At 37.7% G+C, this 62,766-nt stretch overlaps 2 protein-coding genes and 2 long non-coding RNA genes across 5 annotated transcripts in view; 1 reads left to right on the top strand and 3 right to left on the bottom strand.

Annotated features, from left to right (window-relative positions):
• Nucleotides 1-7,472: 7,472 nt before the first annotated feature.
• LOC104610949 (uncharacterized) lies at nt 7,473-12,670 on the top strand. The gene is made up of 2 exons (XR_737534.3): nt 7,473-7,659; nt 7,821-12,670. It is a non-coding gene; the product is annotated as an uncharacterized LOC104610949 (long non-coding RNA).
• Nucleotides 12,387-13,677, bottom strand: LOC104610948 (CASP-like protein 2D1). The gene is made up of 3 exons (XM_010277819.3): nt 13,493-13,677; nt 13,290-13,401; nt 12,387-12,970 (listed from the first exon to the last, which is right to left on the bottom strand). Exons 1-3 carry the CDS (start codon nt 13,675-13,677, stop codon nt 12,701-12,703), a joined length of 567 nt encoding a protein of 188 aa, XP_010276121.1. The 3' UTR covers nt 12,387-12,700.
• A 1,951-nt stretch (nt 13,678-15,628) lies between these two features.
• On the bottom strand, nt 15,629-27,714 carry LOC104610947 (putative beta-1,3-galactosyltransferase 2). Of its 2 annotated transcripts, none has more exons than XM_010277818.3 (11): nt 27,240-27,714; nt 25,911-26,007; nt 25,630-25,694; nt 25,311-25,522; nt 25,139-25,202; nt 20,095-20,167; nt 19,053-19,173; nt 18,219-18,306; nt 17,997-18,122; nt 17,747-17,856; nt 15,629-16,262 (listed from the first exon to the last, which is right to left on the bottom strand). In XM_010277818.3, exons 1-11 carry the CDS (start codon nt 27,347-27,349, stop codon nt 16,114-16,116), a joined length of 1,215 nt encoding a protein of 404 aa, XP_010276120.1. In that variant the 5' UTR covers nt 27,350-27,714; the 3' UTR covers nt 15,629-16,113. The 2 variants fall into 2 exon arrangements, with proteins under 2 accessions (XP_010276120.1, XP_088750717.1); XM_088894591.1 differs by lacking the exon at nt 27,240-27,714 and adding an exon at nt 26,820-27,177.
• A 23,012-nt stretch (nt 27,715-50,726) lies between these two features.
• LOC148803952 (uncharacterized) overlaps nt 50,727-62,766 on the bottom strand; it is a 20,268-nt gene continuing 8,228 nt past the window's right edge. The window contains exon 3 of the long non-coding RNA XR_016080332.1: nt 50,727-51,568. This is a non-coding gene — a long non-coding RNA (uncharacterized LOC148803952). The remainder of the gene's footprint in view (nt 51,569-62,766) is intronic.

Here is a 62,766-nt window from a genome sequence, read left to right as displayed (position 1 = left end):
CTAGGAGATCCAGATGGGGAGAGAGAGGAGACCTTGCTCTGCTCTAGCTCTAGCTCGTCTGGAGAGAAGGGTTTAGGTTTTATTTCTTTTTTTTTATTATTATATTATTGTATTTTTGTAAAGCTTTGGACTGCTGGGGACTGGGGAGAATAAGAAAAAAAAGCTATAGTTTTAATTTCTTTGTCTATGGAAGCAAGAAGAAAAGGGTTAGGGTCTGACCGTCTGAGTGAGGAATTGAGTCATACCGCGCGTTCAATTATTTTGATGGAGATGGCTAACCAGCTAAATGGGTCTTTTTCCTTGTTTTCGAAGGACTGATCATGACTTGAATGTGGTTGCACGGGTGATACTCCACTTGGATTCATGGTGTGATTTATTTTCTGTTCCAATTATGAGTTGACAAGACCAACTCATCGACATCCATATCTTACTATTACTTTCCTTCAAAGAAAACTCTCCTTTGGTCTTTGTTTTCACATGGATCTCTCTTTCTCTCTCTCTCTCGATCTCTCTAAGCTCAAATTTAACATGAAACTTCTATGTGGTTGCATCTGTCCAACCTTATAACTGTTACAGTTGTTCGATCATGCGTGTCTGCAATTTCAGTAACTCATACCCAAAGAGAAAAAAAGAATAGCAGATGCATTACTTTCAAGTTACTAGAATCACAAAATTCGGATGCTGTTCTAACCTCTGATTAGACCCAAAATTTAATCAAATGTGGCCTGTTTGGAGAATTGACTATAATGTGAGCTGAGTTCTTAGTTACATATCAAATAACTGGTAATTACCCATTTAAAGCCATACAGGCGAAGAAATCTGATGATTTTTTTTTTTCAAAATGAACAGATCTGATGATTGAGTGTTATACATTATAGCCATTCGAAGAAGATTTCGTTTTAATTTCTACCATTCTCAGAGGTAATACAGTTGGAAGCTAATGTCCAATCCATCACTTCTTGTTTTAGAAGGAATTGAATAGCATTCTTGACCTAACTCATCAACCAGGGCTGCATGTCAATGGTTCATCTCTGGGCTAGGTCAAGGTAGATCCAGACTTGACCTGATAATAGGAAAGCATGCAAACCCATGTTAGGGTCTATGGTATTAGACCCAGTTATATATGTTTATGTATATATACTTGACAAGCCTTTAGCTTGGTATTTTGACAACCTATTAATTATCTTTGCTCTCTCTTCTCAAACCATCTTATACATGAGCCCAGATTTCCAACTCACTTTTCCTACCCACTCTGTCCGCCCTGAATTGCAGCCACTCATAGGGGTGGCAATTTTCTCTGTTCCCGGTATTCGGGCTTCCCGACCCAACAGGATCGTGTATGGGGTACTTCGGCGGGGTTGGGGTCGGGGATGGGGCTATCCTTGAATCCCCGATCGGGGGCGGGGATGGGGATGGGGAATGCAATCCCTGCCCTAACCCTGCCCCGATAAATATATATAATATAATATATAATACTATAATATTTATATTATATTATATTATTATTCATTTTTTATTAAAACTTAAAAAACACTCGACAGTGTCGAGTCTTCGAGACTTTGACAGTCAGAGAAGAGAGAATTCTGAACCCAAAACCCTAGTCTTCTTCTTCCTTCGTCTTCGTCGTTGTCGCCACTCGCCCGTCGGTCATCAGACATCATCAGATGTCTATCGTCGCCGACTACTAGTCTATCACTTGAGAGTCTCGACAGAGGACAAAGATACTCAAAGAAGAAAGAACTAAAACTCAGTTCTTCAATCTTCCTTCGACCTTTGTCTATCGTCATCGTCACCAAATAGGTGTGAGGTTTCTCTTATTATTTTCATATTTCTTATAAATGATTTGACTACTTTGTTAATGGTTAAATCTTTGTATTTCTATTTCCTTTTCTGTTTATGTTTTCAACATTTTTACTTTGTTAATAGCTAAATCCTCGGGGATTCGGGTCTTCGATGAGGAATTCATTTCTGTCGGAGTCGGGGATGGAGGGGGATTCCTTTCCCTGACGGGATCGGAGACGAGGATGGGGAATGTAATCCCCGCCCCATTGCCATTCCTAGCCACACATGTCTCAATTCATAATAGAGATGTGTGGCTCCAATTGACGGTGGGTACTTATACATTCCAATAATATGGTAAATTTAGTCTTTGGACATTTCATTTGAAGCTATCACAAGAAACCATTAGAAATATGTAAAAAAAAAAAAAACATTGAGGATATCTATATCTAATCAAATTGGAATAGGTTAAACCAATCCCAACCCTATTATAATCAGGATTCAAGATGCAAACTGATACCCTTTCTATAGAATGTGGTCAAAATGGATTGTTTGGGTTGATGGGGTAATTGTAGTTCTATCATTAACTAGGGGTTTAATTGGCCAGGTTAGCTCAGACTGATGTCGATCCTAACCCTAACTGAACTCAATCCAGCCTTCAATTTGAAGGTACCTAGCAATTTTGGCAAATACATCTATACAAAAATCAATACATATATCTTATATAATATACATTCATTATAAATATATATTGACAAGTATAATAAAGCAGACCCGGGTTAATATTGGATGGACATCTAGCCCAAGACATCAACCAGCCGGACTTTTAACCAGGTCTTCAACTCAACCCAACCCAAAAAATGGGGTTCGAGTTGGGAGTACTCTCGAGTTGGCCCAACCCAAGTTACACCACTGTTGTAAACCTACACGAGCCCCATAATTCTTCATGGATTTAGATAGGCTAACCCTAAGCCAATTTAGCTTGGGATTCATTCCCGGTAGTCACATTACTTTTTGACACTATTGTCCTTCTACCTTTTATAACAGGAACCAGTGGTCCACTTGAGAATGGAGTGTTGAACCTGATCTGTGAATCTGAAACTCGAAAAGATTTTACCAGATACTCTCCGACCCATTTTACCCACCGCCCCAGTCTCGTTCTCTCTTTTCTTTTCACTGGCATTCCCTTATTTTTTCTGGAAAGGAGGATCAACAGTGAGCTTAGTACCATACTTATGTAGATTCTGACACTAAATAAATGCAGAAATAACGTTATCTGAATGAGGGAGCCCACTGTTGGACCCATGACTTGACATATTTGGGCCCCTTTTTCTAACTTTAATTCATGGTCTGAGTGGTTCCCCTCCCCTTCTTTCTTGTTCTTCCATCAATTATGCCCTCCACTATTTACTTCTCACCATGTTTCCTGATTTCGTGTAAGTTGAATTATGAGACGGCCGGAGGAGACTCCATTATTTCTTTCAAACCATGTTAATCTCGTGTTGGGACATGTAAAATCCCCAAAGTCCCAGTTATTCAAATTTATAGCTTCTGATGGAAAACACTGGTTCATGAGATATGCTCGGGTGCCCCAACCAAGAGAAAATTAAGGTTTATGATCCAAATGAAGGGAGCTGAAGAGAAAGTCTAAAACCCTGAATCCTTCAAGATGGAGAGGATGTTCTCTTAGACCATAGCAAGATACGAGAACTGCTAAATCATGCTCAACTGAAAGTTAGAAGATGATATGCTCAAGAGAAAAGGTTAATTTATGCCCTTGTTTTACTGCTGGTAACCAAGTATGATTCAGTGATTGATTTAGGTGGTTTTGAGTCCATGGTTTTAGAAAAGGATGATATGGTTAAGAAAATATGTTGACTACTTTTTCAGTTTTTGAACCAGACAATACAAGGGAGGCTGTTTTGTTCATGGTTCATTTTTTAGACTAAATAGGTGAGTGTTGATTGTATGGGTCACATGTAAATGTACTCTTACCACTTACTTTTGGTGGTATGATTACTATTCAGCAAAGAAACATGACAGAGCTTTATTGGTGTATGAGACACACCGCGTCAAACCAAAGGGTGTATACCCATGTTATATCAATTAAAAAGGGTGCAGCTGATTTTAAAATTGAAGGTTCATTTGGCTTGTAGGTGGAATCGGAATTGGAATAGTCCATTCTCATAATTTGTTTGATTCAGACGAAAAGGGAATGAGAATTAAAATCAATAGAAATGAGATTTCATTTCTAAGGGAAGGACAGAGAATGGAATTCTGATTTCACCCAATCAAACAGTTAGGAATCAGAATAGCCTATTCCAATTCTGATTCCAGCCTCCTATTTCTGCAAATCAAACAAACCCCGAGTCCTGATTAATTAGCTGCATTTTGATGGTTGTGTCAGGAGTTGTTTAACCATAATAATGCCCCATGTTAAACATACATAAAGTATGTCTCACAACCACTTTAATTCTTTATTAGGGGAGACCTGTTCGATGCACAGATTACTCGTTTCAAAACCACCATGAACATGATTTCTCGTCCAAAAACGAAAGGGAAAACAGAGGAAACTTAAACCAGAATTAAATTACTGTCCACAATTAATTATATTTATTATTTAATCTGATTCAGATTTTTATGAAAGCAATTTCTGGTTCAGGTTTTGGCCTACGTCAGGGCAAGTCCGTGCCCACACCGTTCCAACCGCCATTTGCGGAAACCTTTTTTCTTGTTTTTCTCGGTTAAAGCGAACCTGGTAGCTTGCAACAAATTTTTACTTTTAAAATCATTACCGAAATAAAAATTCCTACTTTTAAGAAAATGCTAGCTTGTCAAGTCGGCAAAGTCTATATATCTTCATAGATTTACCACAATACCACTTACCACAGGTTGAATTTTCAGATCTGTCTTCACCCACCTCCACACTAACCTACCTAATCACAACAACAACCTTTCCATCTATTATTGCCATTACCATGCCATCAATGTTATGTACTTATTTTACCTTTTCAGAAATTCTAAGGTGATTTTAACTTTATTGTATAAAGTAGAAAATAAACTATTCTTATTAATTCCTATATTTATCCCAATAAGTCCTCTTTCTTAGAAAATCCGATTTAGTCTTCACAGAACCGTATTTATACTATTCGCATAGTCCCTGGCAGCTTTATATTAAAAATATCTCTCTATAAAAAAGCATGTAAATATGGAGATATTTTCAATACATGGGTTAGTTGTGATGGAGGCATAGGATCAAATCCTGTTGCCACCTAAGCTATCCTGTTGTGTAGATCTATGGAGCAATAATAATAATAAAATCTTTTCATGCATTCATTTGAAAAAAATTGTGTGGTTTACATGATAAATAAACTTTCCCTTAGATAAGTTTTTTTTTTTTGTCACTTATCTAAGAAAGGCATACCCTTCCACTAAATAGGTAACTTACTTTCCCACTAAGAGAGGTAAAGGTCAAAACTAATCAGACTAAAATGCCCTTACAAAAAGGTCACGGGTAAATGATTGAGGCAAGGATAGAAATGGCAACAAAGAAAAAATTCATGATAAAAGAACACAGGTATGTGCATAAAAGAAAACTTACCCGAATTAATAACTTAACAAGAAACAAATAAGGCCTGAGAAGTAACAAGACTTGAACTTGCATCAATAAGGTGTAAAACGCAACAAGTTAACCACTAAACCATTCTTGGTTATAAAAAATATATATGTTTTAATTTTTAACATTTAGTCATTTCTTCTTCTTAGTGCACATTCATTATAAAAGTAAAAAGCAAATAATTAATTGTTAAAATTATACATTTGTAAAAATTAATAAGAACAATATTGATCTCCAAAGGATTAAGATGTACATGCATGCCTTTAGTTCTATAAATGAGGTATATATACACATGAGATACACACACATTGATAGCATATGTGAAGACTTGGATTTAGTGTTGTTGATGTATTCTTTTTTTTGGGGGGGGTGATTTATTGGAACTTTTCTATCATATTTTATTTTTTCCACTATATTCATGTATATTGAAAATATATCTTTATATGTCTTTTAAAATTGTCATTTCGATACTCTTTGCGTTTCTGATACTTTGAATTTCGATTGTCTTACAAAGTGCCACCTGGCCGATTAATAAGGTCTGTGATTGTAGCAAAGACTTGGGATCTAATCCGCCTGTACTGGGATTTGGGAGGGGAGTCATGAGTTTGGGGGATGGACTACCCCCGTTGTATAGCCCTATGGAAGCCAAAAAAAAAAGAAAAGCTTTGGTTGTCAAAATATGATGGTGGAAAAGGATTATTTTCCAGAGTAGTAATTATTGTAGGAAAATGATTTTCTATAAATTATTTTACAAACAGAGGTTGATCTTTTGGATTCATATCCCACAATACTCATGGTCTCATACTGATTCTCATCCATTTAGGTCTGTTTTCCATATGCTAAATGGAACACCAGAAAAATTAGGATGCATCTATTTCTCCATGAAGGGGAGAAAACTCTTTTTCAACTGAAATACTTTGGGTTTGAAATCATTTCCGCTTCAATAAGATGAAGGAGAGGTAAAGGATTTATTTTTATCAAAATCCCCTGACGTGTTTAGAGCATTTCTGGAATCAAACTCTTTAACTCCATACAACTTATTATTATTATTATTATATTCCTGGTATATTAAGCAATGTTTTGAAATCTTGACCAGACAGTTGGACCAAGTTGAACTGGGATTGGACCCTCTACGGATTCAACTATCTAACATAAGAAAGTTGGTTAGATTATTAATCTTGCACCAAGATGGAAGTTTGGACGATCTGTTTACCACTTCAATTTCTTTCATCCTTCCTCTCTGACCCCTTATATCTCCTCATTTATTGCTTTCAGTTTTCTTTCAGAAAGTAAATATAAAATATGTACAGAAAAATCTTGTTGAGTTTCAGGGGCCATTTGATAACTCTACCAAAATCCACTGTCAGAAAGCTCAGAATTGGGCTGTAGATAGAGAACTATTCTAAAATCAAATTGATCATCAAATCTTCATGTAGAATCCAAAACAGATGCACCAGATTCTTACTATAATGTGATTCCTTCTACATTCTACAACATAGAATCCGATTCCAGAATGGCAATGCTCCCCCAACGCCCCTCTAAATTCTGCAACTGGGGTCTGGGCTGCCTGCTGAGACTCTGAGTCACCAATTAACCAATCATCGGGCCATAGCCCAGGCCCAGTAAAAATTTTGCATTTATGAACTTTCAGTTCCTGTTTAAATTGGGCTGCTAACTTGGTGCAGTAATAACCTGCAAGTTGACACTCATATATGCCAATTGAACGGTCTGTTTTTCAGTTTTGTTTACTGGAATCCATGACAATGGACGAGCTGAGAAAATGACTTTGCATAAGACAGCAGAGTGTCAGTCGTACCTGCGTCTTGATTTGAATTGGGCCTGCTTAGTGCCAATACCCAAGCCCAGTTCTAAGGATATATTTTGATTGGGTAAGTAAACTCTAACAGAGAGAGAGAGAGAGAAAGAACTTGCAGTGACTGTTACAAGGTGAATCCAGAAAACATTGGTCTTACAGAAAATTAAATGAGGAAAGAAGAGTACCTACATCCCCACCCCCACCTCATAAATGCACATTAAAAGCTCTGGCTTTAAGTGCAGAGCTGAGGTTTTCATTGTTTATGACTTTTAATTAAATATTCCAACCTCCTTTGTTGTTGGGTCGTTGGGATATTCAATGCAGCTTCTTCAAAACCACCTTACCCGCTTCCATTTCTTCCTCGTTAAGAGAATTCTCAACCGACATCTCTCTCCCACACCTCCCCTTCATCCCCAGAATTTCGTCATTTCTGCTTCTATCTTGGAAGGTATGTCTGCTGTGCCTTTTTGTTATTGTTTTCTCCTTCCTTTTGCTGCACTTTTGGGCACAGAATTGACGACCCCCCCTTTTCTTCTTCGTTCTCGTTTATATCTCAGATTCTGCTCTATGTTAATATGGCTAATGACCTGTTTGTTCACCTTCACTCAGACCAGACCACACCATCAACAAAGAGGAGCATGTATGCAATACGAAGCATTGGTTGATCAGTTTAACGGGATATTGGTCCGGTTCAATTAGAAAGCAGTGCTCATGTGTTCAAGAGTTCTGCTGTTTGATTGAGCCGTGCCAATATCACGTGGCTCTGCTCTTGTTTATCAAACCAAACATACTGATTTGAGGTAGCTCGTTTCTCATTTTTCCTCTCTCTCTCTCTCTCTATGTTTATCTTTAGTGGATCCTTTCTTAAGCGGTTCATGTTGTAGACTTTTAGCAAATTTGGTACTTCCGAGCTATATAATATACTGAAAGTTGAAGCAGGGTTTTTAGTGGCCCGGTGTTGGGCTGGGCAGGTTACCTGATTGGCCCAGATGGCCGAGAAATCCAGGCTCAATACCCATTTTACCAATATAAATAATATGTACACAGTGAAGTATGGCTTGGTTAATTTACCAAAAAAAAAAAAAACGGTATGGCTTGGTTATTGGGGCCAAGAAATTTTTAATCCAGGGGTTGGGATACCGTTAACAGAATGTTGCTCAGACTGGGTTGATTTATTTATTTATTTTGAAATTCATTCCAAACCCACAAAGTATTGGTATGGACTATGGAGCAGGGTCCTACACCAATCTCAGAACGACCATTTCATTACCTTGAGATTTGAATTGATGAATTCGGATCTGCTCCTCACAGAATGCGTCCCACACCAATCTCACAGCACATTTCAGTTGTACGTCTGGAACATCTCCATAATTGAGAGTTTTTATTCATAAGGAGATCTTCTCAATGCATGGGTGAAACGCGCTGTGAGGTTGATGTGAGGCGCTCTGTGAATAGCAGATCCGAATTCTGAATTGAGGCATGAGAACACTGGCACACAGAGTTTCTCTTTGGGAGCATTTGCATTCCTCAAACCTCTATCCTTGGAAGCTTTTTCTTCCCTTTTTTTGGGTACTGATTAAACCTTTGCTTTGTTTTTTATTTGCTATATACTTTACCGCCACTGGATCTCCTAATGTGCAGCTGGATGATGTTGTGTGTGCAGATTTTTGCTTGCATGAGATGGTGCTATGTTTTACCAAGAAAAAACTATTTAATTGAGCATGATAATGGAGAATATTGCTTTTAGAGAAAAGTTTTCTAAATTATTTTCCTAACAAAATGGAGTAGGTAATTTCCTTTTCCAATCTTCTCATTTCTGAAAAGGTGTTTTCTTTTTCTTTTTTGTTAAATCTTTTAGTGTACCCTCTCCGTTTGAATAAATCTTTTTTGTTAAATCTTCTCATTTCTTAAAAGGTGTTAAATCTTTATGGGTTTATATTTTTTTTTTCTCATCCTATCGTTTTAGGTGTTAAATTTTTTCGCAATGATGGAAAAGATAAAAAACCTTCACAAACTTTGTATAGGTTTTCCCGTCTTTCCCTTCCTTTTTCTACTTTTTCCTTCAAACCAAATATAGCTTAGTTGAAAGTGTCCCTATTAGATTTTAACCATTTAGACTAAATTTGACCAAAAAAGAAAAATAAAAAGATTTAAGCCATTTAGCAGATGCTCGACAACATGGAACATGGTTCGATTTGTTTTAGTTTTAAAAAAAAGCAACCATGCTGTTAAAGACCACCTTAGAATGTTTCTGTTTTCATTTGTTTTTTAAAATTACTATATCAGCAAAAAAAAATAATAATATGTTATTGAACCATACTTTTGTTTTGGAAGAAAAAAAAAGATTTTGTTTAAAAAAATAATACATGTGTTTGAATACAGCAAATAATAGTTTTTAAAACGAAAACAAAATGTATATAGTAGAATAGTTTTTAAATAACAGATGAAAACATGTTCTTTAAACAAAAAAAAAAAAAAATTGAAGAAGAAATTTTTGGTTTCAATTTTGGAAACAAAAAACACACGTAACCAAGAGCATATTTCTGTGGTCTTGTTTTATGAATCAATTTGTTTCCAAACAAGTTGGTTTAGTTTCATTTTCAGAATCCACAACCAGAAAATTCACATCGGGGAACGCCCTACGACTCTACTCTTGCTCTTATTCTACCCACGAAACACTGCAGCCCATGGTTTTCAAAACCGGATCGGACTGGATGGTCGGACCGGAAAAATCAGAAACCACTTAGGTGACCGGTTTTGTTTCTCCCAAAATTGGATTTTCTCAAAAAAAAATGTTGATTTTGACCGGTAAACCGCTAAACCGGGTGATTAACAGTTCGAACCGTTTGATTCAAACGATTTTGATATTTTTTTATATTTTTTTGTCAGAACGGGCAACCAGACCTCTGACCGGGTCGATTTTAAAAACCATGCTGCAGCCCCACATCTCACCAGTGATCACATTAATAAGGAACATATGAATAAGCCATGTTCAGCTGCGAGTCCAACTTCAGTCAAAGCAAAGTCTGTTCGAACAACCTTTACAGTCTTGCATTGGGAATATCTCCCTACTTGTGTATTTTAATTCATGGGTAAATATTCCTAATGCAAGATTAGAAGAGGCCGTTGAAACTGTGTGAGCATGGGCTTGCTACTTCAACTGCAATGCAGTGTATTGTGGGTAGAGTCCTGTGGGCACAAAATCGGGTGTGCCCCCACTGTTGACTTGTTTTTCCTGGTGGTAAGCCATATCATGTTTCTAATCAAACATCCCTTCCACCCTGTTGACTTGTTTTTCCTGGTAAAAATTTTTCCAAATTTGGATTATCAAATCTTTTGTCCTGCTGCATTGCATGTCTTTTTTCTCATGAGAGGACATAAATAAATAAGGCATTATTCATCCTTATTTATTTATTTAGCTAAAGGTTGTGATATGTGATATCCTCTATTTGTTTCATTTGCTACACACACCCAAAAATTAAAAAAAATTATAAAAATAAAATAAAATAGAATCCGTATCCATTAAATAAAAATGGCGTTTAATTTATTTTTTCATCAAGGATTATTTGTGGAATGCCAGTGATGATCGATTAGGAGGACCTTTGGCACTTTCTTTGCAATCCTTTTCCCAAATGCAAACCACCATATATAATAAGAGACCACTGCTCAACATGTATAGTTCCATATGAAGAAATTGCCTGCGAGATTGATTGTTTATCAAAATTGAAGTTGTCATTTTTAGTAGATAAATATACATGTGAAATATATTCGGATCTAACTAGATAATCTCGATTAATACTTGGTTTGATTTTGGATCCATCTTATAAAACCCATACCCATTTACAGCACTGGGACCAAATCAATACCTAACCTGATCCTTCTGGCATCCCTAGTTGCGATATGTGAACTACCCGACCAGCTCATTGGAGACAAGAAGTGGGAACTTTTTGTGAGTGGAGAAAAGAACAAAAGCAAAAAAAAAAAAAAAAGCCATACAAGAAAACAAAAAAGTAGGAACGTGAAGTTGCTTTTATTGTGGTGTGGTGGGTGGTATTGATCCTCTGTCTTGCACGCCAAGGCTTGTTGCTTTCTTTATTGGACAAAGGGCCCGTTTGAGAAGGTTTAAGGGTTGGTTGGTTGAACTGTATTAACTGGGCCACTCCTAACAAGCTACCAAAACTAACTTGACCGGTTTCACACTTCAATATAAGCATTTGTGGGGTTTTCACCAAATGAGCACGGTCTTGTTAGGACTGAATCTGATCTAACCTTGCAAGGCCAAAAGCCACTGGGTGAAAGGCCAAAAGCCCTCCCAAATGAATTTGGATTATCTGCTAATCACAACACATTGCTGGCCACATTCACCCAGCTGCATGTTAGAAACATCTCTTGTATTTTATATACTGATCTTCCTGAATTAATGTGGTCAGCAATGTGTTGCCAGCCGCATATTAGGCTCAGTTTGAAAGGACTACAAATACAAATACATATAGTGCAAATACATACAAAATACAAGGTTTTACACTCTACAAATTTGTATTTGTACTCTTTTCAAACTGAGCCTTAGGAACATCTCTTGTATTTTATACCACTGATATTACTGGATTAATGTGGCCAGTAATGAGTTGTAGTCAGAAGATCCGAACTCCTCCCAAATGGGGCACAAAAGTTGCACCCAGTAGCGTAGGTAAGGTGATTAGAAGAAAGTTAAAGCCACTAATACAAACAAAGACCATTTTGTTTATTGAAGACCCCCCAACCCGGATGAAAGTGGGATTCAATCCCAAGTCCCTGCACAACCAGCCAGAGACCTTACCAGCAAGCAAGCTGGCTTCTGCATTCCTAAGCCCAAGATGGAGGTTTGGGGTCATGGAATAGTGTTTTTAGTTAAAATTTGTTTGATTGATGCATGGCTCATCTCCTCGAGGATAACTCAAAGTTCAGCTATAACTATGAGCTTGTAACTGTCTCACTGAATGTTCTAGTTAATCTGTTTGACTGTATTTCTCATCCACTGTAGCACTTATGCTTCATCCTTGAGATTGCAGGAAAACACACCATTTCTTGCAGTGTAATTGTGGGTATCACATTCTCACTTGTTCTCATATAAGAATTCCTGTGAAATCAATAGAGTATCGTACGACACTAAATGGTTCAAATCAGTGGAAGTTCTGATACTTGTCCAAATTAACAAAGTGAAGTGGAATGTATTGCCATCTCTGATGCATCTTCAGGGTAATACCCCACTAGAACTTTCTAGTTTTCTACATCTCTAATGTGGGTTTTGATCAAATCTTCAGGGTAATAACTTTGTTTTTTTCATAAAGTTTCTAGTTTTCTACATTCATTTTTTCTTTTATTTTTTCGTAAAAGAAATTAAGCATCAAAGTTGTAACCAGCTCTCTATGACTTGTTCTAAAACGAAACCCAAGGAAAAAGGAAAAAAAAAAAAACAGAAACTGCAGAGAAGGAACATAAGGAAGCAGAATTTAATGGTTAATCCTTCTTTCTTCCATATCCTCGGAAGCAACATAAGGAGGTTGATACCTGCTAAAAACCCTATAAGTTGAGATAAGAGATAAGACGAGGAAGAACAGAAGGGCCAATGCATGGAGGACCAAAGCGACCTTCACTCTGCTGCAAAACCTTCCATAAGAACTACATGCTTCGCTCCAGGAGACATCCTTGTCACCATTGTAAGCCAAGTACAGTATCTCAATCACAGCAGCGGCCGATGTAACCATTAAATAAGCTACCACCTGTTCAAGAAACTCCACAGAACCAAGCATAATTTGAAATTTGCATAGACGGGTTCAAGTAAATGGATAAGCAATTCTCCTCTGCATCTACATGTAAATCTGAAATATCCAGTTTAGACATAAAGGAGCATATATTGATTTTTGGCAATTCAACCATTCATTTTAACCTAATATGGAGCTGAAACAAGTTATATATAGAAACTCCATGATCCCAAGTTTTATGTATGGTCCAGAGTTATTGCAATCTGAGAAGAGAAGATAAAGGTACTAATGAAAATTAATGGAGACAAGAAAACGCATTAAAAAGTAAAATAAAAACCTGGTCAGATAGAAAGAAAAACCAAGCTTTAGTGAACAAGCCTCTGAGCCATGAGAAAATAACAGCAACAATACCATAACCAGCGGAGATGGCATTGACGCAAACCATGTACCTGACGTAGAATTCAATTAACTAAGCCAAAACAAAGAATGGAAAAAAGCTTGAGAACAAAGACGAGACAAGGGAAGAGAAAGAAAGCTCACTCGAGTCCTGTGAGGTTGGTGAAGTCTATCTTTCCATAACTGCTGCTGTCCTGCTTGTTTGTCACGGTCACCCATATGGATGCAGCACTGAGCGGAATTACAGATATCCTGAGTGAGAGATCTAGGAACTTGAGTGGGTCGAGATGGTTTTTCGAGGTGGGTGGATTTTCATCAAAATTTCTCATCTTGAGTTTAGAATAACACGCAACTCACTCTAACACAGCAATCTAATTAAGTAAATACAAGAACAACGGAACAAGGTAAACACAGGAGATAAAGAAAAAAAAAAAAAAAAGAAACCCAGAGCCAGAGGGAGAAAGAAAATATCTCCTTTGGTCGGTGGTGGGTTGAAAAGGAAAGCCAGAGGGAGGAGAGAGTCAGTAATGCTTACTAGATGGAGCATTCCTAGTGGGTTGAGTATTCAGTAATTGGCTTGCTTTTCTAAGTATAATAATCAGCCACATTGGATTTATTTGAAGTTGTCTAAGGGAGGTTCGAAGAGGCATTATTGGTACCGCATGCTTGTAAAGCTTATTTCAGAACTCGTTGAAAGAAGCTAGGAGCATTGCTCCATGTTTAAAGGCTCAAAACTGAATATCGACGAAACGGGTATTTAATTTTCTGTAGGTAGAAGAGGATGACACGGCCTTAGGTTTGAGTGGATTGGGTTCCAAACTTCCAATCCGCCCAGTTAACCAACCAACCGGTCTAAATGGGTACCACCCAACCCACACCCATTAATCTAATCCGTGCAACTTGTCATACCCTGATACCCATTTAATGTTTAATAGGATGGCAGTTTCTATGATGCGGGAAGAACTTTGACCAATTAATCCCCCCCCAGCTTCTCACTCTGTGGGAACTAAGGTCAACTGAAGTCATGAATACCAAAAACAGGTTCAGCTGAAGTCATAAAGTGGGGTGCATGACAATTGAATGGAGAGAGGGAGTGGTCACAATTCATATCACATGAAATGAAGAGTGTTTTCATAAATTAGCCTTTTCCTTTGAAAAAAAAAATCAGAGCTCAATTCAGAACCCAACCTAGATAGGAAGCTGCAAAAGGAAGTTATCCATTGAATTGGCAGAATAGCAATGAGGTTTGAAAGAAATTGTCCTAGGGTTGGTTAACTGGCAATTCAATATCCAATCTATTCTAATTCATTCATAAAATTAGGTCCAAATTTGTATTCTAGAATGATGTATATGTGGTTCAGCATTCTGGCTTTCCGTAATTGTTGCTGTTCTGCTTGCTTTGTTACACGGTTACAGACAGTCACCCATATAGATATCGAACCGAGAGGTATTATAAAGAACCCGAGAGGGGGATGTAGGAAACAGTGGTGAGGTTTTGCATCATCATTCTCATTTCCAAAGTAGAACCAAAAAACTCAAACGGCAATTGAAAAGGAGAAAGAAATGCGAACGTTTGTGAACAGAAACAGTGGTGAAGAAAGAAATAGCCCCAGTGTTGTTTGTTGACTTCTAAAGCAATGCTTCAGAGGGACAGGGGCCAGTGCTACAGGGAGTATCCCCTGAAATCTAGTGAACATGAGTTCTTTTGCTTTCTTTTCCAGAGTATATTATTCAATGGGAATGGCATTATTGGCAGCACATGCTCGCAAGCATTCTCATAGTTCTTGGAAAGAAAGTGCCCTTCATTAATGATTACTCCATGTCTGAAGTCTCGCGACTAACTGGGTTTAGTTTGGATGATTCACCCGAGCTATCAACTTAGGAAAACTGATCCGAGACACCCAATCTAGAACCTCAACCGTAGAATGTCCCCCTCCTATCACCTCAATTTTGGAGAAAACTTGACGGATACCAGTTCTCCTGAGTTATCTACGAGGGACTCGGTTAAACAAAATTAGCTGAGATTAACTGGAGGATATAGAGGTACCGCGTCTGTGTCTAATTTATCACACCTATATCTGAAATAAATTATGCTGAAGTTCTGCATAGTCATTGCCATCCTCATGAAGCTCCGAGAAAACCATCACCCACAATTACATTCTTCTTCTGTTTGAATGCGTTTTGGTCAATAGATTTTTTTTTTTTTACTTCTTAACATATTCTAAGAAATAAGGATGCATATCAAGAAAGTCAAGACTACTCCAAGGTCTTATAGCCAGGTGAGGCAAATGATTCATGAGACATCCAATTTGACTTAATGTAGCTTCAGACTGAAGAAAAGAAACCATCGAAAGTGAGCATCTCCGTCATCTTAGTTACAATTATGAAAAGCAGCCAAAGCCCATCAAAGACCAAGACAAGATCCATTAATTTATGAAACAAAAGGCAGCAAAAGCTGATGTAAGGAATGGCACTTATTATGAAGCTCAGTAGCCATGACAGACATAACTTACAAAATGGCCCTCCAAGCTAAAGAATGGGTAGTGACTTTTTATCTTCCTTCCCTTCCTCTTCTATAGGAGCAGATCTCCTCTTCTAAAATGGAGAAGGGCCCCCAACAGCAAGGCCTCACTTTCTCACTATAATTTTACATTTTGATATGCGTACATTTCCTATACCAACTACATACATAAACCAGAAGACTAGTACCATCTTCTTGCTTTCTCAAGCTTGTCCTTCCAGAGTTTGGAAGGATTCCAAACTGCTCAGAAGACTGCACTCCATAGAGCCTTCTCACCTTCCCCGCACCGCTGATGAACCTCCTTGATTCTTTCAGCAGATCTGCAAATCCCACTGCAGCTCCAATCAAATGAAGCAGCACATACATTGCCTGCCTGAGCCTTCCACTCACAATCTGCAGGTAAGAGGTAAAATCATCAACTTGTTTTCCAAATGTGTGATGCTAGGTGATACTGGATAAAGAATGTTATTTTCTTTCCTACATTTATTTGAGGGAATATATGTTTGATGGAGTCCAGCTACATAAAATAAACATTTGGTCAATCTGAGTGGTTCAATTGATGAACCACATCCCAGATGGGCCACAGCACAAAAATCATACTGATAGGTATCATAACTATCAGAGAAAGAACTTTGACAGTTAAATTAACTGAAGTTTAGATATATATCAAAAGATTCAAAACCATGATTTAGAAGCTGAAACCATTCAACCAGCATGAATTTTAGCATATAGCACATCCTAGTGGTAGCCCAATAATAGAGAGGTCTGGTCGTTGAGTTGGCAGAAGATTCACTGTTTCTCTCACCACAATCAACAATTTATTCTATTCCCCCACTCTTCAGTTGTTTGGATTTAATAGAAACAATTTTGTGCTTTATCTAGAGTTCAGGCCAGTCAGACTGGAAGTGCTAGGAACCAGGCCCCTTGCCAAGTAGAGGCTGTAGGAGCTCGGATGACCACCTGGTTATTTGATATTTGATAACCTGAGCAGGTTAAACCAAACTGGACCGTTCACAAGGAAATAAATATAAACAAGGGGACTTGAATGTGGGAAAGCATGTCAGTTAAGGGAAAAAAAAAGACTCTCTTATACAAGAGGAAACCCTACTTTGGAAAGGGGAAGAAGAAGAAGCCTCCTTGTAGCTTCTCATAAGCTAGTAAAAGTGTTCTTTTGGTTTAAGGGCTATGTGCAATATATCATAAGCAAGAAACTGGATTTTCACTATTAAATATATACAATTGAATATAAATATCAGTTATTTGCTCATATATAACATTTTGGTTTAAAAATATACAAAAGTGTCCTTTTGGTTTTGATCAGTCTGATTGAAACTGACACAAGTTGTAAAAGCATATCATGATGATGATACATAAAAATTATAGATTCTTGTCCTTCATATCTTCTTATAACCTTCCAGGCCCTGTGCTAGTTTGTTTCCCGACTTCAAATTCATTAGATCTATAAAAAGAGCAGCCTGGTGCACAAGGCTCCCACCAATGCGGGGTCTAGGGAGGGACAAGATGTACGCAGCCTAAACCCTGCAGATACACAGAGGCTGTTTCCAAGATTTTAACCCTGGTCACCCATGTCGCAATAGAGCAACCCAACTGTTATCTATTTTTAGGTTTGTTCATGCCATGTAGTTTCAACAATTTTCTTCATTTTCCAAAAATAATAAAATATCATATGGTTACTGTTATTCAATTAAGTTAACTTCCATCATTAAATTAACCTATATCTGATTAAATGGATCCTTGATTCATGCATGAAAGATCAGCATCCATATTACCACCCATTCATATTCATAGTTTATTTCTTGAAATGGTCACCCACCATTTTCAAGTAACAACAGTATTTCAAGTAAACCAGTACATACCAGGTGGGGTGCCACAACATAATCTCCTATCATCAATGTGCTCGACATCTACGCCAATAAACCAAGCTCCTAGTGAAACATCTTCATTAGCATACTTGTGCAGCACATGCCTGCAATTTCCATGTCATACATAGTATACATTATTGGACTAGTTAGATGGGCTTGAAAATCTTCAGGTCCAAATATATCCAAAGCTTCCTGATAAGATCTATGTTTAAAATAGAAAAAGAAAAAAGAAGGGGGCCCTTACTGGTTTATTGAAATGTAAGTAGCCAAATCTTTTGAAATCGCATACAGCTGACCAGTAGCATGCCGAAAATACTTATTCCCCTGCTCCCCAAATTTCCAATATTCAGGTTCATGGTACCTTACTCCCCTGTTCAATGATAAAGTGCCAAATAAGACCAAATTGCAATTTCTCAAAAACCAGCTGAAAGAAGATACTGGATGTTTTTAGGATAGATTTGCTTACTTTTGAGCAAGGACAGGACCAGATTTCATGCATCCAATATAGACACGGGGCTTTGACCTGTGTCTAGCTAAAGTCATCCCCAGTGTTGCTACAGAAATTTAGAAGCTGATGAAGTCAGTTGCATATTGGATAAACAAACATTACAACGATGCAACTTTTTACATGACCAAATTCAAGTTCATTCTTAAATAAGTCAAAATCTCTGTAGATCAAAAGCAACTCAAGCTTTGGTCATTTTGCAAAGGAGGTCAAGATAATATCTATAAAAACTTACAAGATGAATTACTTTAATTTTGTTAAAAAGGGGGCACATTTTAGGAAGTAGGTCATTTTAGACTTGGCGGCCATGTTTCAGGTTTCAAAATATAGTTCAAATACATTTAAGTCCAGAGCAAATACAATACTCAATTAATGAGGGTGAACAACCAGTGGTTGTGCTTATCAATCTAAGATCATCCAATCACATTTTTCTTTTTGTATATTATTTAGAACAGGATAAAAAAGGATGTATGGAAAAGATAATCCATAACTTCCAATTTTTTATCTGAACCCAATCAAGCAATAGGAAAAATTTAGGGCATAGAGTTATTGGACACAACCATTCTCAGCAAGACAGCAATGTCAATGCACATGATTTCCGCTAAAACAAATAAAAAGCATTCATAAAATGTCATTTTATGATTCAACAGCAAATGGTGACATTTCTGAAGCAGCTGAAAATCAGTATCAATCACATACTGTTGATCTTCATTTTATTATAGAAAATCATAAAACATCACTTTTTATATACATACATCAAGGTAAAGAATAGAGAGAACAGTCAAAATTTCTTACCTATATTTACATGGACATCATCATCAACTTTGATGTAGAAATCCGCATCCCACAGAGCAACAGCAGTAGTAAAATATGTCTTTGTCTTAGCAGACAACTCAAGGTACCCTTCAACATGTTCCTGCAGATGTGATATTAACACAGAGATTTGATGACCATATGTTGCTATTTACAGATCAAAAAAGTAAAGAAAATTCTTCCAACGTGTGTGTATGTGCATGCGACATTAATAGGAAAAAAATCTAGAAGCTTCAATAATCAGGGTCTACACACAATGGAGGCAGACCATTATATGCATCTTTTTGGGTCCAGGTATGAGACAAGTTGTTCGAGACTCAAGCCCCCAAATAATTAAGTACTGAAAATTAACATTTTCTTATAGAAATACACCGATAACTAACATTTATTGATGCATGCATACAGTTAAAAACAAAAGGTAAGAAGTGAATTTAGTTGCTTCCCTTCTAAAAAGTCCCAGATTCATATGCTCTTGGATTGGACCTGATTATGATTAGATCCAATAAATGTGGACACAGACCCTACAAATCATTGCCAAGTATATAGGACATTAGGCCAATGGAGTACCCATTGAAACCCCTAATGCTCAGTTTGTTTGCAGTGCATATGAAATGCACTGGTGTAAATGCATGGGAGTGCAAATAGGCTGTGTAAACTCTGGTTTTTGCTTCATATTTGGCTTTGTCCTGCTTGTTCGTGAGAAGTAAAATAATGCGGTTTCCACTTTATATGAAAGGGAGTGAAGGTACGAGAGTGAAGGTATGAGGATGATGTGGTCCCCACTTTATATGAGAATCAATGTAAGAGGAAGGTGGTGCAAAATTTGCACTGTCGACAAGTGCAAATGAGACAAAAAGTACAAACTTTTTATCAAGTAGGAGTGCAATCATGGTAAGAAACAAACAGATTCAAAACTGAACCGGGTGCAAAATTTGTATACAGTTCAGATTTGCACTGCAAATAAATGAATCATAAAGATAACCAATGAATCATAAAGATAACCAAAAAGGGTGAGCAGCAATACCAGCCTCAGGAAGTCTCCGTGCTTTCTATCCTCTGCTTCGATAGCTTTATCCAAAATGCCACCAGATGTAGCACTAGCGACAAAATATCCAGCAAAAAAAAACATAATTTTTTATCAGCAAAACGAACAAACATAAATTTCTTGAATATCGAATGTTATTTTATGCTCATAACTATATAGTGATAAGATGAGGATTAACACCATCAATAGAAGAAATATTTTATTACTCAGAAAATAGAAGAAATATTATATGTCTATAAAAGTGCATGCTACAAAAGTTAAACAAATGCACAACTTGAAAAGGTAGTAAGAATGAAGGATATTTGGAAATATTCAGTCAAAATGCATATAGATATCTCAAGAGAACAAAGGATATGTTCTATAATGATCACATGATCACATGATCACATGAGATTTTGGTGCCAAGGTAAATATGTTCCATGATCACATGAGTACCCTTCAAAAAGATCCAGCCAACTCAACATTCCATATAGGAGAATTGTGGTCCTTCAAGACAAATTCTACTGAAACTTGTTGGACAGTTTTTGTATGCCCTTAGCTTCAATCAGTTTTTGATGTACTTTTGATATTTAATGTAAATAAATGAAGTACATGTTTGATTCATGTTGTGTGGTATACTTCTATCTAAGACCCTAAAACTGGACACTCAATGAGACTTGTGTTGGTTTTAAATGTTCACAGCCGTTGGATAAGTCTGGGGAGATTTATCCTGCCAAGGCTGACACTGGTGTGCTGCCAACTGTTGGGGTGGCTTGTCTTAGCCGCCAAGGTGAGACACAAGGCACATGTAGTATAGGATTAATTGAACCCTTGAACCAGACCAGATTTTCAGTATTGCCCTGGACCTTGGAGATTGATGGGCAAAACTGGAAAGTTACACCTGATCCCTAGACCCGATTATGGTACTGCACTAGGGGTCAGATTGGGTTGTCTTTGATATGCCAATCAGTGATATCCTTAGCGGGGGTCAAAACCTGGGTATGTTGGGACAGTCTGAGAATTCATCTGAGTGGGTGATCATAGTGACGGGATCAGCCCCTTTGTCGGACAAAGGTAATGATCGGGGATGCACTCTCTCTGATGGAAACCAAACTGCCGGCAGATGATTTCAATCGTTGGAATTTTGTTTTGCAAAATTTATATATATGATATATATTTAAGTATGGTTTCAAAATTGTTTGCAAATGGTTTTAATTCCCGGGATCCATGTAAGTGGAGAGTGCAGCACTGTTCCTTGCAGCCGAGGGAGAGGTCCTCTGTTGTCGGGCAGTGCTTGATCATTATGGGCTGAGAGGTTAAGTGTAAGGCCATTTGGGATGATACCTGATGCGCTAATCTTGCACCTGCCCACAGTCCCTGGGTTTTTATAAGATGGCTTGGCCCAGGAACCACTTAGTGTAAGTGTTGGGCCCATAGGGTCCATGTGATGAGCTCAGGGGGTTCACTGGGCTCTCCAGTGAATTCGGCCAGGCTTTGTAACAAAGGCTGAGCCGAACCCATGTGGCTGGTGTGTAGATCAATGCTTGGGTCCCATGCCATACAAAGAAGCCCAACTGAGTAGCAGTTTGGAAGACTTTTGAGCACATAACCTTATTGGGCCTAGAGCCCATTTCGAACTAGGCTGATTTGATCAGTCATTACTAAGGGGCGGATCTGAGATTAGGATGAGCCCAAAAGCTTATCTAATCTGTAGATAGGATTAAGAAGAGTCATAATCCAAATACAGATTTGGATAAGGGGCAACTCCTGATATGATCAGGAAATCCTTTCTTAATCATTAAGCAACTGGAGGAAACCCTAATCGATTTACAAGAATTCGAACCCTAGGGAAAAAGAACACATCCTGCAGTTTTGTGAGATAGGATCTCAGAAACCCTAGAGAAAAGAAAAGCAGTTCGCCATCTATTTCTCTAGCTCCCTCCAGTTGCAACCGCCATCCATCTGTCACAGTTCGTTTTTCTCTATCAGAGAAAGATCAAGAAAAGTTCTTGATATCAGTCTTTGTTGAAAGGCTGGTTCGGTTTTGGTGCTCATTGTCATCCAAAGAATTCTTGTGAAGGATTCGGTGTGTAGGACGCACCCTGCTAGTTCTGTTCCACAGTTGTTGTGTCATCTTTAGCAGGAGCAAATCTTGGCCTTCTTTGGGTGTAAACACCAACTTTGGGAGATATTGTTTCTCTGGATCAGGTATAATTACTCCCTTTTCTTTTTGGTTCTGATTTGGTTCGGTTCTGGTTCAAGTAGGATCCTTGAATCTTGATTCTAAAATTAGGAAATGTGATTCCCAGTTGAAAGGCAGGTAGAAAATTTTTGAAATTCGCCCACCCATTCCGCATCTGTTTTGGTGTCCATACGATGGATTCTACCATCCATTTCAAAACTATAATGTAATATTTAAGGCATAGGTGTGGATTTTGGAAAGGTATTTACAAAGCTTACTCCCACTTCATTGAGAGGATTAAATACAGGGTTAGTAATGGAAGAAGACCGAGCTTTTGGTCAGATCCTTGGTGTGGTGAAAGAACCGTAAGGGACAGATTCCCAACTCTTTTCAACGTGGCTGAAAACCAACAAGCATCAGTTGCTGATTGCTATCAGATGGAAGGCAGTAGGTAATATGGAAACATTTTTTAGGAGTTTCAATGACTGGGAGTTGGATCAGGTGGCTGATTTTCTCCCTTTGATCCAGAATCAGAAGTTAGATTTGCAGTCGGTAGACTCAAGAAGCTAGAGGTGGGCACAGTCAGGAATATTCTCAGTTAAGTCTCTCTACAAAGGTCTTGAGGAAGAGCACAGACAGAGCAGTTTCCAAGCAGAGCTGTTTGGGAGCTGTTGCACCTCTAAAAGTCAAATGACCTGGGAGAGATGCCTCACAGAAGAAATGCTGTTAAGGAAGGGTTTTAACATCCCAACCTGATGCGCCCATTCTGCAATTTGGAAGCTGAGTCCTCAAACCAATTTGTATCAAGGATGGAAGGTCTCAGGAATGTCAAAAAAAGGAAGACACCCATGGTCAGCTATTCCAAGTGCATTTTCTGGGCCATTTGGCATGAAAAAAATAACCGGGCCTTTGAGCAAAAAGCGAAATCTGAGGCTGGAGTTGTTAATTTGTAGTGGAAGAATTAAGGGTTGGATGTCTATAACAAATGCATTTAAAGACGAGTTTTTTTCGGCAACTTTTTAGGGTGAAATTTTTTGGGGGTCCCTAAGGCTATGTTTGGTTTGAAGGAAAATGCAGTGAAAGGATGGAAAAGATAAGAAAACCTTTACAAACCTTGTATAGGCTTCCCTGTCTTTTCCTTCCTTTTCCTACCTTTTCCTTCAAACCAAACATAGCCTAAATGTGATTATATTTGTACAGCATTTCATTGTACAGGACCATTGATATTTTCATACTAATACAATTTAATTTACCTTTTTCTCAAAATAGTAAGGCGTAGGCTGATAATGTTATACTCAAATAGAAATTCAGGTGGCTTATGTCAATTTCTTCTACGTTGGATCCCTTCTAATTGCATGTCCCCTAATATTTTATTGTTTGTAACATTATCTCCAGCAAGTGGTGAGAAACATTAGATGGCTGAAGTCATCATGCTGGTGTATAAAGTTGGTAATGGCTGGTTTAGTTTCAAAATTATTACCAAAGGTGTCAGCACAAAACAATTGGGTGTGATAGCAGCCATATAAAACCACCCAAATGAAAGCAATATTTGGCAAATGTGTCATTGATTTTGTGCTTCATGAAGCACCATAACCAAAGCTTACCCAAACATGGCCTAATCTCTAAGGGAACCAGGAGGTGATCTGATAAGAAGATTTATTCCAAGTGCATCAACCAACCGCCAGATCCACCCGCTAAGTTGCAGGTTACTCATTTAAACAACTAGAGAAGTTTGTTATGGACAGAAGGCTTAGAGTAAGCTCTAAATTAGCGTGTTCTGACAGTCTAGACTCATATGCAGACTGAAAGAGGAAAGAACACCAAACAACATAGTAGTTTTGGAACATTGTTAAGTATCAACTGACATTAAGAGTTTAAGGCATGGAGTGGTTAGAGATGCATACCATTACAAAGGTTGGTCCAACAACATTAGGAGATTGGCCTTCTGATAAGGCTAGGAATAAGTTTGGACTTACACACACTAATGGATAAATATATGAAGAATTAACTACTCGAGTTAAATTCTAAAGGTGGTTGTGTTTGGTACTATTTCTTCAGCATATCAAAATTCCTGTTGGAGAGAGAGTTGTTATGTCCATGATGATTTCATGTTTAGTATGAATCATGATCTTTATCTTATGTGGGCATCTCCTTTCGTATGTTCTTCACTAGGCCTGTGAATTAGTGGACTTATTCTCTAAAGGGAGGGTCACCCATAATTTAACAACGGAGATGGGACCAAACAGAATGGAATGGCGAAACAGGATTCATGTAGCCAACCCCATATAGTTGGGGCAAGGCATAGATGATGGTGGTTCTCTAAAGGAAGGGTATACTCTGACTAGTTGAATTCTTTCTTAATTTTCAACATATATTTCTTTCTGTACTTTGTGTACATAACATTCTCCTTTTAACTTTTATATTAAAGCAAGAAGCATTTTATCATTACAAAGGACAGAAACAAGTCCAGATAAGGAAAAAGGCATGGTGGAAAAGAAAAATAGGATCCAAGGATTTTTTTTTTTTTTTTGTCAATGGACCTGAGGATTATATATGAATATGTATATGTGTGTATATATATGGTCTTAATAACAGGGGCGGAGCTAGGGGGACCTAGGGGAGACATGCCCCCCCCCCCATTAAAAAATTCCTAGTTCTGCCCCTGCTTAACAATTTATAGGGTGCATCTAATACCAAAGTTGAGATTAAAAAGAAATGATCATAACTGTAACCTCACACCAAAGGGTATCAACTTTGAAATGACTTTTGGAGAAGAAAATAGTTGCTATTATAAAACAGTTTAAATATTAGACATTTGTTTTCACAACTGAGATCATCTTTAGGAGAAATTTGACCTCTCACCTGTGACCAATAATGAAACGAATGACGACACCCTTCTCTTCCTCAAGCTTCTTTCTTTTTTCACCTGTTTTTTTTTTGACAAAATTCAAATTAGAGCAAGCAAAGGAAGAATTATTAGAATTATTAAAAGAAACTATAATGTAAAACAAAAACAGAAAATAACTCAAAATACCTTGTGGCATCCAGGTGGCACGAACTGAATCTCTTCGTTTCCGGCTGCTAAAAGCAGTATTAATTCCTATGACCATAAAATATTTTCTTTTCTCTGTTGATTCAGTAACCTTCAGGTTCTCAGATATTGGAGAACCATTTAGTATAGATTCCTGTGCAGCCCTTGCAGCAGCTAATTCCACCTCTAAGTTTGAAATTGTTTTATCCAGTGTTCTGCATTCCATTAACCATTACAGTTGTAAAGTTTGCACTGTATCCATACAAATACCAAGGAATAATACACAAACATAATCCATTTAAATCATCCAATATTAGCTTACTGCATGGCATAATGAGTCTTTGATACTTCCCCTATAATGTCCTTGGATTCACGCTTTACATCCTTCTGGTGGAGAAAAAAATGGACATCGATTATCAACATAATAAACTTCTAGTTTGGGATATATGAAATCTAAATAAGGAAAACAAAACCAACTTTAGTGAAAGCAACTTTTTGAGCAGTTTTCTCAGGATATTGCCACTTTGTTGCATCTTTTATGACCTAGCCCTCAATTCCAAGGTAGACTAAACTTAAAAAGAACCATAGGGAAAATACACTCACAAAACTTGGATCACAACCCTCTGAAATTAACTTTAGCTTTTCATCTTCCACGCTGTTTATCCTTGTAAAACCTTTGGTTTCAGGTACTGCCCACATTCTGTTATCAAAAAGGCAAATGATTAATATGGTATATACATAACCAACAACCTCAAGAAATTATTTCACACTATCCTACAAAAACATGGCTAAGACTAAAAAACTCCAATTTTAGGAAAACCAGAGTAAATTATTTATAAGTCTAACATATGAAGCATAAAATGATTTAAGCAACGCGAATAAGAATCAAAACGAAACTGTGAAATTCTTGCCTTCAAAAACAAAAACAAAACTGTGAAACTTAATAAAGTGAACCCCATTTCAAAATTTTGTTGCGAGATAAGCAAAAGATATGAAGGCAAACAGTGTGGATGGACAAAGTATTAAAAACCCACTTCATTATATGTTCAGACTTCAGAAAGTAAAATGGATAAATAGAGCATAAGAAGTAGAATTAAAAAGAAGGAAACCCCTACCCCAGCCCCGAGAGGCAAATTTAGTTCGCAGAACAAAACCACATATGGAGAAATCAAAAGAAAATTTGAACATGGACTGCCAGTTACAAATACTACAGACATAAACAAGACATATCCCAAGTAAATCATATATTTCAGACAGAGCTACGCAGATATTTGTTGGGTTGGGATTTTGAGAACTGGGGGAGGATGGAATGGAGGAAAAAAGGATATCAGAGTTTCGCCAAGTGCACGGATCTACCCAGTTGGCCCGAGATATAAAAGAAAGTAACCAGTAAGAGAGATTTGGAAAATTCTTGATTAAAAAACTGCCGACAATGTTAAAGAAATTCGTGTATATTTAAACTTGAATTTATCTGTTACTGTAATACAGAAGATGAGAAGTATAACCAGTTACCTTCTCAAAACAGAATTCTGTAAAATTAGATCCAAACTCAGATCTATCTCAACATTTACATCTGAATGAGAAAATTCCTCAAAGAGAAGGAAGAAGAAATAAAGGAAGAAAATTCCAGAAACAAAAACTTTGAAGAACTTGTGCAACCCAACTAAAAACAATCAAAGCCACCAGAAAACATAAGAACTTTCGAAAATCAATCACCCATAAAATACGCACTAGTTACTCGACAGAATAAAAAAAGTAACAAATATGAGAAATCTGAAAACAAATGGACCAGAAATTGTTCTCAAGAGAGCTACCAACTCTGCGGGAGAAAATTTTCATAAATTCAGCCGGCCAATCCATAGCCAGAAGTAAAAACTCATAAACAAACAAAATTGGAAATTTGAGATAACAAAATTAAAAAGAAAGAAATACTTGTTAGTGAAGAGCATTCCGACACAAAAGCTTCCGATACAAAGAAAAAGGGTCCATTTCTGGGACACAACGCTTCTCGAAGGCAGCTCTCCTTTGCTCTTCCAAGACATTTTTGTTCTTCTTCTTCTTCTACACTACTTTTTATCCAACCAACAGACCTTTTAAAGAGAAACCCATCTCAAATCCAGAAAGAACTTAACATAAAGCAGAAAAACAGATTCAAATAACTATATGTCTGCAGAATATAGGGACCATATCAGCTTTACAGTGAGCTCGGAAAATCGAAAATTCAGAGGTGAGGTACAGACAGAGTGATCGGAAGGAAATATAATATTTATATATGTAGAGAGAGAAGAGGGAGAGCTCTAGTTTTATAGTTTTCTTTTTCTTTTATTTCCCTTTGCTTGCTCTCTCTCTCTCTCTCCGTTCAGCTCTCCCCCTCTCTCCGTCCTTCACAAGCCGGCAATCGTAGAACGAGAAGACCCACCAACTGCCCTGCTTATATATCAAATTACCGGAAACTCCTTTGACAAACTTCCCCTGCTTAAAATATCAGTTGCTACAGTGATTTAGTTTGACGGTTTTGAATGACGTAAATGCCCTTCTACTGTTTTACGTTGAAATCCAGATGCATGAATTGGGCACGTTACGAACATGAACATGGATTTCTCTCGGTCAGTCTTCGTACCACGGATACGACAATTGGACGTGCCCAAATCAATCCAATGGATCCAAACCCAAAAACAAAAATCACAAAATAAAAGTAGATTAATCAAGCCAAACAAACCCATACATTGGCATTTTGTTTCCACGTTACGGGTACTGATGACCCATTTGGTTCCATTGACCAATTAAACGAATTGAAGTGGATCCATCTTAAGATGATCCTCATTTACCTGACCCAGATCAACATTTGCTTCCAAGATAATTAATTTTGAATGAATGTGTGGGTCAGATTTGGACAGACAGTGAATCCTCAACTCCTGACACGACCCGACCGGATCTAGTGGGTAATGGGGTCGAGTTAGTAATGGCGTGTTTGGTCCAGTCCTTGTTTGCGCTTGCAAAAAGTATTAAAAAGGGGGGCTACTGGGTCATTTGCTATATTGTAAGGTACAGTGACAGTTCTCCCTCCACGTTAGTCAACCCTCTAAGTTTCTTTCATTAGTTCTTACCTTTTCTTTCTCTTGTAAATCAAGTCTGACCATTTTCCTTCCATCCTGTGCTTCTTCCTTTCCAGCAAACCAAAATCTACAGGGGAAATGTTATAGTGTTAGGAATATATATATATTTTCAATGAGCTTGTCTCATTGTTGCCAGCTGGACCTTCAATCTGAATCAACTATAAATTTCTTGAACAAGAGGATCAGTAAAGTTTTTGAGGGGAAGGAACTAGTAGACAAAGTAATAAGCAAAGCAGTAGCACACATCCAAGGGCAAACCAGTAATAATCCATACGTAAAGCTTGTATTTTTTGCCACGTGTGCAATTTTTTCCTCTTCTTTAGTCTAGACTTCTACAGTGTACAGAGAGATTTCTTTTTTTTTTTATTTTTAAATTTGTTATGTTCTGTGATTAAAATACTTGAAGGCATGTGATGAGATCTGGGCCATCTGGCAACTGGGCACGTGGTTATCATATATACCCTGTTTAAGTGTTGATCGAACACCTAACAGACTCCATCTTCTATCACGTGGCTTCTGGAATTGTCCTGTGAGTTGGGGCCCCTTTTCACTGTAAAGATGACACGCGTCATCATGCTATCAGTTTGCCCGTGCAGGAAAGGAGAAGGGGAAAAGTTTGTTGAGCGCCCTTCCATCTTTTGTCGGCGTATCCAAATTAAACTGAGAGAGAGCTCTGAAACCCAAAAATTCGTGTAAATGGTCGGTTTGGACTAGGTTAGAATATGATCAGAAAGAAAACGAATTTGATTACAATAGATCATCTCAAGGTTGCTGAAATCGATGACTTATAAAATTGGTATGTCGATGGTAGAAAACAAAATGTATAAAAGAAACCAATTTAAAGGTTAAAACCTCACCTTTCTTCTCGTCGTTGTGCATGCTTTTGGGTTGGAAGAAGGGAATGAATAAATAGAAAACGAAAATTTAGTTAAACTTTTAGGCTGCTTTTGGAATTAGTGTAATATATTGATGATGTTTTACGTTAAACCAAAAAGTGACATTGTTTTTTGAAAATAGTGATGGGTGGAACAATTTAAAGTTTTACATCGATAAAATCGATATAATTTTTGCATGATTATCGATGCAAAATTTTAGAGTTGATCAGGTTTTACATTGATCATCAACGTAAAATTATATTTCCATTCAAATGTATGCAAAACTGAACCAGAATATAATTTTATGTCGATTATAATTACACACTCTTTTCAAATGCATACAAAACCGAACTGATATAAAATTTACATCAATTCTTTATTTACACCACATCCAAATGCAGCCTTAATAACAAAAATCAAAAGGGGAAAACAGTTGAGATATAGAAAAAGTTTAAAAAAGAACAATGAAAAGACAAAAATTAGTCACAAAAGAAGCAAAGGTATAATTAAAAAGCTCTTTGCCCATTTCAGTCTTGGCAATGGTGATCAGTTCATTACCTTATATTTTTGTTAAAAGATGTAAACATATTCATGTACCTCACCTAACATCTTAAAACTTTTTAAGTTGAATGATTTTTCTGACATGGTATCAGGGACTCTTTGATCAAATGGTTTATATTGTTCAATTCTTACCACCTCCTGCATAATTAATTAAATTTCAAAATAAGTAATAAAACGATTTCTACTTATCCACTCTTCAAGTCGAATAGGATTTTGTGGGAAGAATAGAATCATGTTAGAGAATAAAACAACGGTTCATTTATAATTGTTTAGTTTTGTCATCATCTCAGTTCTCCAAATTTAACATGAATATTGTGCGCTTTTATGGCACATGATTTTTTCAAACTTGCATCATCTTCAACCTTCATGAATATATTAAAACATTATTTCTTTATTTCTTGATCGGCACAGTCATTCTTCTTTACAAGCAAGATTCCCGGAACATGGTCATACTTGTCAAAACACCTCAAACATTTAAACTTGCATTTCACAATTGATACAGAAAAACATTGATCATCTACAAGAGATACCTTGCCATCAAAATGCTCAACATAGTTTTCTTTTCTTGGATTTCTAACAATTGTTCATGTCATGGGTAGGAAATGGATGTGTTCCGTTTCCAAAATATATCTGATTTTGAAACCCAAGAGCTAGGTTTTTAAATCATTTTAAAGTTCTCTCACTTTAAAATGTTGGGAAAAAAAAATCAAGAGAATTTGAAGAACTAATGTTTTGTTTCAAACTTTTGGGAAAAATAATCTGAAAGCAAGTCTTGTGGAGAATGGCTTTTGTAGTTTTTGCTTTTAAAAACACTGTTTTAGGGTGTGTTTGGTATAGTAATGTTGCATTTTGTTGCATTTCGGATTGACCAATACAAATTTTTGAGAAATATGAGGTGTCACATAATATATTAGGGATAGAGGTGCAAACAAACTGAAACATGACCCGATTCAAATTCAAATCCGATTCGATTTTACTGGATTTGGATACTCCCTGTCGGAATTCGAATCAGATGGATCACAAAATAGGGTATCTGATAAAATGATCTGAATTGAATTCGAATCAAGGGTTAAAGACTAATGGATTTGAGTTCAAATCATATAGATTTTCTATCAGATTAGATTCAGATATACCCTGATTAATTTGAATTTGATGCAATCTGTCTATGTCCCTAATTAGAGACAAATGAGTGTCATTTCAACTAGAAAAAAATGCATATATGTGACTAATCATCATCATTAATTATGGTTGAAACATCAAATTTGACATTATAGATAGAAAAAAAAAATTGTATAAAAAAATCTCTCCTTTATGATCAATCCAAATTACAATCTAATGCAATGCGACTGTACCAACCACACCCTTAAATACCGACCTAATTTCTAAATCATTCTCCCTACATTTCTTATTTCTCAACTCTACTATGTTCTTATTTGCCATAACCTTGTTCATGGGCATCCTTCTCCAATCTTTTATTTTTATTTTTTCAACTCCATGCTATCATTTGCCATAACCTTAGATGAGAGAGTGTGTGATATTTCTTAGCAACCAAGGCATGAATATAACACAAAAGAGAGAAAAATAAATCAGGTTATAAAATGTGGGAGAGTCTTTTCGTGTCTTAGCCTCTCAGGCATACATTACTTCTAAAGCAGTTTTGGTTCCTCATTCAAAACTTACTCTGAAATCGACGCATCCCATTCTTGATAAATGGAACGAATCTCTAACTAAGAGTCAAAAATAAAAACTAATATACAGTCCATCATAAACAGGGGTGTCTTTTTTTGTGTTTCCAATGGAGGTCTTCCCAGTTTGTTTATAAAGAAAACCATGTGCCCAAATTAATTTTAATAAATATTCGTTGTGTTGCTTAATATATCAATCAGACCATCTATGTACCCTTTAAGCTGACCTACTTTTTTGTTAGAAACATTACTAAATCCCACTTTAAGTAATTGGGCTGTGATCTTTCTACACTAAACAACCCAATTAAGCCATTAACAAGCCCATCACAACCTACTCAAATGACTATTACATTAAAAGATAAAAGTAATAATCATGGTCCCGTTTGATTCATGGGAATAGGGGTCTGGAATGAAATTGGAACGGATCATTCCAATTCCAATTATTTGATGGGTGGAATCGGAATCTTATTTTCACTCCTAATGGAGTGATATTCCTCCATTGAAAATGAAATCCTATTCAAGCTGAATCTAATTTTCATTCTGATTCTTGTCTAAACCAACCATGAGAATAAACTATTTCAATTCTGGTTCTTTTGATTTCAATACCAATAAACAGACTCTTAGTAGTTCAATTCAACCACTTCAGCCATTGCCAAATGGCCCTTTTGTTAAAAAAAAAAAAAAAAAACAAGTAAGCGGTTAAAGTCCAAATTATTAAATAGAGTAAACCAACGTTGATACTTTGCTTTTTAACGCAAAAAAATAATTCCTCCAGCGTAGAACGACAAACGACAACTTATATTAACTTACCAACTGAGCCACGATTCAGTTGGTTTACTAGAAGGGCATTATGGGTAAAAAAGAAAGAAATAAATATAGTATGAGCAATGTTGACTGTCTAGAAAAATTTAATAAGTACTTATATTAATGTGAAATTCATTCATGGCCAAAGACTTTCTTTTATTTTTTATTTTTAATGTCAAAGGAACAAGCTTTCATTAGTTCCTATATTCACAAGTTGCAATGGCTGATAAAGAAATTACGACGCATGGTTAGGGGTGCAAATTGGGCGGGCCCATCTGAGTCCGAATCAGTCTAACCCAGAATTTTATATGGGCTGGGTTTGAATTTTTAATCCTCGGGCTGGGCTCGGGTCTAAGAAGTCGGGCTTTTTTTATTTTTTGGATCGAACTCAGGCTTAGTTTTTATATAGCCTGAACCTGGCCCAATTATATATATATATATATATATGGCTGGGCTTGGATTGGGAAAATTGGGCTTGACTTCATCGGGCTCGGGCCTTAAGTCCAAATTTTTAGGCCGGGCCTAGGTTGACCATAAACCCGAACCAACTCACCCGAATTGCACATGTACGCATGGTAGCAGTCCTTGCAACTTTATGAGCAGTCATATTAGCTTTACTTTTATCATAAGAGATTGAGACTGAATTTTGGTGAAAAAGAAGCATTTGTTTTGAAAACCGGATTGGACCGGACAGTCAGACCGATTGATCAAAAAATCGGTCATTGATTCAGATCTGGTTTTAGACTCTAAAACTGTCTGACCTGGTATTGAACTGGGCAGATGGACCATTTGACGTGGGAACCTGTGGCCAAAACGGTTCCGCTTCTGGTCCAAGTTTTAAAACCATGAAAAGAAGGCTCCTGCAATATGCAAGACTGCAACAATGAATGGTATGCAACACAGTGGAGTAAGGAGCTTGACAATCTTCAAGCATTGCCCTCAAAAGCTACAAGTTCGGCTTTAATCAGTGCAGTTATTAGAACAGCCTTAATTTACAGTCCTGCATTAGAAATATTTCCATATTTATGTACTTTTTTTCATAAGGAGATATTCTCAAGCTGTTGGAACGGTGTAGACATATTACACAGGCTGAAGCCGGTATCAAAAGCTACATGATGCAACTGCAACTCCATTGCAAATTTCTCTTCATGAAGGAAAAGCCCACACCCCCACTTGAATTGGAGAACCACCCAGAAGAGATTGACGTGAGAGAAGACATGGCGACCTTTATATATGGTCCCTCTTATAACAACCCCAACGCCAGCATTGTCCAATTAGAAATGGCAATGGGGTGGGTCGAGCCAGATTTTGTATATCCAATCCCCGGCCCGAAACATATGTACCGCATCCCGGCCCATCATCTCCCATACCCCGGTGGGGTTAAAAATCCCAGCCCCTCCCCATCCATGTGGGGAATGGGTTCGTTCCTTGGAGCCCTGCTCCTGGCCATTCCTACATGCAGACCTGTCTTTTGAGAAAAAATATATTATACACGTATTATAATATTTATTATCATATAAAGTGAATATTTGCTTTGATTACCTGCGCCAAAATCATTTAATGTCTATTGTATCATGTGTATACAAGGTTTTTTATTTTTATCCCTTTTATGTTACAGCGGCCTTATACATTACATAATATATATATATATATATATATATATGTCATATTATAATATTTAATATAAAATATTTATTTTAATAAATTATTTAAATATAAAATATAAAATAACATATCGTAGTGGGTTCAGGCTTGATGGCAGATGAACAAACGCCTCTCTGATGGTTCTCTAAACTTCTTGGCTCTGCAACACTAGAAGCCACTATGTGAATGTCCTCCCAAACGGGGACTATAGACCTAGTGTATGGCGGTAGAACATGGGTGTATTTGTGACCTATGTGATACAATGCGACATTGAGACAAGTCAAAACAACTAACATCCCTGTTTATTGCTCCACAAAAGTTATAATTGAAGGGCTCTATATGCAACATTGATTATTCATCCAACTGTTTCTGCAATTATTTCAACGCCCACTTCTCCATCAGCAAAAAAAATAAAATATTTGAAAAATAAAAGAACAATTATGAATGAAAAGGTACGTAGATTCCGAAATTTTGAAGTACTTCCATCTTGCCCATACCTTTCAGGGTACCCTACAAATAACGGGACTGATTTGGGCAAATCCCTTCTTTTTTATAAGTGAGAGATACATCTCTAACTAAAATTTAAGGGGGAAAAAAGACGCGCTACCATTTGGTGATAGAAAAAGCTAAAAAGCATCGAGTTATTTTTGTTACGTCAACACTGAGTAAGGTGATCTGCTGATCACAATACATTGCGGGCCATATTTACCCTGTCGTATATATACAACATCGATTGTGTTGTGGTCACCGGTATTCTCAAGGTGCTATTGGATGGGTGAGGCCAGTGTTGTTAGTATATTCAAATTCGATGTGGGTTTTTTTTTTAATTAATAATTATTGGAGATTAAATTATTGTTATTTCTTAGTAATTAGATTATTAATTTAATTGAAATTATGAGTATTCATAGGTCAGTTTGATTCGGTTATAGACTTTTGGTCAATCAAATTAACCTGGTTAGATTGGAGAGTTGGTCACTCGAAATTGAGTGATCATTAGTGAAAATCGGTCAACTTGGGTTGTATCGATTTGGGCCGATTTTTTATTTAATTAGTCGGTCAAAAGATTTAAACTTAAAAATTAAATTTAAATTTAAAAAATTAAATTAACATTATTAAAAATTAAATTTACGATATAAAATATTTTAGACTAAGAAATATGAGAATTTTCCCACTTTCTCATATTAAGAAATTATATTTAAAATATAAAATATTAATTGATATCCATAATCGGGTTGGTTTGGTTTTGGTCGGTTTACAAATGGTCGAACTGAAATTAACCCAACTTGGTTGGATTGAGAAATTACTGAACCAAAATTCGATTTGGTTGGCCGAAAAGCCTGCAACCAAACCGAATGATTGAATCGGGTAAGTTCAGTTTTGGTCAGTTTACAAATGGACAAATTAAAACTGACTTAATCTGATTGGATTGGGAAATTGCTGAACCAAAACTGTTTAAAAATAGTAGAAAACCAACCAATTCGGATTAAATTGGGTTAGGTTGGTCAATTTCATTAGTTTAATGAACTACCTGAACTGAAATTGATCATTGTTATTTTATTGTAAAAAATTATTAAAAATAATATATAGAATATAAATAATTATTAATTATTTAAAAAATAAAAATATAAAACAATTATGTACTCTAATTTTATTTAGGTTTTGCTACATCGCACGAATCCTCGCCCCTGTAAAGAGCAACAAATCATCGGCGCTGCATTTAGTGGAATGCATTATTGCTTGACATAAGAGTCGCTGTCGCTTTACTACTCCGCAGTCCGCACCCCCTCGGCTCTCTCTCTCATCTCATCAAGAATTCAAGATGCAATCCAAAGGTGCCAATGCACGAGAGTTTGTTTGAACTTTAAGTGACTCTCATCTCATTTCAATAGTCATGTGTCGTAACCACCAACCTTTTTGAGCCCAAGTATACAACAATAAAGGTATTAGGCCCATTACTTCTGTTTTTTCTTTATTGTGAAGAAATAGCAAAAACTATTGCCTCTTCCAGTCTTCCTAGGCTCTTTACCAGTTTTTAATTTGCTAGTCGCTTTCTATCTCTAGTGTTACATTATTTTACAATTTAGCCCCGGATTCAACCATTTCCACATCGCCATCCATTTCATCTCTTGTATACTCATCAAATTGGCTCTTCTCCACCGTAAACGTCCCCTCCTGCCCCCTAATCAAAGTGCAACCCTTTTATGGATCCGATATCCATATATGGATGGGATGAGTCCCACCTAATACATCCATTATGACCAAAATCAGTTTGATCCATTATGGGGGATGGATTATGGAATTGGAGACTGTTCCCGGCGATGGGTTATTGGATTATTGTTTTCCTAATTCACCCAATTTTTTAACAGAAAGCTGATGATTTGGGTTTCCTTTATGTCAACTTAGGGGGTGTTCGTTCATTAACAATTTCACATATATGAATTTGATTTTTGTTATTTAGGGTCTGTTTCGTTTTCGGGAATAGGTGTATGGAAGCGGAATTGGAATGGCCCATTGTGATTCTTATCGTCTGTTTGGCAGGAATGAGATTCCAATTCACATCCTTGGGAGAATATAATTCCCCTATATGGGGGAATGACCATTCTAGACCCCTCTTGGGAATGGGATTCCTATTACAGAGTCTGTCAAGAAGTAAAGAACTCATGAGTCATGACAAGAAGCCCCCCAAATCCTTATATTAATAAAATATTATAAATAAATAATAAGATAATAATAATAAATAATAATAATAAACTATTAACAAAGCATTAGTAAATTATTAATAACAAACAAAGATATTAATTATTAAGTATTAATAAAATAATAATAAAAAGAAAAAAATTATTTATTAAATAATAATAAAGTAGAAATAAAATATTACTATAATATAATTAAAGTAATAATAAAATGCTAGCATATTCATTATTCAATAATAAATTAATTTTAAAATAATAAATAAAATAATAGAAGTTAATAAACCAATAAGAAAATAATAATAACATAGTAATAATAACAAATAATTAAATATTCATAAAATATTAATAAAGTAATAATAAAATAATAAATAAATTAATACAAAGTTGAAATTTTCAGTTGATTCCAATTCCAACTCTCAATGAACCAAACATAATCAAAATCCGATTACGATTCTTGATTGAACCAAACAGACATTAAGAATATGTGATTTTGATTTCCACTCTAAAAATTTTAATTCCAATTCTGGTTCCTGATTGAACAAAACAAACATCAAGAATAGGTGATTTTGATTCGACCCCAGGAGATATCAATTTTGGTCATGTCCGTGAACCAAATGGACCCTTATTTTTTTTCATGGAGAATCGGGGTGGGGCCTTGGGCAGAAAAGAGTACACCGTACACGTGATGCTCACTGTCCATATCATGGGGAGCCTGAGATTCAACGAGTTTGTTAATTTAGAGGCCTGTTGAGAGGGCTGATTTGAAGGTTCAGTTAAGCTGGTCCAACTGCTTTGTAGCATCCCATCCCATGCAAACTATTCAAAGAAACTGAAGTGGACAGCCCCTTCAAATGAATGACGAACAACCAATTTGAGGCTCCACGTGAGGCCATGGATTCAGTATTTTAACCTCACTCCTCCGCTCTATTATCATTAAAAATAAAGAAAATAAAAATATAATTGCTTTTAATTATAACAAGGGAGAATGACGGTTCAGCCCAGGGTCAGAATTCATAGGCCTAAAGTACAGTTGGGGTAGGTGGCAGTTCGGAATTGATGCCAATTAATAGGTGGATACAGGTGCATAAGGTGTAGGTTTTTGAACTTCTGAATGTTTATAGAGTTGCAGCAGAATTTAGAATTCTGCATTAGGCCTGTCCATACTTTTCCGTTATAACAAATACAACCGGACTCAGATTTTTATGGATTCGACTTCGATTTGTCGAATTCGAATTCAATTCAAATACAATTGTTTTTTTTTGGGGGGGAAATCCAAATACTATTACATGGATGCAAATTCAAACAACAACTTCAGGTCGAATATTGGATCGTATATCAGATTTTCGGAGTCCGTTCACGATCCTATTCCTATTTGTTGTTGTCGTTTCATGAAAAAGACTGAATCATGTGCCATTCATGGTTTTCAAAACCGGACCGGAAGGTCGGACCTAAAAAACCAGGAACTGGCTAGGTGACCGGTTCCGTTTTTTGCCAAAACAGGATTTTGGCCCAAGAAAACATTGATTTGGTCAGCAAACCGCAGACCCGGGCAATCGAACCATTCGAACTGTTCAACGGTTTTGACCCTTTTTATTTTTTTGATTTTTTTTTAATTTTTTTATTTTTTGTCAAAATGGGCCAACCATTCAAACCAAACGGTTGGACCATTCAACCCGAGAACCGCACCCATGACCGGTTCGTTCCCCAAGTCGGTTTTAAAAACCTTGGTGCCATTCCCATTTCCCCACTACTTGGGAGCTTTAATGGATTAAGTTAGCCTCATGGGCTCATGGGCCCAGCATGCTATGGACCTCTAGTCATTCAGCATTTACAAATAAGCCTCGTAGTCCAACCTAGGCTTAATTTTTCTATGCCTACTTTGGCTCATTACTTGGGGCCTTCATATTCATTCTCTATATGATGTAATAAAAGCTTTCAGAATCGAGCTTGCTTTAGACAGATAGAAATGGACTGGTTCATGAGTCTAAGGTATATGAATTCTTTATCTTTTAGGGGGCAGTCTTTTTTTAGATTTTGAGAAGGGGGAAAGTTGGTCAATGGGATTTTGCTTCCCATTGACCAAGAATCCAATGTTCTTTTTTCAGATTTATGTGGGGACCAAGGAAAGCTTACTTTCTTGGGTATCACTTACCCATCTCCTAGGTGGGTAAATAACTTTCCCACCTAGGGAGAAAGTTGCCAACACTTGAATGGGACAAAAATGCCCTTTTTAATAATGGACTTTTATGACTAAAATGGTCATTGCCTTATTTACATGAGAAATAAAAGAACATTGGTAAATGCACTTACCTAGGTAAGTGTTTCCCAGGAAAAACTTACCCAGGTAACTACATTTACCTGGGTAAGTAAATGTAATTACATTTACCCAAGTAAGCAATTTACCGAAAAACGAATAGGACCTTAGTATAGTCAGCCACCCTTCAGCCTTGTGCTTCAGGCCTTAATTTGGAAAGAGATACCTCAAATGAAGGACATTATGATAGTTTACAGCCAATGGATTTTGGGTAAAGGGGAGGCGTCCTTCTAGTTTGATCAATGTTTAGAGAACTGAACCAGGCATTGACCCGGTAAAGACAGGTTCACAGGTAAGAGGTCCAACTGGGGTCAACCGGAGGTTGAAACATGATGATGTAATAAATAAAAAAAAAATATATATATATATATATATAATAAATAAATTCAAAAAAATTACTAAATATGAAGAAAAAGTAATCCAAAACAGAAAGCCTTAAGTAAAGGTCAAATTCCAAGAGGGCTTAGGCTAACCTACAAGATTGAACAACTAGGTGGATTGAAAGCCTGAAGCAAAGATCAAATTGGAATTTCAATTTGAGCAAACCTGTAAACAAAAGTTACAAAACTATGAGTAATTAATTAATTTTGAGTTTAATAATTAAAAAAATAAATATAAAAAATTAAAATTAAATAAACAAGTGTAAAGTGTAAATGTTGCAGAATGAAAAAATTAAAATTACAGAATTTACATTTTCCAGGGTTCAGGCGGTGGGAGGAGGAGGAGAAGGAAAAAGGGAAGAAGCATAGGAGAGGGCCAGAGGTTGTCACATAGTGAATACCACTACCGCCACCACCATTAAATAATAAGAAGAAGAAGGAGGAGGAGGAGAGAACACCAGCCAGCGGATTTGGAGGGACACAGTGAATAGAGTCCACCAACGGGAAGAAGGTTTGAAGGAAATGGCACAGCTACTGGTGCTCGACAACGAAATGGCACAGCTAGAAGCTTCAATGGTGGTTGGACTAAGGTTTGAAGGAAACAAAGAGGAAGAAAATTGACCAAAGGAGGGTTTTGGGTTGGGATTGGGATTTCCGGTTAGGACCTTAGGCTCACTTTGGAAAGAGTACAAATACAAATATGTACATTGCAAAAACATATAAAATACAAAATAAAAGGTTTTGCATTCTACAAATTTGTATTTGTACTCCTCCAAAATTGAGCCTTAGGGCCTATTTGGTCCAATTTTAGGTTTTTTGTCCTTTTGTATTAAAAATCAAAATGTAAGAAACTGGTCGGTTATGTAAAATCGGGATTGGTTCTCTAGTTCTCTAATTGAATTGGTCGGGTAGATGATTTTTCATAGTTTTTTTTTAACAAAGTAGTTTTGGGGGTATTTCCGAACTGGGTGGGGGTTGGATTATGGATTTGTTGGACAGTTTTGTATGCCCTTAGCTTCAATCAGAATGATGTACTTTATGAGTTTATTGTAAATGAATAAAAGTGCATATTTGATTCATGTTCCCTTGGTATGTTTCTGTGTAATACCCTTAAACTGGACACCTAATGAGACTCGTGTTAGTTTAGAATGTTCACAGCCAGTGGGTCGATCTGGGGAGACCTATCCTGATAAGGCTGACACTGTTGTGCCACCAAGTCGGTTGGGGTGGCCTATCTCAGCTACCAGGTTGAGACCCTTCGCACATACAATGTAGGATTAATTGAATCTTTGAACTGGACCAGATTTCCAGTATTGTCCTGGACCTTGGAGATTAATGGGCAAAAACTGGAAAGTTACACCCGACCCCTAGACTCGATTTGGATACTGCACTAGGTGTCGGATTGGGCTATCTTTGATGTACCAATCAGTGAGATCCTTAGCGGGGGTCAAAACCTAGGTATGTTGGGACAGTCTAAGAAATCATCTGAGTGGGTGATCATAGTGACAGGATCAGCCCCTTTGTCGGACAAAGGTAATGATCGGGGATGCACTCTCACTGATGGAAACCAAGACTACCGGTAGTCGATTTCAATCGTTGAGATTTGCTTTGCAAAATATATTTTATATGAGATATAAAAGTATATATATTATGGTTTCTAAAATGTTTGTAAAAGGTTTTAATTCCCGAGATCTGTATAAGCAGAGAGTGCAACACTGTTCCTTGCAGCCGAGGGAGAGGTCCTCTCTTGTCGGGCAGTGTTTGATCATTATGGGCTGAGAGGTTAAGTGTAAGACCATTGAGAATAATACCTGATGGGCTAATCTTGCATCTGCCCACAGTCCCTGGGTGTTACAAGGTGGCTTGGCCCAGGGACCACTTAGGGTAAGTGTTGGGCCCATAGAGCCCATTTGATGGGTTTCAGGGAGTGCATTGTCCATAGCAGTGTACTCGGCCAGGCCTTGTAACAAAGGCTGGGCCGAACCCATGTGGCTGATGTGTAGATCAATGCTTGGGTCCCACGCCATACAAGGAAGCCCAATTGGGCAGTAGTTAGGAAGGCTAAGTGAGCACATAAACTTAATGGGCATAAAGCCCATTTCGAACGGGACTAATTTAATAAGTTAAATATGGGCGAAGTCTGAGATGGATCAGCAGATAGGATAGGGTCTTAACCCCATCCACTCAGAGAGTCCAGATCTGAATATGATTCAGATCTAGAAACCTCCTAATGAGATTAGGAGAAGGCTGATCTAATCTGCAGATAAGATAAGGGTTTATCCTTATCACCTAAAGAGATGTATGATCCAAATATGATTTGGATCAGCAGCTCCTAATTGGATTAGGAGTTGATCCTTTAGGTTTACAAAAGAAGGAAGGGGCAACAGCCTTTAGAAGACACATACACACATCCTCTTCAGAGCTGAAATCACAGAAGGAAGAATTAAGCAACCCTGCAGAATTCTTTCTTACCGCCTCCTTGTTCTTGCCGCCTAGTTTGTCAGTTCGATCTCTAGTTGTGGGAGAAGTCAAGATTCGTTCTTGACATCAGTTCTTTGTGAAAGAATTGATAGGAAGCTGTGCTCACGTGCCATCCTATTGTTTCTTGCAAAGGACAGAGTTCTTGGAGAAGAACACTACTGATTCTGCTCCATCCTACACTGCGCCATCTTCAGTGGGAGAAATTATTTCTCCATATCAGGTATAATCCTCTTCCACTCCTTTTAGTTCAGATCTAGTTCAATTTATGGTTCAAGATTGATCATTGAAAATATGTTTTTCTAAATAGGGAATGCGATTCCCAGTTGAAGGGAGAGAAAAATTTTTGAAATTCGCCCCTTTATTCCGCAAGATTTGGGCGTCCATACGATGGATCTCATCCCCTTCAGGTTTAACCGGCCAGTTGGTCCAATTTTAGAACATTGGATTTGATAATTCGATTGAGCTAGGTCCTCTTGTGTTTATGAAATTGATTAAGTTGACATCACCGATTTCCTCATTAAAAAGGTTCTTATGAATGATGGGTTGTAGGTACTTTGATGATAGTCTTAATTTACGTAATGAAGTTCAGGACATTCTATTGTTAGAGGGTTATCAACACCTGATTTTTTCTTGGTCCACCGCCTGAACTCCCAATTCACCCTGAACACCCAATCAGACACTCTCAATCTCTCCAAAACACCTAGAAACCCAGAATCCCAACTTTCATCCCTAAAGCCCTTAAATACATCGTTAACCATTTGATACCAATCTGATGGCCTCGATCAACTATAGTCTACACTTTTACACTCATATCAGACACCACCATCAAACTCAAGACCTCTCAAAATACCTACCCATAAAATTTCATCTCAAGATTCCTCTGTTTACCCCTTCATCAAGCGAAGATTCCATTTTGATGCTCTCATTAGCCTAAAAGCTAGGAACCCATATTCCCTTGATCTTAATACATCCGAACCGATCAAACCACACCATTAAACTCTGGATACATTAAAATACCTGCCCATAAACTTCCAACCTCATATTCCCCCATTTGCCTTCTATTAACCTAGGTATGTTGGGGCAGTCTAAGAATTCATCTGAGTAGATGATCATAGTGATAGGACTAGCCCTTTTATCGAACAAAATGAATGATAAGGCTTACACTCTCTCTAATGGAAACCTAAACTGTCGGCAGTGGATTTCAACTATGTTTAAGATTTTGTTTTACAAAATATATTTATATGATATATAAATACCATATATTTATATGATATATATATATATATATATTTATATATATTATTATTTTATGAAAAATGTTTTACTTTCCGAGATCCATCAGAGCAGAGAAAGTGACACTGTACCTTGCAACAAGAGGAGGGGTCTTTCCCTGTGGGGTAGTGTTGTGATCATTATGGGATGAGAGGTTAAGTGTAAGAAACCATTACAGGGTTGATTACATGATGGGATTTATCTTACTTAAGTCCATTGTCCTTGGATCTTCATAGGATGGTTGAGCCCATAGTGATGGCCAAACCTTTTCACAAAGGCTGGGCTGAACCCATGTGAACTTATGTGAGGTCATTGTGGGGTCCCACGCCATACAAATCAGACCTAAGTTGTCCATGCAACATCTTAAGTCATGAGCCTTTGAAAAAAATTGTCCTAAGGCCCATAATTAATAAGATTAAGTAAGTTATCACATGTCAACTTACTCTAAGTCGAATCTCAGTTTAAAAATGGATCTGGAGAACCCATCCTCTTAAGAGGATAAGGCTTATCTTTTAATAGAGTCTATATCCAAATTAGATTTGGCTAATCTCCTAATTTGATTAGGAGAAGCGCTCCATAAGGAGATAAAAGAAGAAGAGGGTGAACCAGACTAGAACACCACTCTCTCTTGTTCTCTCTTGTTCTCTTTTGTCTTCCAAGAAACCCTATCATGACCTAGGATTTCAAGGACTGATAAAGATCAGTTTTCTTCTGATTTTCGCAAGAAAAATTCAAAGGAATTTCAGACTCACCTTCCCTACTTCGATCCAAACAGTCAGGTTACAGTTTTGCTGAAAACTGTGTTGCTGAATTAACTTCACCTATACACTGTGCCATCTTTAGTGGAGACTAGTTTTAGGACAGATTTGGGCATGAACTTCCACCTTGGGATCTGTGTTTGTGGTATTTGTATCAGGTATAAATCTCCCTCTTTGATTGATTCCAAATCTGGTCCGATTCAGTGTAAGACCAATGCTGAAAAATTTAGTTTTTCAAAATTAGGAAATTCGATTCCCTAAAGGATTAGGAAATTTTTGAAATTTTGCATTGACATCTAGAATAGTTCGGCCATCCATATGATGGATCCTAACTCTTCCAACAATGATATCAGAGCACTAGATTCAGCCCTTGGACTAAACCAAACCGGATTTGAACCAAAACTCAAATCGACAAGAACTAGTGTAGTCATTTGAGCAGTTAACAAAAATCTCTAAGAATTCAATTGTTAGAGTGGGCCAATGATATAAAATTTTATACATATATTCTGATATATTATAAAGTTTTTTCTATTATGGATTCTTGAAATATCAGGCTAAAAGTGTGATGGATATTGAACTCTTGATGGTGGCATGATTTGTGCACACCAAATTTATTAATTTGATTATGTGGTTTGTAATTATTTTTTTTTCTTTTCTAGAAAGAATGTATTAGGTTTTTCTAATGTAAGCAATAGAAATTAGGGTTTTTCTATTTTTTCACATTAAAGAAATTACTGGAGCTTTCAGAGAAGACAAAGATTGTAGATGGAGATCGATCTATAGATTGCAATTTTGCATGAATGCAGTTTTTGTTCGGATTGGATTTAGACCATCACACTCTCAGTTCTGATTATTTGCTATTTATTTGTTGATACGATTGTAAATCATAGCTGAGAATTTCAGATCATTGCCTATGTGAATTGATGCATGTTTTGGACACCAAACCCTAGGATCACTGTTCAAGTGACCCAAAATCGATTTTAGGCCAAGGGTTTGATGGCCCATTGCATGGACCAATTCGGCCCATACTTGAAAAACCCTTTTATGTTAGATTAAAGCAATACTAGCCCATTTCAACATAGACTGCTATATAGGTCGAAGTGCTTTTTAAAACTTAGCCCATATACCAAGATAAAGTTATTAGATAATTTAGTCCATTGATGGGCTGGTCATGTATTAATATAAATGAATATGGATTTACAAGTTTTAAATTAATATGGATCAATTATGTATGTGTGTGATGTGTTGTATGGGTTGATCACTGTTCAAGTGACCCAAAATCGATTTTAGGCCAGGGGTTTGATGGCCCATTGCATGGACCAATTCGGCCCATACTTGAAAAACCCTTTTATGTTAGATTAAAGCAATACTAGCCCATTTCAACATAGACTGCTATATGGGTCGAAGTGCTTTTTAAAACTTAGCCCATATACCAAGATAAAGTTATTAGATAATTTAGTCCATTGATGGGTTGATCATGTATTAATATAAATGAATATGGATTTACAAGTTTTAAATTAATATGGATCAATTATGTATGTGTATGTGATGTGCTGAATGGATGTGATTTGTTCATGGGCCACAAGTGCTTGGCCCATGTATTGACTTATGTGGCTTTCCACAACCCTCATGGTTAAATACACATCATTGCCATGATGCCCATGGATTATTACATAATCTCCTTTTCTAATGCCCCCACCTCAATAGCTTCCTCCCCAAGAGGAACCTCGCAAGAACCCTAGCCCATTAAGGGCCCATTTGAATCTCACTTTATGAAATCCAATGGGAGTCATTATGGTATGACCTAAACCTGACCTACAAACTGATATATACGTTCCCTCATGATACATACATACATACATATATATATATATATATATATATATATATATATATATATATTAATGTTTTATGAAAAATGTTTTAATTCTTGGGATCCATCTAAGAAAAGAGTGTGACACTGTACCTTGCAGCTAGACCTGTTCATGGGTCGAGTGGCCCGATGGGCCGGCCCGGCCCCCAAACGGGCTTGAGCATGTGTTTTAGCCCGCGGGCTTGACCTCGGGCCTAAAAGCCCGAGCCTGACTATTTTACGGGTCGGGCTCGGGATTTGTTAAAAAAGCTCGGCACGAGCCTGGCCCGACCCGACTTTTCCTAAACTACCTAACCCTAACCCTAAATACTTAAATTTTTTCTTTTCATTCTCCTTTCTCACTCTCACTCTCAGAAGCAGCTCTCATTTCTCCCTCTCAACTCTCAGAACCGGTGAACCCAACTGCACCTGCGAACTCAATCATTGATGACCGACCCGGTGAACCCAACTGCACCTGCGAACTCAATCACCGACGACCGACTCCACCAGAACTAGTCATCTCTCTCTCTCTCTCTCCCTCTCTCTCTCTCTCTAGCTGGCACCGTTTTCATCTTCTTTCTTCTCAATCTCAGTTCTCTCTCTTCTTAGAACTAGGTCTTCTATCTTCTCAGTTCTCTCTCCAGTCGGCGCCACTAGAACCCAGGTGCATTGTTTTCATTCTACGAACTCAGGCACCTCCGCACCAGCGGCTAGCACCACCAAATCTAGATCGTCTCTCTCTCTCTCTCGAGCGGTGAGCTCTCTTTCTCTCTCTCTCTCTAGCCGGCACTGTTGTCATCTTCTATTTTCTCACTTTTTGGGTTTCAATTCTCACTCTCAGACTCCCAGGAATAGGCGAACTCAATAGGCACCATTCTCTCATACGGCACCGGCACTCAGACTCCCAAGTCAGGCTTCGGGCTCGGGCCCGGACTTCAGGCTTTTTTGAGGGCCGGGCTCGGACCCAAGTTTTTGGCCCGTTGGTCGGGCCGGGCTCGGGCTTGGGCCTAAAAAGTTTATGTTAATAAAGAGCAAAAGCCATGCCCGAGCCCAGCCCGACCCGGCCCATGAATAGGTCTACTTGTAGCTAAGGGAGAGGTCCTTCCCTGTCAGATAGTGTTGTGATCATTATGGGCTAAGATGTTAAGTGTAAGAGACCATTACATGGTTAATTACCTTATGGCTTTTTTCTTAATTCCATATCCTTGGATCTTCATAGAATGGCTGAATTCAATGACCATTTAAGTGTAAATGTTGGGCCCATATTAAGCCCATAGTGATGTGCTCAGGGGTTCATTGCGTTTAGTAGTGAATTTGACCAAGCCTTTTCATAGAGGTTGGGCCGAACCCATGTGGACTTATGTAAGGTCATTGTGGGGTCCCACGCCATACAAATCAGGCCTAAGTTGGCCATGCAACATCTTGGGTCGTGAGATTAATTAAGCTTTCACATGACAATTTGCTCCATTCGAATCAAGGTTTGGAAATGGGTATAGAGCACCCATCCTCTTAAGAGGATAAGGCTTATCTCTTAATAGAGTCCAGATGCAAATTAGATTTGGATAATCTCCTAATTTGATTAGGAAAAGTGCTCCATACGGAGGTAAAAGAAGAAGAGGGCGAACCAAACTATAACACCACTCTCCCTTGTTCTCTCTTCATATCTTTTGTCTTCCAAGAAACCCTATCACAACCTAGGCTTCCAAGGACTGATAGAGATCATTTTTCTTCTGATTTTTGCAAGCTCACCTTCCCTAGTTCAATCCAAGCAGTTGGGTTGCAATTTTGTTGAAAACAGTGTTGCTGAATCAATTTCCCCTATACATTGCACCATCTTCAATGGATGCTAGTTTTAGGACTGGTTTGGGCATAAACTTCCACCTTGAGATCTGTGTTTGTGGTATCCATATCATGTATAAATCTCCCTCTTTAATTGGTTTCAAATCTGGTCCGGTTCAATGCAAGACTGATCCTAAAAAATGCAATTTTTCAAAACTAGTTAATTCGATACCCATAAGGATTAAGAAATTTTTGATATTTTGCCCAGCCATCTAGCGTGGTTCTACCACCCATATGATGGATCCTAACCCTTCCAACATAAACCAACCTCAATAATAGTTACATGAGTTTTTTGGACATTTTCGTGCTTCTTGCTTGAGGATTTTACAAAGGGGGTCTATTTGCAACTGTCTCAAGAAGTTTAGGGGAGGTGATTATAATTACCAAACTTCAGGGAGATTTGGGCAATAGTCAAAAACTTCGAGGGATATTTGAGCAATTGTCATGCTTTGTTTTCCAATTATTGAACAAAAAGAGGGACTTTTGTGTATTTTCCCTAACAAGCATAAGTGGGAATGTTAAATAGCATTTTTGCCATTGACTTGTTTTACAATTATGAACAAAAAGAATGGAGTTGTGTCTTTTTTGTAATAAGCATTTAATGAGAAAGATGAGTCATTTCCTCATAAGCATAAAACGAGAAAACAAAAATACATATTTACCATTGCTCCTCTCATTCAAACTTTATAAATGGAGTATTTTAGTCTAGTGAAAATTCCCAAAGCCAACCACATCGATTCGTACTATATAGATGGTATAGATATCTTAATCATCTATGCTTATTTTGAGTTCAGGTTTGATTAAGAAACCTTATTTCATTAAAACATGTTGTTTTTGGCAGGTTTGAGTTAGATTAGAAATTTTACTATCTTGGAAAAGCTTAGAATTGCCTATAAGCATACCATTGTACAATCTCTAAATTAGTGACTTGAGTTCGATTTCCTTTGATTTTTTTCTTCTTGTGTATTCAAGAGTTTTCTTATTGAGAAAAGACAGCCTTCTTCACGCTCCCTCTACATCAAGTGTTTTCACTTTATGATAAAAAATTTGTGTGTTTAGTCACACAAACAAAAAGATTATCTAACATCAAAGATAAAGAGTTTCAAAAGCCTCCACCCTCATCCCACCAAATCATTTAGCTTTTTGGGCCATACACATAGTAACCAATGCATCATACTGTCAGAATAGAAATTCCAACCCTATTGATTGGCAAAGACAACCCCAAACCAAATAGCTCTTAGCCTCCAAGATACATATATTGCTATATATTCTATGTATATTTATTTATATTATATATATTATATATTTATATTAAAAATTAATAAATATGCATGATATATATAAATATATATTTATAATATATAATACATAATAAATTATTTATTATTTAAAATATAATATTTTATATATATTTCTAATATTTTATTATATATTTATATATTTTTTATAATATATATTGTAAATATAAAAAACCAAAAATTCGATGAACCAAATTGATGATTAACCGATAATATTGGTTCAGTTTCAAAAATAGGCCCAACCTAACTATGAGCACCCCTAGCAAGAAACCAACAACAACTGCAATAAAATAGTTATTATTAGTGGTGATAAATACACCAAAGAAAATTTGATTCTTAGCCCAATCTAAAGCCATCGAGTTGAGTTAATGGTGATAAAATAGTTATCATTAGTGGTTAAAGAAACTCACATGTGAGGGGGAGATTGTTGGGATGCACATGTAAGTAGGTGTGTGGAATGAATGAAAGAAAGTCCCACATTGGAAAGACACAAAAAGTGAAAGGGACTTATATACAAGAGTGCCCCAAAACCCAATAACTTATGCTTTTGGGTTATAAGTGGTGTCCATCTCTTGTGTACAAGCCTAACGCACATGTATATGTGCGAGCCCCCTATTTTGGCGACTCCTCATGGTCTGTGACTCCCTACAAGGCACAACACCAGCCTCTATATTCATGAGTTCAGTATAGTGCACTTGTACTTGATGGATCACTTGTATGGGGCAAGGGTCAAAGATAGCTCCTTCCATCATCATTTTGCAACCTACCTTCCAAGCATACCAAAGAGTGAGAGAGGCCATCTAGACTAGGAATGGCAATGGGGCGGGGCACCCCGTCCCCATCCCCGCCCTGTAGTCAAGATACTTTGCCCTGCCCCTGCCCCATCCCTAGTGGTGGGGCGGGTTCATGGTGGGGCATCCACTCCCCATTGGGGATAGATAATCCCCAAATTTTTCCCGCTCCATGGAAACTTCTTAAAATTATTTATTTTGTGAACAATTTACACATATAATATAGGAATTTGAGGGTATTTTAGGAATTGAATTACAATAATTTGGGGGTACTTAAAAATGGAATTATGGAATTCTAGGATTTTAAGAATTTAGGGAAAACTTAGAAATATTTTAAATATCAATATTAAACCTAGAGATATTTTACTAATTTTACCTTCGGGTTTGGGGACTTATATACAAAACCCATCCCTAGTTCAAGGGAAAAATATTTTCCCCATCCTCGCCCCATCATCGTTTAGGGTTGGGAAAACCTGCCCCGTTCAGGGCGGGGCGGGGCAGGGCCTTGATAGCTATAAATATATAACCCTAGCAAGTGCACTACTTATCAAGTAGTATAATAATATCGTTCCCACGGGGATTTAACAAAATAAGTATTAGAACCACAGTCTTTCCTAATTATTTAGACAATCGAAATTCAGATTTAAGCAAGAACTACTGAAAATAAAAACTAGAAAAAGAAAATAGAAACAAAAGTGATCACTAAACGAATATGCAATGGATGAAATCGCTAGAGCTTTTGGTCCACCTAACCAATGTAATGAATATTGATGGGTTCGATTAACCAAGATTATTTGTCATTCCCATAAGCTGAGGTCTTTCCAATTTTATTTAATATTCTCTCTCGAGATATACTAAACCTACGCCCATCAGGTAACCCTTCAATCTCTCGAATAAAGCTCTCAAGATGGGAGTGCATTAAGTCCAAGAAAAACCATTAAATTCAGATGAATCATGTATATATATCTCTATATACCATTCAATTCACACTATGAATTATTCAGTCGATTATGTGAATTCCTCTCTCGATTCATTCACATAACTCAAATCAATTAAGAGGTGGCCAAGGTCTTAATTGCATTAAGCACAATAATTCATAGACAATATGGAAATCACAATCTTGGATAAATCATAAAGACAAAAATATATTCATTGACATGGTTAGGCTTTCCTCAGCCCTAGCAAGAGACAAATCAGTTCATGATAGAAGAATTAAAGCAAACAAAGGGAAATAAAGAATTCTTGAATTCGCCCATGATGCTGAGATCTCCTCTTCTTGCCGCCCCCTTCTTCTTGAAAGTTTCTTGAATTCTTGAACCTTTCTTGACTGATTGCTCCTTGTTTCTTGATTCAATCCCCAAGATTGAGTGATTGTGTGATCCCTAAAGCTACTCTGCCCCCTCCTTTATATAGCTTAAAGGGGAGGGGGTGGTCTCCTACTTCCTCTTGAAGTTGAACTTTACAAGAATAGAAAGTCCTATCCTAATTCTAATCTTATCTTTTTATCTAATGAACTCAATCCTCTTATCTCTCTAAAATTACATCAAGAATTTAGATCTGTAGGACTCTTCTCAGTTTCTTGTTCCTGGATTCGTATTAGACCTCCTCTGCGAATTAGGCTTCAGTCAGACTTTTCTGCAAGTTGGGCTTCAGCTGCGGATTGGGTCTTCCCGTGAATTTGCCCTGACTTTGGGCCCGGATTTGACTTTGATGTAGTTTGAATCTGCGAAAGCCCAAAACATGAAAGTTGTGGATTTTTCTCTTTTCTTTCCAGTGGATCTTGAATCAGCCTATTCGGAGTTCAGATACGCGAGTTACGCCCAGATTACTAAACGACGTCGGAACTGTGAAAAATCATCCGATTTGTCTTTCTTTGCTCCTGATACATTCTTTCATGCCTTGAACAGAAATATGAGTCCAATTAGATGCTAATTTGGTATAAAAGACATAATAATTGGGGATAAAAATATGATAAATTCTACTCTCATCAAACCCCCCACACTTAAACTCTTGCCCATCCTCAGGCAAGACAAAACTCAAAACAAAATTAAAACAAAAGCAAGCTAACTAAAAGATTGTTTTGGATTTTTCTTAACAGGGTATTTGTTCTCCCGCATGCCTTGATTAGTATTCATGATCATTCCCGTCATCCACTTCTTTTCCTCTTTAACTTGACAAAAAATAATCTTAAATCGCCAATCCTAATGTCCCAAAGTGAAATCGACAATCAAGGGAAACAGGCATCTCTTCACATGAATAATTTAGGACTAGAGTAAGCCCTCTTTGTTTTCATAATCACATGCAACAAGATTCAAAAATACCTTCTCACGATTTTTCAAAACAAAACAAAGAATGTTATTACCATAAGCTTGCTTATGTATCACATCTCCACCACTTATCATGAGTCCAATGCATCAAAAGGTGAATTAGGGTTTGGGATCTAAGGATGAATGCATTTTATGCTCCATCTCACCCTTTTCTTATTCTTTTAGTGTGAGTGCATTTTATGCTCCATCTCACACTAGCTCTTTTTTTTTCTCTCGGTGTGAGTGCATTTTATGCTCCATCTCACACGAGTTTTTTTTTTTGTTGAATAACACGTTCCAATACATGAACTCATTATCATGGTCTCAACATGCCTACCAAAACAAGTTCTGCAATAATCAAACCATATTTGTCCGTTAGAAACCAAATGTTCACAAGGGTCAAATCTGTATTGCATCTTGCCCGTTGATCGTTCAAACTATTGAGATACCTTTCATAGCCAACAATTTCAGCTAGATTTGTCTGCATCTTTTCCTGTTTATCCCACCTAAGCAGATGATTCAGGGTGGTTTGCTATCATTCAAAAACAAGTCTCTAAGGAGCAGAAATTTCAAAAGGAAATGTTAAAAAGTGATGATAAAAGCATGCTAGGGTCCGGAAAAAAATTGTTTATCAATCCCTTAATCCTCCCCCACACTTAAGATATATATTATCCTCAATGTATGCATAACAAGAACAAGGAGAGAGATTTGAGAGGACTTCCCTGAATGCCTCGTTGAGATCCTACAAATGTGAGCTACAAAAAAAAACACACTCATAAAAAATAAAGAAAATTGAACAAAACAATCAACTAAACTTAATGGGTTGCCTCCCACAAGCGCTCATTTTAAGTCGTGAGCTTGACTTTCACCTTGCTTTCATGGCGGTTTCAAGGAGAGAATGGACCCATGGTGGATGGGTTGTTCTCCTTCAATGTAATGCTTCAACCGCTATCCATTAAGCTTGAATGTACTCCCATCATCATTATGTATTTCAATCGCTCCATGAGGGAATACTTTAACCCCTTTAAAGGGTCCACCCCACTTGGTTTTTAACTTCCTATGTTTCCCCCTTTCATCCTTCATAGGTGGGTTTAAACTTGGAATGGGGACCTGCACAATAGATGGGAGGGGTTTTGTGTGAGATGGAGGTAAAGATGCATTATGAATTGTAATTTCAAAAGAATCTGGCTTAGAAGTCAAATTTCGCAATTCTGATTTCAGAATAAACTTCTACTCTGTTTGTTGCAATTGATTAGGACTATTGTTAAGTGCAACTTTCAGCGTGTCTTCTGATTTAGATGTGTCTATTTCGGCTGCACCAACATCAATGCTATCGATTGCATAAATTTCAAGTTCAATTGTGTTGGGATGTTCCATGGTTTTAAATACATTGAACACCACTTCTTCACCATTGATTCTAAGGGTAAGTAGACTTTTTCGCACATCAATTAAAGCATCACCAGTAGCAAGAAAAGGTCTCCCAAGAATCAACAACATTGTCTTATCTTCTTCCATATCCAACACAATGAAATCAGCAGGAATTATGAAATTGCCCATTTTAACTAAAACATCTTCTACTATTCCCCTAGGATATTTAATGCTTCGATCAACTAATTGCAGAATAACAGTTGTAGATGTTACTTCATGCAATCCAAGTTTTTCAAAAATAGAATAAGGCATTAAATTTACACTAGCACCTAAATCACATAAAGCTTTTTCAAATTTAGTATTCCCTATGGTGCAAGGTATAGAAAAACTCCTTGGATCCTTAAGTTTTGGGGGCATATTCTTTTGAAGAATGGCTGGGCATTCTTCGTTTACTTTTACCATCTCACCTTCCTCCCACTTTCTTTTGTTGCACATTACCTCTTTCAGGAATTTGGCATACTTCGACATCTGTGACAAAACATCAAGAAGAGGAAGGTTAATATGAATCTTTTGAAAACTTCTAAAAATTTTTCAAATTACTTATCTAATTTAGCCTTCAAGACTCTTCTTGGTAGGGAATAGGAAGTTTAATTTCATGTAGATTCAGTTTAGGGGTATTTCCCCCATTCTCCTTTTGTAGATCGGCCACTTCAGCTTCCTTGTCCTCTCTTTGAATTTCGCCAACTGTTTTCCCACTTCTTAAAGTTATGGCGTTTACTTGCTCTCTAGGGTTCTTTTCTGTGTTGCTGGGTAGCCTTCCCTCTTTCCTTTCTGATAACATGCTTACAATCTGCCCCACTTGAACCTCTAAGTTTTTAATCGATGTTTCTTGCTCTTGGAACCTTGCTTCAGTGGCATTAATGAACTTAGAGATCATTTCCTCCAGATTGTTCTTTTTTTATTGTGGGGGCGGCTGTGGTTGGAAACCCATGGGTGCCTTTTGCTGATTGTTACTCCATGAGAAGTCCAGATGATTCCTCCACCCTAGGTTGTATGTATTTGAGTATGGGTTAAAGTTTGACCTGCCAGCATGAGAGATAAAATTAGCATTCTCATAGGAAATAAAAGGACTATTTAATTGACAATCAGAATTAGTATGTCCTATTTGACCACATAAATCGCATGAGATGCTAGATGGTGTATTAATGGCTGCAATACTAAAATTATCCAGTCTCTTATTCAAATTAGCTATTTGCGTAGATAGGGTTGCAAAGGAATCGATGTGGTGTACTCCCCTCTGATTGGTTCAGTCATTGCTCCACTGGTAGCTGTTTGATACCATCTCCTCCACTAGGTCATATGTGATGAGGGTAGAATTTATCACATTTTTATCCCCAAATATTTTGTCTTTCATACCTAATTAGTACTTAATTGGACTCATATCTCTTGTATTTTGATTCAGGGCATGAAAGAAGGCATTAGGAGCAAAGGTAGGCTAATCGGATGGGTTTTTCACAGTTTCGACAGCGATCAGTAATCATGGCCTAACCTTCACATCCAAGCTCCGATTGGGCTAATTCAAGATCCACTGAAAAGACAAGAGATAAAGCTACAACTTTCATGTTTAGCATATTCGGCCTACATCGAAGTAAAGTCCGGGCCCAAAGATGGATCACTTTCGTAGTGAGGCCCAATTCCCAACTGAAGCCCATTTCGCAGAACAACATTGAGGCAGCCCATTTGAATTCAAGAGTTCGAGAGTCCTCTTAGATTTAAACTTTTAAATGTAATTCCAGAAAGATTAAGAAAGGTTTTAGAAAATGAGAGAGGAGAGAAGATAGGATAGGAGGAGGAGTTTGGATCAAGGCTGGATTATCCATTCTGGAGATAACTCCAAGAAATTGTAATCTATATGAGAGCTGGGGGTACCAGCCCTAGGGGATCATGTATTGCATTGAGCAATCAGTCAAGAAAGGAGAAAAGAAGTCAAGAAACAGAGAAAATGTGATCAAGAATTCAAGAAATCTCAAGAAGAAGGTGGCGGCAAGAAGAGGAGATCTCAACACCATGGGCAAATTCAAGAGTTCTTTCTTTCCCTTTGTTTGCTTTAATTCTCTTATCATGAACTGATTTGTTTCTTGCTAGGGCTGTGGAAAGCCTAACCATGTTATGAATATATTTTTATCTTTATGATTTATCCAAGAATGTGATTTCCATATAGTCTATGAATTATTGTGCTTAATACAATTAAGAGTTTGGCCACCTCTTAATTGATTTGTGTTATGTGAATGAATTGAAAGATGAATTCACATAATTGACTGGATAATTCGTAGTGTGAATTGAATGGTATATAGAGATATATATACATGATTCATCTGAATTTAATGGTTTTTCTTGGACTTAAAGCATTTCCATCTTGAGAGCTCTACTCGAGAGAACTGCTGTGATAGCCATACCTTGACCGAAGTCAACATTCCTACATCATTCCCAATGAGTGGGATATCGTCCACGTACAACACCAAAAAGGTGATCTTATCCCCACTGGACTTCCTGTAAACACAGGGTTCATCCGAATTCTGCTCAAAGTCAAACGTTTTGACGGCAGAATCAAAACGAATGTTCCAACTCCTAGATGCTTGCTTAAGTCCATATATGGATCTATAAAGTTTACATACCATGTGTTTCTGACCAGCAACAATGAAGCCTTGTGGCTGCTGCATGTAGATATCTTCACTAAGATCTCCATTCAGCAACGCGGCTTTGACATCCATTTGCCAAATCTCGTAGCCATGGTATGCTGCTACAGCTAGTAGGATCCTAATGGATTTGAGCATGGCCACGGGCGAAAAGGTTTCCTCATATTCGATGCCTTCTTTCCAAGTATACCCTTTCGCCACCAAACGAGCTTTGTAGGTCTCAATCCTACCATCGGGGCCCTTCTTCCTCTTGTAGATCCATTTGCAACCAATTGCTTTTACCCCGGAGGGCGGATCTACTAGAGTCCAGACTCCATTGGTCTCCATCAAGTCCATCTCAGCTCTCATGGCCTCCACCCACTTCTGGGAATCTATTTCTAACATAGCTTCCGCATAAGTTACGGGATCCTCCTCACTAGTCAAGGCTTCCACCAGGTAACTATCCTGATCATAACCATATCGGACTGGAGGTCTGGATACCCGAGTGGATCTTCTATGTTGGTCACCACCTGGAACTTGTGGGACATCTCCCACTACTCCTGAGCTATCCTCATCAAGAACTATTTCCTGACGATGGGTGTCCATGATGTATTCAGTTTCTAAGAATTGGGCGTTTCGACTGCAGACCACTGTCTGTTCGCTTGGGTCGTAGAATAGATAACCCATCGAATCTTTTGGGTAGCCTATAAATAAGCAACGATTGGTTTTAGACTCCAACTTGTCCGCACTTATTCTTTTAACGTGTGCAGGACAACCCCAAATCTTTAAGTGTCTTACACTTGGCTTCCTTCCGGTCCATAGTTCATATGAAGTTTTCGGAACTGATTTGGTTGGAATCCGATTCAGCACATAGATAGCAGTCTCTAATGTGTATCCCCAAAAGGATGTAGATAACTTTGAGCGTACGAGAAATGACCTCAACAAGGTCCTATTCCTCCTCTCTGAAACACCGTTGAGTTGAGGTGTAGCAGGAGGAGCTAGTTGTGACACTATCCCATTGTCCTTCAAGTAGTCCCTGAATTCGTCAGAGAGATACTTGCCACCTCAATCCGATCGAAGGGCCTTAATTTCTCTCCCTAATTGTTTCTTGACTTCCTGTCTGAACTCTTTGAACTTTTCAAAGGATTTAGACTTGTGTCTCATTACGTACACGTAACCATATCGTGAAAAATCATCTATAAAGGTGATGAAATACACGTGTAGATTTCGTGTCCTAACACTCAGGGGACCACATACATTAGTATGTATTAGGTCAAGCGTGCCTACAGATCTTTCAGGCTTACCGTCAAATGGCCGCTTAGTCATCTTACCTTGAAGGCAAGGCTCACAAGTGGGAAGATTTTCTACGGTTAGAAAATCCAAAGGACCATCCTTTACCAGCCTTGAGATTTGGTCAACACCGATATGGCCAAGTCGGTAATGCCAGAGGTACGTGGGATTTACTGTATCACGATTCCTTTCCTTGGGATTTTCGACCAATGTAGTTTCGGTTAAGTTAGTTTTCAGAGAAGGATGTAGAACATAGAGACCGTTCTCTAGTTCCCCGCATGTGATGAATTTGTTATTCCATTTAACAGTAATCATATTATTAAAATAAACAGTATATCCATCAGCACACAGTTTAGAAACAAAAATTAAATTTCTTCTCAAGTTCTGTACATAAAGACAATCTTTAAGTACAAGCACTCCTTCTCTAAAAACTAATTCTACGGTTCCTATTGCCGCAATTGCAACACTTGCAGTCGTTCCCAAAAATAGTGTCACTTCGCCTTCACTCAATCTTCTGCTAACTTTGAACCCCTGCAGTGAGTTACACGAATGAGTTGAAGCCCCAGAGTCAACACACCAGGACACAGAAGTAACTAACATATTAGTTTCTATGACACAAGTTTCAATGTTACCTTTCTTAGATTCCAGGTAGGCAGGACAGTTCCTCTTCCAGTGGCCGGTCTGCTTGCAGAAGTGATAGACATCAGATGCCTTGTTCTTCTTCTACTTCTTAGGCTTGACAGTTTTCTTCTGGGGCTTCTTTGCCTTTCTCTTTTTCTTGCCCGATATGTTAGCTTCAGCTAGCATAACCACAGGCTCATCCTTCTTGAGTAGATCATCGGCCCTCTGCAACATATTGCTGAGTTCCTAGACGCTGACATTCAGCTTATTCATGTTGTAGTTCATTGGGAACGCATTGAAGGAAGAGGACAAAGAATTCAGGATGGCATCCACTTGCGTGCCAAGATCTAGCCCGGATCCAAGAGCTTCTAGTTCGTTAATGTAGCCCATCATCTGAAGACAATGGTCATGAACTTTCTGCCCTTTGGTCATCAGCGCGGTCATGAACAATTTCAGGACTTTCTGTCGAGTAGAACGGTTCTGCTCTTCATACATCGTCCTTAGACTGTCCAATATGTCCTTGGCTAGTTCGATCTGATCGAACTGCCTCTGTATTGAGTTGTCTAGTGATGCAATGACAAAGCAACGGGCTAGGGAGTTCTTACCCTCCCAATCTTGGTAGTCCCTCCTACGGGCCTTAGAAGCCCTATCACCCGGACGCTCCGGGGTAGGATTTTTCACCACCATATCTAACTTTTCGGAAGTTAGGACCAGCATAAGATTTATGTACCAGTCGGCATAGTTTGGGCCCTTAAGCTTGTTATCGTCTAGAAGCTTTGCGAATTGACCGTTTTCCATTTTCTGATAAAACAGCAAAGACGTTAGTCCACAACCTTAGTTTGATTCATGTTACCTACATAGATATGGTTTTTAATCTATGTTCCATTCCCATTTATTCATCTCTGAGATTTCCCTCCTTTCTCAGTGACGGAGATGACAAAATGTCTCTGGAAATGTGGGAAATCACATGGGGTGCGTGAAGCCAATTGTTTCAACTGCATATCCCCACCACCTTTCTGTGACGGATCATATCCACTCATCGAATGAGTTTCCCTTTGGCCTCTGTCAGACAAGGTTCAGAGCCGTTTTCAGGTAAACATTTCTGTCCAGTGAGTACTCACCCATCATATTCAGGTTACGCCAAGGTACTGTGAGAGAGTTCCCATTTTCTGGTGAAGCCCTCCCACATCGGTCTATGACGCCCCTATCATCTTATGAAACACTCTAACAGATCCAACAGCAAATGGATAGCCCAATTTTATGGTGTGTTTCCTCATTACTGAAGGACCCATCATTGTGCTAATGACAGAAGGCCTTTAGAGAGTCCAACATATGGATCTCCCTATCACATGCACTCACATTTGCTGGAGGGAACAAGATTACGCCCTAGTTCTAATTTAGGTCAAACTAGAGTAGCTCCCACTGAATTTCATAAAGTCAAATTTCTGGTGGGCCTTAATCGGCTAGGGGTTCCGTACGCATCCTTTTCAGGGTTATGGGGCCCACCAAGCAAGGAGGGGTCATCCAAGGACCTTAAGGGACACCATGGCAATGATGTGCATTCAGCCATGGTGTGCGCAAAAGCCACTAACGAGTCTTCATGGGCCAAGTGCTTATGGCCATGGTCGCAGCACATCAAACATCCAATCAACACAAGTAAAGGAAGAATTGATCCAATCAATTAACTGCTGTAAAGCCCATTGAACAGCCCATTTAAAATCCATAACATTAACAATTAATGTCGACTAGGTATATGGGTTGAATCGCAGTTAGCAGTTCGGCCCATACAAATTTTCTCACAATAGTGGGCTTTTGCAGTTTTAACCATTTAAAAACTGGGCTTTACAGGTGGGCCGAATTAATCCCTGTAATTGAACATCATATTTGGAACAGCAAGTGTGAGAAATATGGACTGAAAAGCAGTCCCCTTCGAACCCTAGATTCGGTCCAAACAGTTTTGGTCCAATCTAGTCCGAAGTGGTCCGAAACTGATTTTCAATTCAAGAATTAATTCATGAAAAATCTGAAATTAAAAAAATTTGATTTTTCAGCAATCACAAATCAACTATGGACTGTTTGCACCACCTGCAAAACATAGGTTAATCACTAAGGTTGCAGTTTCACAAACTGCAGATCGCAGAAAGCGATTTCTCCATCTGCAAATCTCCAGCGCCGCCATCTTCTTCCTTCTTCTTTAATCAAGAAAATAAAAAAATAACAAAAATCCTATTTTTATTAATTAATTACATTCTTGATCAAATCCTATACATTCAGTCTAGAAAATAAAAAAAAAATATTTACAGACCGAATTGAATAAAATGAAAGAAAAAGGGTGCGCAGACCATCTGCGCCAAATCTGCATTGCGATCTCCAGGTTTGAACAATCCATTAAATCAAAATAAATAAAGAACAGTTATAAATAAATTTTGGATTTAACAGAAATTAATTTAAAATCAATCGTCCTTAACAAGAAACAATTTCTTGAAATAAAGAAAACAATCTGCGCAAATCTTGGCAGAACATCTTCTGTCCATCTGCGTAGGTTCAGATCTGATTTTCTTTTGGTTCAAGATTCGAACCTGTGGCTCTGATACCACTGAAAGAATGGTAGGATCCATCTAATGGACACCAAAAAGGTTGCGGAATGGGTGGGCGAATTTCAAAAATTTTCCTACCTTCTTCCAACTGGGAATCATATTCCCTAAATTTAGAATGCAATATTCAATGATCCTACTTGAACCATAATCGAACCAGATCTGAACCAAAAAGAAAAGGAAGGAATATACCTGATCCAGAGAAGCAGTATCTCCCAAAGTTGGTGTTCACGCCCAAAGAAGACACCAAGATCCGCTCCTGCTGAAGATGACACAGTTGTGGGTGGAACGGAACCAGCAGAGTGCGTCCTACACACTAGATACTTCGCAAGAATCCTCCGGAAACTCTGAACACTGAATCTTTCTCAATCTTTTCTGCAAGACTGATGTCAAGAACTGATTTCTTGACTTCTTTCTTCTTCAAAGATCAAATCTTGCAAGAAGGAATGGCGAAGGCTGGAGGAGAACTCCAAGGACGAAAATGGCTGAAATTGCTTCTCTTGTCTATGGAGTGTAAATGATATCTAATCTCAGTTCGCAAGAAGCTTTCTTGCTTTTCACCCCTGGCTCGAAATCTGATATGTTTCTCTTTTGGGTTTCTCCTCTTTTCTTCTTGATTAAGAAACCTCCTAATTAGGAGTTATCCCAATCCAAATCAGTATTTGGATAGGAGATGATCTTAATCCTATCTGCAAATTAAGTTAGCTTACTCTTGTTCTTATCAGGAGGTTACCAGATTCAAATCTGATTTGAATTTGGTCTCCCAGAGTGGATAAGGTTAAAAGGTCCTATCCTTTTGCTAACATTAATCTCAGATCCACCCCATAGATGGGTGATCATATCAGCCCAGATCGAAATGGGCTTTTGGCCCATTAAGTGTTCAATGCTTAACTAGTTTCCAGTCTGCTGCAAAGTTGGCCTAATTTGTATGGCGTGGGACCTAAGCATTGATCTACACACCAGCCACATGGGTTCGGCCCAACCTTTTTTACAAGGCCCAACCGAATTCACTGAAAAGCTTAGTAAACCCCTGAGCCCATCACATGGACCCTATGGGCCCAACACTTACATTAAGTGGTCCCTGGGCCAAGCCATCTTATAAAAACCCAGGGACTGTGGGCAGGTGCAAAGATTAGCCCATCAGGTATTATCCTAAAGGGTCTTACACTTAACCTCTCAGCCCTTAATGATCAAGCACTGCCCGACAAGAGAGGACCTCTCCCTCGGCTGCAAGGAACAGTGTCGCACTCTCTACTCACATGGATCCCGGGAATTAAAACCATTTGCAAACATTTTGAAACCGTACATATACATATATATATATATATATATATTAATTTTGCAAAACAAAATTCCAACGATTGAAATCAACTACCGGCAATTTGGTTTCCATCAGAGAGAGTGCATTCCCGATCATTACCTTTGTCCGGCAAAGGGGCTGATCCTATCACTATGATCACCCACTCAGATGAATTCTTACACTGTCCCAACATACCCAGGTTTTGATCATCGCTAAGGATCTCACTGATTGGCATATCAAAGACAGCCCGATCCGACACCTAGTGAAGTGTCATAATCGAGTCTAGGGGTCAGGTGTAACTTTCCAGTTTTGCCCATCTGTCTCCAAGGTCCAGGGCAATACTGGAATTGTGGTCCGGTTCAAGGATTCGAGTAATCCCATACTGCATGTGCCTTGGGTCTTACCCTGGTGGCCGAGATAGGCCATCCCAACACTTGGCGGCACACCAGTATCAGCCTTGGCAGGATAAATCTCCCAGACTTATCCAATGGCTGTGAACATTTAAAACTAACACGAGTCTCTATAAGTGTCTAGTTTTAGGGTCTTACACAGAATTATACCAAACAACATGAATCAAACATGCACTTTATTTATTTACACTAAATGTCAAAAGTACATCAAATCGGATTGAAGCTAAGGGCATACAAAACTGTCTAACAGCAAGATTCAAAAATATCCTCTCACGATTTTTCAGAACAAAACAAAGAATGTTATTACCATAAGCTTGCTTATGTGTCACATCTCCACCACTTATCATGAGTCCAATGCATCAAAAGGTGAATTAGGGTTTGGGATCTAAGGATGAGTGCATTTTATGCTCCATCTCACACGAGTTTTTTTTTTCTTTTTTTTTTGTTAGATAACACGTTCCAATACATGAACTCATTATCATGGTCTCAACATGCCTACCAAAACAAGTTCTGCAATAATCAAACCATATTT

This window comes from Nelumbo nucifera, chromosome 1 (genome assembly GCF_055504915.1).
Source record: "Nelumbo nucifera cultivar China Antique chromosome 1, China Antique-T2T, whole genome shotgun sequence".
Lineage (NCBI taxonomy): Eukaryota > Viridiplantae > Streptophyta > Magnoliopsida > Proteales > Nelumbonaceae > Nelumbo > Nelumbo nucifera.
This window is presented reverse-complemented; position numbering and strand designations above follow the sequence as displayed.

Coding starts and splice junctions, on each gene's coding strand:
- LOC104610947 (XM_010277818.3), bottom strand. CDS start 27,349: ATGTCTTGGAAGAGCAAAGGAGAGCTGCCTTCGAGAAGCGTTGTGTCC. Junction 19,174..20,094: donor ACGGAGACTTCCTGAGGCTG/GTATTGCTGCTC, acceptor TCACATCTGCAG/GAACATGTTGAAGGGTACCT. Junction 17,857..17,996: donor ACTTACATTTCAATAAACCA/GTAAGGGCCCCC, acceptor TGGAAATTGCAG/GCATGTGCTGCACAAGTATG.
- LOC104610948 (XM_010277819.3), bottom strand. CDS start 13,677: ATGAGAAATTTTGATGAAAATCCACCCACCTCGAAAAACCATCTCGAC. Junction 13,402..13,492: donor ACCAACCTCACAGGACTCGA/GTGAGCTTTCTT, acceptor ATTCTACGTCAG/GTACATGGTTTGCGTCAATG. Junction 12,971..13,289: donor TTTTCTTTCTATCTGACCAG/GTTTTTATTTTA, acceptor TTTCTTGAACAG/GTGGTAGCTTATTTAATGGT.